This window comes from Saccopteryx bilineata, chromosome 12 (genome assembly GCF_036850765.1).
Source record: "Saccopteryx bilineata isolate mSacBil1 chromosome 12, mSacBil1_pri_phased_curated, whole genome shotgun sequence".
In the NCBI taxonomy this organism is placed as follows: domain Eukaryota; kingdom Metazoa; phylum Chordata; class Mammalia; order Chiroptera; family Emballonuridae; genus Saccopteryx; species Saccopteryx bilineata.
Window position 1 is genome coordinate 32,639,830 of NC_089501.1, and position 72,089 is coordinate 32,711,918.

Here is a 72,089-nt window from a genome sequence, read left to right on the forward strand (position 1 = left end):
AGAAACTATGTTCTTCATCATAATGACTTATGTTTCTATTCACTAGTCTTAATGGGTTTTAAAAAAAGACAAATAACTATAGATGTACAGATATATATATATAGCTTGCAATATTTACCTTGCTGGTTATGTAGAAATGTGTTTTTGAATTATTTAAATTTAAAATAGTTTTGTGCAGTAACCTTTTTCCTTTATTTTTAAAACTCAATATTGTTTTTATGATTATATTCATATTCTTTCTGGATGTTATTCCTTATGGAAATGCATAACATTTCCATACCAGATTTTGCTGATTTATTTATTTCTCTAGTACCAGACACTTGTATTGCTCTTAACTTCCTGTTCAGTATAGGGTTCCTGAGTGCAGACCACATGTCTGTGGACCTCCGTGGAGGCCACCATAAGAATATACTCAGGTGTAGGATTACCTGTTCATGGTCTGTTCATCACCCACTACTCCAGTAAGTACTGGAGTACTCTCCTGAATTGCTGAAACACTATTGTCTCACCTGCAGTGCATAATCATTCTCACTTCCCTGTTTTTACTAAAATTTAACCTTTTTTTTATTACCTACTTTTTGTCTATCTGATGTTTAGTTTATGTACCTCAATTTACGTCAAGTTTAGTCTTGTTTAATGTCACTAATTTTTTGTAGGATTGAGCATGTATTTCTAGACTTGTTAGCATTTTGTGTTCCCTGTCTATAAATTGCATCATATCCTTTATTCATTCTTCTACTGTATTTTCTTTCTTTTGTTGATTCATATATATTCCTTCTCTATTTTAGACATAAATCCCTTTTGGATATTTAGCTATTACAAATATTTTCTCTCAGTCTGTCACTGATGAGTTTATCTTGTCTGTGGTATTATTTGTTGGCAAGAAACCTTGAATTTTAATGTTAATCTATCTATCTATCTATCTATCATCTATCGACCTTATGACTTTAGTATTTGAGTTTTATTAAAAACATTTCTTCCTCCCTTAAATCTGCAAATATATTCTGTTACATTTTTTCCTGTTGACTTTATAGTAAAACCAATGTGATGAGAAGTAGAATACCAGGAGTAGAGTCAGAGGCGGTGAGTGCCTTGTTCATGAAAAACAAATAGATCTTTATAAGGAAATGGAAAAAGAAAAATAAATATAAACAAAAATATGCATGTTCATCAATAAGAGGTGCTCACTGGACAGATTTAAAATGTGTAAATTTTAGCCCTGGTTGGGTAAGTGGATAGAGCAGTGTCCCCATGCCTGGAGATCATGGGTTAGGTGCCCAGCCAAGGTACGTATGAGAAGCAATCACTGAGTGCACAACTACATGGAACAACTAAGTAGAACAATGAGTTAATGCTTCTTTCTCTCTCTCTCTCTCTCTCTCTCTCTCTCTCTCTCTCTCTCTCTCTCCTTCTTCCTCCCCCTTCCTCCTCCTCTCTCTCCCTCTCTCAAATCATGAAAAGCATTTTTTTAAAAGTTTAAATTTTAAGACAAGGAAGTTTGAACTAGCTAATGAAAAGTATAACAGAAAAAAAAAAGAGACAGAAGCATGGGCAATAGGAAATATAAAATACAATCACTGAAGACATCCTAATATCAATACAATAGTAATTACATTCCATTAAAAAGGCTCAAACTCATTTATCAAATGTACAAATTCTATAGAAAAAAGAATGTAGGAAAGGTGAAAGGAATAAATGAGAAGAGATATACCCCCAAAACATGAACCCCAGAGTAGCAATTTTAGGTTAAGTAAACATTTAATGCAATAAAGCTCTTAAATGTCAAAAGAGAGATATTACACATGAGAAAAAGAGACTAGCTCAAGAATAAAACTATACATGCACCAGTCAATTTAGCATCAAGATGCATAAGGGAACAATTGTTCTATTGGGGAGAAGTGCTTAAGGTTCATCAGCCCTCTTACAATGTTCTTGGCCTTCGCTGGTTGTGTGTACCTGGCAGGGGACAGAGGCTCAGCTCCTAGCATTTGTTCTTCCAAGTGCATTTAAGGATTGAACATGGGGGGACTTTCCTCAGCACAGAGTTCTGCTGTGAGGTTCCATTTATTGTTTTTCTCAAATCTCATGACCTCATCTCTCAGGGACCTCCTTGAGCTCAGCCCAACACTGCCCTGTCCCAAAAGCCACTCCCCTGGGCTGTCACCTCCTCGGTCCCTTGGGTGGCCTGGTCAGGGCTGAAGGACAAGTATCAGAGAGCAGCTGGTCGGCCTGTTGCTTTCCATCCCCATGGCAATTGGTTTCTCAGCTGTCCCGATGTGACATCACGGCCCCTGACAAGTGCTATGGGCCCTGACTGGCAATGATCCAGCCGAGAAACATGGGGCAGAGAACAAGACAGCACGGGGAAGCTCCCGGCGGGCAGTCCTCTGTTAGTGCCACTGGTTTTCTGCTCCAACTCCAGGATCCAACCCCTGTGTCCCCCCTGGGTTCTCTCAGACTCTTTGTGAATTGTCTATCCAATTTCTTTTCACTATGGCCTTTCTGGGCTCAACTTTGGGCGGAGTGATGGTATCAACATGAGTTCATCATTTTCTGAAGAAATAGAAAATCTTATGCTGCCTGGCTTGTGGTAGCACAGTAGATAAAGCATAGACCTGGAAAACCGAGGTCGCCAGTTCAAAACCCTGGGCTTGCCCAGTGAAGGCACATATGGGAGTTGATGCTTCCTGCTCCTTCCTCCTTCTCTCTCTCTCTCACTCTCTCTTATCTAAACATAAATAAATAAATTCTAAAAAAGGAATAAAAGATCTTTCTAGAAAAAAAATCTTATGCTTTATTCCTTTACAGGTAGTAGATGCATAAGCTATGTTTGCAGCAACATTGATCTGAACTGTCTTACCTACCTCCCAAGTTCATTACAAAAAACAGTTACGTTTGAAAATTATAAATAGAAATGTATGATACACTGTACTTAAAATAGTATGACTTAGCATCTAATAACTATTTAGTGAATACGCACTCAATAAATATTAATTTGGATGAGCAATCAGAGTAGACTACATTCCACCATGATAGAATTCTTTCCTATCTGCTATGCTTCACTTGCAGAAAAGAAAAAGATTACTTCAGGTCAATGTTAACCAAATCTTTTAACACAATTAGTAGTTGCTTGAGATTCGTCATTTCAAAAAATTTTTAACTTCCTAATTTTGACCAAAATCTCACCAATTGTGAGTGGGCTTTGCAAAATTAAATGCAGAAGTTTTGATCATGAAGTGAAAGCTCTCTCTGACCTTGCGTTAAAGAAAATTTACATGTCCTTCTTCGTGATATTCTAGAAAGAAAAAGGAGAAGTGCTCTCTGGAAGTGAATTTTTCACTATCCTTGTTTTCCACCTCCTTGCAAGAGTAGACTTAGTCCCCACTTACTTGACAATCAAAACATGCTCCATAATTTCCAAATAAGGAGTAAAATTTGCCATGTAGACGTCTGGTACCTGAAATCTGTGGTCCTAGTTTCAGTTAACACAAACAATATCTGCATCCTATGGAGTCACCAGGAAGTTCAGTTTGGAGTTGACCTAATTAACTCGTGCAGAACACGCCATTGCGCTAACTGATATTTGACAATAGTGTAACTAAAATATGAACCATTCCACCCTTTGTAAGATTTCAGTTCTAGCCCTTTATCAGATTAGACCACCATAATTAATTTATCTGGCCTGAATTAGTGTAACTTTGTAAAACTGGAATTGCCTTCACGAATGTAACTTTATTGCTGTCTTTGGCATTCTTGAATGTTGACGTAAAAAAGAAATGGTCCTGTGGAATTAAGGTTTCAGCACCATTTTAGATGTCTCCATTGCAAAGATTAATAGTCTAGCAAGAACTACCGTTCAGAGAGTACTCTGTATGTTCTAGGCACGTGCTTTACTGGATCTCATTCTCACTATAATCATGCTAAATGGATGTTATAATCATCCCTTTATATAGATGAGGAAACCCACCCAGCCCAACTGAAACAACTTGTCCACGGCTGAGAATTCCAACCACAGAATTCAAACCCAGGTCTGCTTGATCTCAAAGTCTGTGACCTTAAACAAAATTTTGCGTTGTTATTCTGCTACCCAGTTTCCCTAAAATAAGGATTCCAGTAATCAATTATTCTTATAAAATGGCAAGAGGTTATCTGCAGAAGGGAGAAGCTACACTTTAGTGCGACAGTTCTGGTTGAAGTGGCAAGGCACAACCAGGACGATCTGTGGCACATGCAAGATTGCCTGGAACTTCCCAGATTCCTTTTGCCAGGCACAAGAAAAAGCTGGGCTTTGGTTAGACAAAACTGCTGGGAGACACCAAGCCTTTGCACATTAAAGAGAAATTTGCTTTTACAGGCAAAGACTTCTGGGGCGTTTAGATGATGCGTATACATGAGAATTTACCTTTGATTTCAGAATCTTCAATGAACTTCTTTTGAAGATCTCTTGATCTACACTGTGCATTTTCTGGTTTTTCTTGGTTTTAAGGAAACCTGTATCAAATAAAATACTCAATTCTAACAGTCCCCCAAATATTCTTATGTGAGTTGGTAGATTTCAAATTGTGTTCTGTGTAGCCCTTGGGGTTCCACAGCCTCCCTCAAGGGGTACCCTGTTGCTAGGGTAGAAGGGGCAGGGACAGAGCTTTGGCTAGGCGCATCACACCTCAGTCGGAGCAACTCCTTGGACACAGTTGTAAAGAACATAAGCTTAGATCCACTGTCTAGCGATTTGATTTCTTTATGCCTTCATGTCATCTGTAAAAGGGTACTAACAATCCTACCTGCTAATGATTAAATGACTATATATAACTTATATAACTGACAAATAAACACTTATTGTTATAACTGTTGTTTTATTATGCTTCTTTATATAATTGTGTTATAATCGATAGTGCTGAAAAAATTTAAATCACTTTCTCTTTAATCACTGAACTTCTTTGTGGCAAGGCACAACCTGTTTTTTTTGTGGCAAGGCACAACCTTTAAAAATTTAAATCACTTTTGTCTGACCTGTGGTGGTGCAGTGGATAAAGCATCGACCTGGAAATGCTGAGGTCGCCGGTTCGAAACCCTGGGCTTGCCTGGTCAAGGCACATATGGGAGTTGATGCTTCCAGCTCCTCCCCCCTGTCTCTCTCTCTCTCTCTCTCTCTCTGTCTCTCTCTCCCTCTCTCTCTCCTCTCTAAAATGAATAAATAAAATAAAAATAAATAAAAATTAAAAAAATTTTTTTAATCACTTTCTCTTTAATCACTGAACTTCTCTGTGGCAAGGCACAACCTTTAAACTATTTTTCAGTCTATTTAATTTTTATTTGTTATAATTTTCTCGGTAAATGAGATCTAACTTATCTCCAGAATACCACTTTTGAGGCAGCAAACTGCCCTTTCCAAAAATGACCAGTTGTCTCTGTAAGAAATTTGAAAATCATCTTTATTTCTTGGCTAGATGATCTGAGGAATGAGATTGTGACAACTTAAAATATTTTGCTGCCCTTTCTGCACCTGAAGGAAAATAGAAGTAAAGGAGTTGGCCAACAGCAAAGGAAAAATAATGCCTATTACTATCATTTTAATGTTTTTTATTTTCCTTGCTCCTCATTTCTACGTTTGAAACACCTTTAAAGTAATTTTCATAAGAAAAAAATTTCATTATTTTTATTGTACTTTTCTTCACGTTTGAGCTGTAAAATGTATCACCCATACCAACTTACGTAATTTACTAATTAAGAAGAAGACTGAAATGAGCCCCATTGTGTAGATATCTTTGTTTGCCCTTCACCTTGACCCCATTGCTCAGGGGAGCTGATCTGTACGGTCTCTGCCTACAGCCTCCTTTGCCTTCTGTAGACCAACGGTGCACTGCATGAACTCATTTTCTACACACTGCCCCTACCTTTGTAAGTAATTCCTTTAGCAACTTCCCTTCAGATTAATTTCTGTGCCATCTGTTTCCTTTAAGAACCCAACCAACTCCCCAGGGAGCACCTTCTACCTTCTAGAGCAGTGGCCCCCAACCTTTTTTGGGCCACGGACCGGTTTAATGTCAGAAAATATTTTCACAAACCGGCCTTTAGGGTGGGACAGATAAAGGCACAAAATAAAATTATGCAATCGACGTAAAAAACTGTGGTATTTTTAGGCCCTGGCCGGTTTGCTCAATGGTAGAGCGTCGGCCAGGTGTACAGGAGTCCCGGGTTCGATTCCCGGCCAGGGCACACAGGAGAAGCGCCTATCTGCTTCTCCACCCCTCCCCCTCTCCTTCCTCTCTGTCTTCTCCTCCCGCAGCCAAGGCTCCATTGGAGCAGAGTTGGCCCGGGCACTGAGAATGGCTCTGTGGCCTATGCCTCAGGTGCTAGAATGGCTCTGATTGTAACAGAGCAACGCCCCAGATGGGCAGAGCATCGCCCCCTGGTGGGCATGATGGGTGGATCCCGGTTGGGCGCATCTGGGAGTCTGTCTGACTGCCTGCCTGTTTCCAGCTTCAGAAAAGTACAAAAACAAAAAAACTTTGGTATTGTTAAATATAATTGTCGAACTTACGAGACAAGTGTCAAGAGTGAGTCTTAGACAGATGTAACAGAGGGAATCTGGTCATTTTTAAAAAATAAAACATCGTTCAGACTTAAATATAAATAAAACGGAAATAATGTAAGTTATTTATTCTTTCTCTGCGGACCAGTACCAAATGGCTCATGGACCGCTACCGGTCCGCGGCCGAGGGGTTGGGGACCACTGTTCTAGAGAACTATGTACTAGTCTAATCTTTGTGCTAATCATTTCCTTGATTTTTTTAAAAAAATTCATTTTTCTATATATGTATATTAAAACATATTATTTAGTTGCCTTTTTAACTTACATAAATGCGTTGACCTAATGTCCCCCTTGCCATGTTCCATTTTCTCTTTCTGCTAATTTGGAGATTATACATTCTATTTCTATCTTCAGTAGCGACTATAGATGTATTGACATTCAGGTTGATGATCCTGCACTCAAGCCAGCAGCCCCACGCTCTAGCTGGCAAGCCCAGGCTCAGGCTGGCGACCTTGGGGTATTTTGAACCGGCGACCTCAGTGTTCCAGGTCAATGCCCTATCCACTGCACCACCATCATTCAGGCATTCAATTCTATTTTTTCCCCAGCATTTTGGTTCTGCCTTATTTTTATAATTCTAAAAATTAGTCATTGTTGACATTCTTATTTTACATAATCAGTGAATCTCTATTAGCCACATCTTTACCATTTTCTTTACTCATCTTTCCACCTTTCACCTGAGATCTTCCTTCTGGGATCATTTTCCTATTTATGGAAAAACACACTTAGAGATTCTTTTTTTTTTTTTCGTCTTTGTCTACCAGTGTTTTTATTTTACTTTTGTTTTTAAAACATAGTTTCACTGAGTATATAATTCTCTTAGCGCTCTGAAGATATTACAATCTTCTGGCTTTCACTCCTTGTTAAGAAGCAGCTGTTAATCTAATTGTTAATCCTTTGGAGGTTAATATCTTTTCTTTTTGGCTAATTTTGGAAACTTTTAGGGTTGTTTTATTTCAGTACGTTAGTTACAGCTATAGCCTTTCTTTTATTAATTTTGCTGGAGGTTCCTTGGACTCACTGAATCTGAGAATTGTTAATTTCCATCAATTCCAAACTTTTCTCAACCATTATCTCTTCCAAATGTTTCTTTCTTGTTTTATTGGCTCATACTGGGAAACTGATTAGATATACTTTACATTTGCTCATTCTTTGACCCTAAACTTTCAACCTCTCTTTCCTAATTTCCATCTCATCATTTTCTGGCTGTTTTGGGGTTATCATCTCTTCAGTTGTGTCTGTTCTGTTTTTTAATCATTCACTGAGCCCTGGCCAGGTAGCTCAGTTGATTTAGAGTATCATTCCTAAGCATAGATATTCCTGGGCACATACAGGAACAGATTGATATTCCTGTCTGCCTGTCTCTCTCTCTCTCTTCCTTTTTCTCTTGCTAAAACCAACAAAGAAACATTAAAAAAGAAAAATCGTCCATTGAGTTTTGTAGGGAAGAAGAAACTTTTCTTTACCATCAAGGCTCCTCTGTCGGGTCTAATAATCAAATACACATGAGACAGATTAGCAAAAGAAAACAAGCAAATTTAACACATACATACAAATAGATGGGAACCCCACATACAGGAGAGTCAGAGGCCTCCACATGCAGGAAGGAGGTTCAGAGACAGAAAGACAACATGGGTATGTAAGAAGTTCTGCGTGAGAGATAAAGTAAGGTGCCTTAGAGACTTCAAAAGGTCATTGCCCGGTGATAAAAAGAGCAGACCTTTAGGCAATAGAATTTAGGTCAAAAGAATTTATCTTTGATAATCTCATATGAACAAGGCCTCTAATTAAGAGTGGGGAGCGGAGGAGGGACAGAATTTTTTCTTGAGCCTGCAGCTAAAGTTGCCTTTAGCTCGAAACAATCTGCACATCTTGGGGTGACTCATTCTGAACCTCCACAGATTCCAACTTCAAATATTACCTTTTAAAATTTATATTTGGTTACTTTCAAATCTGGTTAGTCGTTCTTGATAGCCTCCTCTTTATCTTATTTTTTAGTCCTTTTGTTATTTCTTTAAAACATAGTAAACATACCTATTTGATATCCTGTATCTGATAACTTCATTGTTAGCAGGCATTTTGTGTCTCATTCTGCATTTTTCTATTCCTGCTGACTCTTGCTTTTGGTGGCTTGCTTTCTTAATGGCTTGAGGTCATCATCATCAAATCATGCCCCTTGGAAAGTTTCTGTGCAATTCCTTAATGTCTGGATTTAAAGTGTATTCTCCTAGAGCAAATTTATACTTGGGCTAAGCACCTTAGTATACTATCAACCTAGAGATTTTTAATTAACTTTTCAGCTTGGCTTACTAACACAGATTATTTGGATTTCACAAACCCACATAAATATTGGTTTATGGCATAAATTCTCTGAAGAGAATTTCTTCTTTTCTTATCCATTCATAATAAAATATCTTTCTCTATTGCAATTCTTGGTGGTTAGTTTTTAGCTCTGCTAGCGCTGGGTGCACTAACTCAGGTCGATAGCAAAGTTAGTGTGGAATAAATAATGAGATATTTTGAAAACTTTAACAAAAGCCATGAAATGAAAAAAAAGAAAATATTTTGGTTTTCTTTGATTTAAAAATTTGAAAATATGTATAAATATTAATGTTTTAACAGTAGAATGAAGAATGTGTCTAGTCTTATCTATCATAGTCTGAAGCAAAAGTCCCATTGATGTCAGTTATGAGAAAAGAGAGCAGGTTTCAGGTTTATATCTGCATGAGATTTCAGGGCCTATGTGAGTAAAACATCTGGGAAAATTGCTTCTCTCGCACCTTTTTCTAAAACTGCACTGAGTTAATAGCAAAATTCTCAGAGGTGCGTATCCTCATAGCCTGTCATATTGATGGGTTCACTTCCCACATTTTGTTCCCTAAATCTTAACGACAATGCCTCTTAGAATGACAGCTGAAGCAAAAATTATTAAATTGTAGGTGTAAATTCCCAACTGATAGTAACCCTCTTCTTTCCTTTTAAACCTTACTTGATGAGGAAAAAAGACTCCCAAATTCATTAAGTTAACTCTAAACTTAATGCTCTTTTCAGCAAAAGGGCAAATCTTAGTAGGTGTAATTTTTTGCCTAACTGGATGTGTCTGAGTTAGTGACACTTAATGAACAACAAGCCCTATATCGGTGGAGGATAAATTATTACTCTCCATAAAAACTCTGAACAGCCTGACCTGTGGTGGCGCAGTGGATAAAGCGTCGACCTAGAAATGCTGAGGTCGCCGGTTTGAAACCCTGCGCTTGCCTGGTCAAGGCACATATGGGAGTTGATGCTTCCAGCTCCTCCCCCCTGTCTCTCTCTCCTCTCTCTCTGTTTCTCTCTCCCCCTCTCTCTCCTCTCTAAAATGAATAAATAAAATAATATTAAAATTAAAAAAAAAAAAAAAAAAAAAAACTCTGAACAAGGCCCTGGCCGATTGGCTCAGCGGTAGAGAGAGAGAGTCGGCCTGGTGTGCAGGGGGACCCAGGTTCGATTCCTGGCCAGGGCACATAGGAGAAGCGCCCATTTGTTTCTCCACCCTCCTCCCCTCCTTCCTCTCTGTCTCTCTCTTCCCCTCCCGCAGCCAAGGCTCCATTGGAGCAGGGATGGCCCGGGCGCTGGGGATGGCTCCTTGGCCTCTGCCCCAGGCGCTAGAGTGGCTCTGGTCACGGCTGAGCGAGGACCCGGAGGGGCAGAGCATCACCCCCTGGTGGGCAGAGCTTCGCCCCTGGTGGGCGTGCCGGGTGGATCCCGGTCGGGCGCATGCGGGAGTCTGTCTGTCTCTCCCTGTTTCCAGCTTCAGAAAAATACAAAAACAAACAAACAAAAAAAACTCTGAACAAGATTCACTTTTCTTGAGACTACTAAGTATTATTTTAAAATTTCCTTTAAAAAGAGGTCAAAGAACGCATCAGAGTATTAAATGAATATACCTCATTTGCATTAACCGAAGGTATTTTATGTAAAATTTTTTTATAACTCTGGATAGATATTTTTATATTGAGAAACTATGGATCAGTGATGTTGAGTCATTTGCCCAAGGTGACACAGCAATTAAGGAGCAGAATTGAAATGTGAAGCATCTCATAATTCACTCTATTTTTTATTATGTCATGCCAATGCTTCTTCAAGCCTTAAAGATCAGACTCTACATAAATGTAGAAGATTGAAACAGGGAGGAATTTCTACAGCAGTTCTGGGGTCTGACCTCCTAATTTTACAAATCTAGAAATTGAGACCCAGAGAAGTTAAGTAAATAATCAAGATAATACATTATTTAGAACCTAGATCTTTTGAATTTTGGACAACTGATGGTTTCTCCATACAAATCTGCAATTTAAAATTCATGAACAGTGAATAAAAAAAGTTTTTTGATAAACGTTTATAAAAACCCAAACTTTGGATGCTGTTTTAATGCCGAGATATATTTGCCACCTAATATTGATTCTGATGTGAAGCAGTGGGGATGTGGCGACAGAGAGTGAAGAATAACAAGGCGCTGGCCTTCTTTCCTGGAGGCTGACCTGCTCTAGGACAGGATGTCAATCACTCCCTCTTATCCTTTCCATCCTGGCTCAGGGCCTTTGCACGTACTGCTCATTCTACCTGGTGTGCTCTCCCATGTGCCTCATAAGCCCCATTCTTCCTTCAGATTTTGGTTCAAAGCATCATTTCCTCACAGACATCTTCATGAACTTCCCTGGTTAGGGATATGCCCTTACAAGACACTCATAGCACCCCACCTTGCCTTTGGACAAATCACAAATATACTTATTCTTGTAACTGTGGCATTTTGTTTAATGTCTGTACTGCCAGTAGCAACCTGTAAGCTCCATGAGGGGAGGGCTCATGCATATTGAGTCTCTTGTCATACTCCTGCTTAGAGGCACTTTAACATCTATTTGTTGAATGAATGAATAAGGAAACTCAACTAATATTCATTGTGTACCTACTAGGTGCTTTGTGGCAGGCACTATGACTACCTATAAGGGCCTATGGAGAGGTCCTCTGTCTTAAGTAGTTTACCATATATTTGGGGGAGAAAAAAATACAATGCTCAGCTGGAAGTTACGCATTGTTCTGGGGAGTTTAGAGATTGTGTAGGGAAGAAATGGCTTTCAAAGGCTGAGATTAGAGAAAGTTTATGGAAGATTTTTGTGCTGGGTATGAAGATGTATTTTAAAATCTGCCTTTGAAATTCTACTGTCAATTACCTAAGATGGCACTTGAATTAAGTACAAGGTCAGCTTTTTAAAAATTGAGATATAATTGATATGAACATTATATTAGTTTCAGGTATACAAGAGAGTGATTTAATATTTGTATGTGTTGTGAAATGATCACCACACAGTCTAGTTAACAACCATTACCACACAGTTATAATTTTTTTCTTGTGATAAGAACTTTTAATATGTAAGCAACTTTCTAGAAAGCAGTATTATTATTATTTTTTTAAGTGAGAGGAGGGAAGATAGTGAGACTGATTCCCACATATGCCCCTACTATGATTCACCCAGCAAACCCATCTAGGGCTGATGCTTGAATATCAAGCTATTTTTATCACCTGAGGCTGACACTCCAAAGAGCTATTCTCAGTGCCCAGGGCCAAAACTTGAACCAATCAAGCCACTGGCTGTGGGAGGGGGAAAAGGGAGAGATGGAGAAGAGGAAGGGGAGAGAAGCAGATGGTTGCTTCTCATGTATACCCCGACTAGGAATCAAACCTCAAACATCTATATGCCAGGTCAATGCTCTATCCACTGAGCCAACAGGGCAGGCTAGTATTATTAATTCTAGTTACCATGCTGTACATTACATTTCCAGGGCTTATTTTATTTTATTTTACCTTGTCATTTTCCCACAATATTTCCAAGGTATTTATATCCTATATTCATTGTGATTTCACTGCACAATGTGTGAGTATTCACTTAAAAAGACTTGAATCCCACCTCTACCATTTGTAAGCACTGTGATCCAGGTAAATTAAGTTACTTAACCTCTCTAAGCATTATATTTTTCAGCTGTAAAATGTGATAGCAATACGCACCACAGGACTGTTGTAAAGATTACATTCAGTAATGAATATAAAGGCCTTCTCACAGTTCCTGCTACTGAACAAGCAATGACTGGTCGCTCTTATCGTGCTGAGTATTATGTCATTGATGCCTATCACTGGCACCTCCCCAGTCAACAGTTCTAACCCAGGGCTCTCTGCTGAGCTTCAAGTACAGACATCTGACTGGCCCTGTGGCTCAACCTGTCCACAATCAGGCTTTTTTTTTTTTTTTTTTTTTTAATCTTAGTGGTGTCATCCACTTCCTGTCATTCTGACAGAAACCTTTCCTTTTCTCTATCTAAGCATACTGGTAAGTTCTGGGGCTTTTACCCATCTCGCTACACCTTAGTAACATCCCTAGCAAGTGACTTCTCTTCATCCGTTGTGAATTCCAGCATCACCAACATAGTTGCTTCATCTTATCACACAGACTTCTTTTGGTTGCATGACTGTCAGCTTGTCTTTTCTAAGGTGCAAATTTATTCATGTTGCTGCCTTGTTTGAAACCCTTCACTGCAGCATGGAATACAGGGTCCCTCCCAGACTTGCCCCGCCCCTTCTTTCCAGAGCACTCTTCTAACCTCCCTCCTTCCCTTCACATGCACTTTGACCCCACAGAGTGCAAGGACCGCAGGTTCCTGAATCAGCCACACCTAGAAAGTGACTCAGACAAATATCTGCCCACAATGCCACCCTCTTCCTTTCTATTGCTGGAGGCACCCCTGGGGCACCCTCTTCACCTGGAAGGCACCTACTTATCCTTCCAGACATGGTTTAATCATTACCTCTGCTTGTGAAACTTTCCCCCAGGGTAAGCGTGACCATGGTGACAATTGTGCCCTCCACACTTCCTGTCTGGGCACCGGAAACACTACAGCTCTGATCGTACTGCCAGACTGTGGCTAGGTTTTTCACTCTTCAGCCAAAAGAATGGTGAGGAATAAAGGGTAGTTGTTAAATGAATGCTTTAAAAAAGAAAATCAAATCACTGAAAAGTGTTCAATTCATATTGAAACTATGAATGGGAAATAGGTAGTATATATTTACAGCTTCTCTGAACAGAAGAAGGTTCTCTGTTGAATGTGTAGACATAGTAATAATGCAACTTTGTTCACACAAAATAAATTTTCCACAGCAATGTGATGCTATCCAGTGTCTTTTAGATGACACACTGTAAATATTTATTTCATGCCATGTGCTTTTTCATGCAGGCTTTTAAAAAGTCTTTGATCATTTTCTGTTCTCTCAAAGAAGATGAAGTCTAGACTAGGTGTTGGCACCACTGGGGCTGTCAAAAGAACCTATCTTCCTGCCTGTGCTCAGCTCATGGTCTCCAGGGCCCCATGAAGCCCCTCCTCACACCTGACTGTGTTCATGGCCAGGACACATCCTCTCCACCTTGGGGTCATTGATGATATCCGTGCTGTGCTGCACTGGGGTCTTCTCCCTTCACGGGACCCCAGGGTCCCAGTACTTAAAAGTCCTCTAGCTAAACATCTTTATTTTTATTTTTCTGTACTAACCCTTCCCTTCCTAACATTACTGTTTTAGTTTCCTTTTGGTGTTTGAAGAAACTACTATAAACACAGCTGCCTAAAAACAACACAAACTTATTATTTTACAGTTCCGGAGGTTCAGCGGTCTTTCGGAGGCTCTAGGGGACAAGTTGTTAATGTTTTTCAGCTTTTGGAGGCCACTTGCATTCCTTGGCTCATGGCCTTCTTCCTCTACTTCGCAGCCAGGAGCTAAAGGCTGAATCTTTCTCACATTTTTTACTAGAATCTTCTCTGCTGCCTTCTTCTTCCACTTGTAAGGATTACATCGGTTTAAATAACCCATCATAATCTCCCTGACTCAAAGTCCTTAATTTTATTCGCATCTGCACTGTCCCTTTTGCCATCTAAGGTAATATAGCATAGGTTCTGACCATTAAGATATAGACAGCTTTGGCCTGACCTGTGGTGGCACAGTGAATAAAACATTGACCTGGAACACTGAGGTCGCTGGTTCAAATCTCTGGGCTTGCCTGGTCAAGGCACATATGGGAGTTGATGCTTCCTGTTCCTCCCCTCCCTGTGGACATCTTTGGGGGTGGGGCACTCTGCTGCCTACCACATCCATCATTTCCATGGTTTTTGCCCTTTTATCACCCAAATATATATAGCAATCTGATTATGCTCCATTCTTTATTAATTAATTCATAAATTTAATAGATAGTTATTGTTTTGGTTATAAAGATGAGTTAAAATATCAGTCTAATAGGAAACATATGCGGCCAAGCAAATAATTACCAAACCACATGAAGAGTACTGCCTTAAAAGAATGTCGAGTTCCATGGGTCAGAGAGGAAACTGTTCCAATTTTCCCTGAATCAGGCAGGAACTTGGAAAGTTAGGGGAAGGCCTCTAAGGGCCGCTTATTCAGACAGAGTCTTGAAGAATGTGTGGAATGCACCAAACAGAAAACAGAGAAGAGAAGAGGCTTGATAGGGAGAACAGTGCACCCGAAGGCTCCGGACTGGGAGACGGCGCGTTGGGGACTGGGAGTTGGGGAACGGTTATTAGGCCAGCATCTCTAGGACTTCGTGCGACGGTGCAAATGTTCCGTATCCGTCAGGCCGGCCATGGCTGCCACTGCCCACAGGGGCTCTTGAGCACTTGAGATGTGGCTAGTTGACAGCAGACTCACTTTTTAATTTTATTTAGTTCAATGAATTCAAGTTTAAAGAGTTTCATGTCGGGCCCTGGCCGGTTTGCTCAGTGGTAGAGTGTTGGCCTGGCGTGCAGAAGTCCCAGGTTCGATTCCCGGCCAGGACACACAGGAGAAGCACCCATCTGCTTCTCCACCCCTCCCCCTCTCCTTCCTCTCTGTCTCTCTCTTCCCCTCCCGCAGCCGGGGCTCCATTGGAGCCAAGATGGCCCGGGCGTTGGGGATGGCTTCTTGGCCTCTGCCCCAGGCGCTACAGTGGCTCTGGTCGCAACAGAGCAACCCCCCAGAGGGGCAGAGCGTCGCCCCCTGGTGGGCGTGCCGGGTGGATCCCGGTCGGGCGCATGCGGGAGTCTGTCTGACTGTCTCTCCCTGTTTCCAGCTTCAGAAAAAAAAAAAAAAAAAGAGTTTCATGTTGCTAGTGACCACCGTAGTGTCAGCCTAGCTAACAGAGCATAGGGACCCCTGAGGGGTTAATGGGACCCCTCCAGATGAAGCTGGAGAGGTGAGTGGGGGTTGGGTTACTGGAGGTAACCTCTCTTACCCTGCAGGTAATTATTAATTTATCTGTTAGTGTGGTTTTCCAGCTGTGTCTCGTGGAGACCAGTGATTTCACGTGGGTCTTCAGAGCTGCTGCCAGGGCTGCTGGTGAAGGCGGGGGAGACGCAAGAAGGCCGGGTGGGTGCGGGGAGGTCTGTTCCTCCTCCTCCCATCAGCCCACCTCATCAGTCTCCTTCAGCTGTGCAGCTCCCGTTTTATATCAGTTTAATATGCTATGGTTTTCTATACAGTATTATGGGGAGAAATGACTGCTTGAGGGGGTGGTGAGAAATGGGGTGATAGATTTGCATTTCTAATAGATCACTCTGGCTAAAGGCTGGATTTCAACTGTAAGGAAGGGGTTGGGGGCAGAGAGCAGACCCGGGAGTTGGTCTTCCGGCCAGGACAAGGCGACGCTGCCCGAACCGGGCGGCTCCAGCAGCAGTGGAGAGGATGGGCGGATTGAAAGGGAACTTTGAATAGACATGAGTCGAGTGAATAGAAATCTTCAGGGAATACAGGAAGAGAAAAACCTTCAGAGAACTGAGATGATAATGCAGGGCCCTGTCCATTTACACTTCAGACTACTCAGTTCTTGAGTAGATTTTTATTGTGGTTATAAACTGATAGCCAGAGCCACGTGGGCTGCTGATTACAGACTAACCCTTCACAGGGTCACCTGGACTGTGGACGGCACCCTGCTGTAAAAGGGAAGGTGCAGAAATCACTTGGAGAACACGCTGTGGATGCGTCCGCCTGACACTATGCAAATCAGCAACACACCAGAGAGGTGCTTTCCAGGTGACCTGTGGACCTTCAACCGAGACCTTCAGCTCAGAGATGTCGACGGGGTTCAGGAGTCTGCGTTTTCAACAGCTCACCAAGTAATTCTTATGCACCGTGGGACTGGAAACCCAAATCTCTAGAGATGGTTTGCATAGACTTCCTGTCCTTAGAACCAGATAGAAACTCAGGTCAGGGTAGAGATTTTGAGAATCAGTTAACAGGATAATAATATCAGGTACCTGGCAACCCGCACCTCCTGTCTGTGTTCACTGAAGGAGCAGCAGCCAGGCCCGTTCTGAGCCCCAAGGAGGAGAAGAGCTGACCTGAGCCCCAGTGCCCTCCATAGTATGAGTAGAATTCAATTGTTTGCAAGTAAGCCCGTGTGAGACACACATGTTGATCACATGAAATTTACCAAGAAGCCTAAAATCTGCTTGAGTTGCAGAGAACAGTTGCCATGGAAACATGAGTCATTCTTGCTAATCTGACCTCATCTGCCTGTTCATCTGGTGAGGTCTGGAAGAAATGGATTATGAGTATAGAGACGAGGAAGCTGAGGTTCACCGATTCTAGGTCTGTTTTTCAGTGTTGTCTAAGGAAACACAGCTGCCGGATGGAATTCTCACCCAGGCCTGACTAACTTTTAAAAGGGAGGTTTTGCTACCGTGCTTCTACCTGATAAAGACATTCAAAGTTCTTCTCGTGGCTTTGAAAATATTTAGAGAGGAGGACGCTCTCCAAGTTTGAACTCATTGTTTTGTTTGTTCTTGGCAAAGCTTCTTAGGAAGCTTCTCCGGTCCAGTTCAGAGTAGTTTGCAAACAGAGTGAGCAAGAGGTTTAGTCATTATCGATGCAGGACTGAGGTCAGATACACTTTGCTCAAGTTTCCTTTCTACTTTTTCTCACAATAGTTTTGGAACTTATTAATGCAATTCTTATGTAAAAGAAAAGAGGCAAAAACAAACAAACAAACAACAAAACAGGGCCAGAAGGTCAAATCTTTATTATTTTCCCCAAACATTTCCTAAAATTTAAATGCTAAAATGTAGAGCATTTAACCTACTGTATAGGTTTGCAGAGTAGCTTGGGTAACCTTTTAAAAAAAAAAAAAGGAAAGACTTGTGTTTTAAATGATGAGAAGCAAAGCTGTTTCAATTCTTTGTAAATAATTGACCACTTCCCTGCAAAAAAAGTTTTCAGATTTTTCTAGAGACCAAGTGAATCACAGCAACTAACCTAAATATACTTTAGTTTTGAATAAGCAAACAGCTCAAGGTAAGGTGATGGTTATAATAAAATGAAAAAAGAAGATGTAAGAAAGAGGCTTACCAAGAACTTGTCAAGAACTAATGAGCACTGACTTTTCTTTTGGTAATTATAAAAATGTTCTGAAATTAGATGTAGTTGCATAATTTCGTGAATCTGCTTAAAACGACTGACTTCTACATTTTAACAGAATGAATTTTGTGTTATGTGAATTACATTTTAATAAAGCTGTTATTAAATAAAATAATAATAAGAGAACATAAGAAGATTCAACAACAAAACACACAAACACCCACACACACCACAACACTTTCTATCTAAAACTAAAAGGTTTTAAATTAAAATATTAAAAGATAAGATATGGTCACTGGTGAAACCCTGATTAGTTATCTGGGAGATTTTTATAAATCTAAAGAGACAAAGAAAATGTATAAAGAAAAGGAAATCATGACTGAAAAAAAAAATTAAAACTTGTAAGAGATAACTAAAAATAACACATAAATAACAAATTTCCAGAAGAACAAAATACATGGGTTTTAAAATTCATATAAAAATGCAAGGGGCGCATAATAGCCAAATAATTTTGTAAAAGAACAATGTTGGAAAGTTTATGCCTACTTCAAAATTTACTGCAAAGCTACAGTAATCAAAACAAGTAATGTACTGGTCTAAGAAAAGCATGCAGTTAAGAACCCAGAAATAAATGTATACATTTATACTCAGTTGATTTCCACAGGGTGTTAGGACAATTCAGTGGGGAAGTAATAATCTTTCCAAAATGTTGATGAAACACCTGAATATCTCTATGCAAATGAATAAACATGGACCTCTTTTTCATGCCATAAACAAAAATTAACTCAAAATAGATCATGAAAGTGATCAAATTATAAAACTCTTAGAAGAAGGCATAAATCATTGTGACTTTGGGCTAATCAATACATTTTTTATTTAAATTTATTTTTTTTAATTGAATTTATTGGGCTGACATTGGTTAATAAAATTATATAGGTTTCAAGTGTACACTTCTATAATACATCATCTATATATTGTATATTGTGTGTTCACCAACCAAATCCAAGTCTCCTTCCGACACCATTTATTCCCCCTTTACCCCTTCTACCTCCTCACATCACAACTAGTAATCACCATTCTGTTGTCTGTATTTATGAGTTGTTTTATTTTTTATTTTTTTGCGTAATCCCCCTACCTTTTTCACAAAACCCCTCAATCCCTCTCCCATCTGACAGCTGTCAGTCTGTTCTCTGTATCTATGATTCTGTTACATGTATTTCCAGAGGTGGAGTCACTGGGCTATAGGCAATTTTATTTCTAATATTTTGAGGTAACTCTCCACAGTGGTTGCTCTGATCAGCATTTCCACCGACAGTGTGCAAGAGTTGCCTTTTCTCCACATCCTCACCACACTTGTTTGTTGATGTATTAATGATAGTCACTCTGAAAGACGTGACGTGATAGATATTTCATTGAGGTTTTAACTTGCAGTTCTCTGATGAATGATTTCTTAAATATGACACAAATACACAGCAACAAGAGAAAAACTAGATAAACTGGATTATATCAAAATTGAGAACTTAAGTGCTGCAAATGATGCCATCAAAAAAGTGAAAAGACAGCTGACAGAATAGAGAAAATATACCTGAGAAGGGACTGTTATCCAGAACATATAAAAAGCTCTAATAATGCAACAAAAAGACAAATAACCCAACTTTGAAAAGGCAAAAGATTTGAATAAACACTTCTCTAAAGAAGATGTACCTGTGGCTAAGAAACAATGAAAAGATGCTCAGCAATATTAATTATTAGGGAACTACAGCTCTGAACCACATCTGCTAGGATGGCTTAAAAATAAAAGAACAATAACAAGTGATGAAGATGTGGAGAAACTGGAAGCCCCATACAGTGCTGGTGGGAATAGAAAATGATGCAGCCACTTTGAGAAACAGTTTGATGGCTCCTTATAAAGTTAAACAGAGTCAGTGTTAGCCAGAAATTCCACCCTTAGCCTTATATATCTTAGAGAAATTCCATACACAAAAAATTATATTCCATGTTTACAGCAGCATTATTTATATTAGCCAAAATTTGGAAAAAACACAAATGTCCCTCAACTGATAAATGGATAAATAAAATCTGGTATACCTATACAAGAATGCTATTTGCCAATAAAAGGAACGGATATTGATACATGTTACAACATAGATAAACCTTGAAAACATTATGCTAAATGAAAGATATCAGTCACAAAAGACCACTTATTGTGTGATTTCATGTCTATAAAATGTCCAGAATAAGCAAATCTAAAAAGATAGAAGATAGATTAGTAGATGCCTAGGACCACGGTGGGGAAGAATAGAGAGAGATTGTTAATAAGTACAAGTTTTTGGCCTTGGCTGGTTGGCTCAGTGGTAGAGCATCGACCTGGTGTGTGAAAATCTCGGGTTTGATTTCCAATCAGGGCACACAGGAGAAGCAAACATTTGCTTCTCCACCGCGCCCCCTTCTCTCTCTCTCTTTTCCCCTCTGGCACCCATGGCTTGATAGCTCATAGGCTCCAGGCACTCAGGATGGCTCCGTAGAGCCTCTGCTTCAGGTGCTAAAAATAGTTTGTGTGTGATCATGGCCCCAGATGAGCGAGCATCGGCTGAAGATGGAGATTATGGGGTCAGTCCCATCGGGGTGCATGTGGGAGTCTGTCTCTCTATCTCCCCTCCTCTCACTTGGAAAAGAGGGGGGGAAAGTATACGATTTTTTGTGTGTGTGATTCAAAATGTTCTAAAGTTAGATTGTAAAAGTGGCAGCAAAGATCTGTGAATTTATTAAAAAATATTGAATTGTATACCTTATGTAATTATAAATTTAAAAATACCTTTGAACTTTATGGTATATGGCATATGTTAATGAAGATGTTTTAAAAACTTAAAGAAAACTGACAGTAATGCAAATTATGCAGTTATTTTACTTTCTAGAATCCCACTAATTAAAACGCCTATGACTTGCAAATTCTTTAGATCATTAGGCCAAATGGTAATGAACCTGTGCTTACCTAGGCATTTCCTGGACACACTCCAGATGAGAGCTCTTTAGCTAGGCAGGGAGCCTTAGAAAATCTGCACTGTCTTTTGATCAATAAAATTGGTAAAAAGAATTAACGATTACTTCAGAAATACAGGGTTTTTTTTGTTAGAATCTTTCAAAACTTATTGTTAGAGGAAATTAATAACAGAGATTTTTGGTAGCTGCAAACATTGGGAACATTAGCAAGGCATGCGGGAGACAATACCAGAGCACAAATGTAGTTGACAGGCACTAACTGCGCATCCACTGTTTGCCAGTTGTTAGGCACTGGAAAGAAATAGTTGCAGATTGGACACCTGCCTGGAAGAAGCTTACAGTCTAGGGAAAGAAAGAAACACATTCAAGATTCTATGTCAGTGCTGCAGGGAAAGTATGCACGGAATCTGAGGGCACAGGGCAGTCAGCCAGTGGCTGGGAGAGCAGGGGAGGCTGTTTGGAGGGTTTTCTAAGAATGAATCAGGGTTGGGATCCGGCATCTGGGTTGTGCATTTCAGAGAGGAGAAAGGCACTATGGATAGGGAGAACTGACGTCTGAAAACCCCCACAAAGGATTGTTCTCTTCTGTGATTCTGTGTTTGAGTTTCTTTGAAGAAGAATTACTTTAAGAGGCAAAGTATCTGAGCTTGAGAAGGAAATGCCTTTGACTCAGTGTGACTTCCTCCTTGAGAAGTGCCATCTCAGAGAACTGCCAAAAAACGTATACTAGAAGGAAAGTGATGTTAGTCTTCCTTTCCTCCTCCTTTATCATCTCTTCACATTCAGGTGAATTTAAAAAAAAACAAAGTTCTTCATTATAAGAGCAGCAATATAGTTTTCAGAACGTAACACAAATTTTTACATTTCCTTTAAAAATGTTTTTCTTATTTCAAACATACACAGAACAGTGTAATGAAACCTCATATTTCCTGTCTAAAGAAGGGAAATGCTACATACTTTATAACTACATATATAGTCTATATTAGTATTTGCTTTCTGCTTCTTAAATTGAATGACTGTTTACTATGGCCAAAGCTATATTTAGTTCATGTTTTCTTCATAGTTCTTGAAATATTTATCTAATTTACTCCCTCTTTGCCTTGGTTTTCATAACTGAAAAATTACTGGATTGAACTAGAGGTAATCTTTAAACCGTCTTTCAAATTTAACATTGTTCTAACTAAAAGTTGAGAGTATCTCCGATCTTGTAATAACTGCTTTAATCCACCAGATGTCGATGCAACATAGCGACCTATTTTTGGTCATTTTCTTTATCCTAGACTTAAAATCAGGAGAATAATAATAATATTTAATTTGTTATTTATTTTTTAAAAGATAAATGTAAAATATTCTTGTTTAAAAAAGACAATAAATGAGCCTGTTCTACTTCAAAGATTATAAGTACAACTTTATTTGAGTAAACGTTTTGCAAAGATCTCCTATTCTCATTGTTCGAGTTTAAAAATTCAGTTTCTTTTCTAATATCAACACTTGGAGACTATTTCCTATCAGGTAAGTAAGTGGCATAAAAATTTAAAAGTCACTAAATTATTTAGTCACTAAATAACATATAAAAGTTTGAGCTGCTGAGAAGAAAATGTTCGATAAAACCAGCAATAATGGTCTCTGAAATTAGTAATATATACATAGAGTTAAATTACATATTAAATGTAAACTATTTATTAAACTATCAGTTTAACAATCTGCCTCATGACAGATTTTGAATTCCTTGAGATAAATTAATATTTATTCTTCAGAAAAAATAAATGTATTTTTGCTACTTGTAAAAAGGGATGATATTAAAAATAATTTAAAATGTATATCAATGTCATGTTTAAATCAGAATGTTAGAAAAAATAGTTGTTGTTTTTTTCATTAAAACTTCAAGTGCAGCAGAGTGAGAAAACTGCAGGTATTGTAGTTGTTTAATTTTTTTAATTCTACCTTTTGCTTGCATACTATTATATATATTATGTTCAACATGTTTGAATTTCAAGCAAACATACACACACACACACACATGCTCAAGGCACATAGCTTTTCCTATTAAGAATTGTGAAAACTAGGAAAAGCCCAACATTAAAGAAAACAATACCAGTCATTTCTCAGTCCCCTAAAACAGAAGTGATCAGGGTTGTAATAGAGAGGGAGCTAAATAAATCGGTAATTCAAATAAAAAATCATTTGCATTGAATACTTGAACTATTTGAGTTTATGTTACAATCTCAAATGTAATCTGCTGATAAAAAAGTTTTCAGCTTAGAATTATTCATTTCCAGTTAAGGTCAGAATAGTAATCTATACTCAATGAGATCACTTTCTATCTTTCAATAAAAATAAATCCACATTTTAGATTCTTTTATTTCTGAAATCATTATTAAAATAATGAACAATTTAACAAAATGACATATTTTTACTGTAGCATTAGATTGTTGCTTGTACTTTAATATACTGTATAGACTCATTTTTAGGCTGCAGCTATGTTGTGGAAAACTGCATTCTTCTTGATAAAGCACATAATATATAACACTCGGGAATTTTCCATTACTTTCTTGTACTATCTTATATGGGATCTAAGAAGTCACTGAGCCCTGGCCGGTTGGCTCAGCGGTAGAGCGTCCGCCTGGTGTGCGGGGGACCCGGGTTCGATTTCCGGCCAGGGCACATAGGAGAAGCGCCCATTTGCTTCTCCACCTCCCCCTTCCTCTCTGTCTCTCTCTTCCCCTCCCTCAGCCAAGGCTCCATTGGAGCAAAGATGGCCCAGGTGCTGAGGATGGCTCCTTGGCCTCTGCCCCAGGCTCTAGAGTGGCTCTGGTCGCGGCAGAGCGACACCCCGGAGGGGCAGACCATCGCCCCCTGGTGGGCGTGCCGGGTGGATCCCCGTCGGGCGCATGCGGGAGTCTGTCTGACTGTCTCTCCCCGTTTCCAGCTTCAGAAAAATACAAAAAATGAAAGATTCAGAAATTTAGGCTTTTTCTTAAAAACATTTTATCTATATATAGTTTTATTTTATATTTATCTTAATACTCCTTGCGCAAGCTAACGGTGAGCTATTAACAATCTCCAGCCTTCTCACAGGAAGGAAAGGTACATATCAGTGGTGAGATTCAAATAATTTAACAACCGGTTCTCTGCCCTAATGACCATTTTAAGTGTAAAGAAACAGTATACTGAAAGGTAGTTTATTATTTCATGCATTTAATACTTAAATAAGAAAAATAAAAGAGATACACAAAACTAGATTATAAGAATTTTAAAATATTAATGAAAAAATGTTTACTAATACCTGACAAAAAACAAGTAAATTCTTATTTAAGATATTTCCATATTGCTTCTTGATTGGCATCCTCACATGCAATTTTTTTTACCTACAGACGGAGTGAACATTATTACTACAGGCGCTTAGAATACGTTGTTGCGCAGATGAACGTTAAAAAGAGTAAGGAATATAAATTTGTGATTTCCACATTGGGCGGCTGCCCAGGCACCCACCTTAGAGAGAACCCTGATGACAAGTGCCATTTTAACAACCGGTTCGCCGACCCAACAAAAAATTAAGTACCGTTCTGCCGAACTGGCTGAATCCTACCACTCGTACATATATATGCTTTAGTTATTTCCTTTTACAGAGAATTCTGCCTCCCAGAAACGGTTTACAAAGGCTTTCTGTGGTCCTGACAGTTTACATTTAGGGCAGAAAGCAACCTGAGAGGCGGGCTGGGTGGGGTGGGGTGGGGTGGGGGCACCCTGGCGGGCATCTCCAGGCTGGAGCCCCTCCTGAGGCCAGGCCGGACCCAATGAACGTCATTTCACATGAAAATCACAGGGAAGCCCAGGAACAGTATCAGGTCTATGTAGAAGTGACAGTGATATTTGTATTTATTTACAAAGAATTTAAAGTATCCAAAGAAGAAGAATAAATGGCGGGTAGAATGGTGGTTATCAGGACTGCAGGTTTGGAGAATTAGGGGAGGTGTTGGTCTCAGGATACAAACTCTCAGTTAGAAGCTGAATAGGCTCTGGAAATCTAATGCACGACACTGTGATTATAGTTAGAAATACTGCATCACATACTTCAAAGGTGCTAAGAAACTAGATCTTACATGTTCTCACCTCAAAAAGGAAATGGTAATTATGTGAGGTGGTAGAAATGTTAGCTAATGCTATGGTGGTATCACATTGCCTGAATAATACTGTGATACTTGAATGTATCAAATCAACATGCTGTACATCTTAAATGTACACAATGTTATATGTCAATTATATCTCAATTTTTAGAAATTAAGAAAAAATGAACAGTAGGGAGGAAGTAAGTAAGGAACTAAACTACTGTCAAGTTTTATGGAACCTTACTTAATAAAAAGGGAGAAAGCAATGGCCATCCTCAGTTCCAAATAACCTTATAAGAGAAAATTAAACATATGAGTGAATGCTATTTAAAATTGGTTTAATGTAACTGTTTATTGGTGATTTTATGATATATGTATGTGTATATACAGATATATAATAGCACATTTATATCTATGTTTATATCGGTTGTATCTATCTAGCAATATAACCTTAACTATTATCTCAGTAATTTAAATGTATGAAGTTGTCACATCTTCAAAAAATTTAAAGAAATTTTATAATATAAAAGGAATATATAGCATGGTAGGACACATGGAAAATGCAAAAAAGAAAATAAAAATTATATTTAAGCTTACCAGTATTTTGATTTATTTCCATTTTTAAATGTTTATTTGTTTTAGTAATTATACGAGTATAAGTTGTGAAGTAGATTTTAATTTAACATTTTATCATGAAAATTTTCTAAGTTTTTAAATATGTTTTAGAAGCATCATTATAATGGCTGCATAATATTCTATCAAATTCACAAATTGGAAATCATAATTTATTTTGATATTTACCTACTGTTAGACATTTTGATTATTGCTAATTTTTCAGTATTATACATAACCTTACAATGAACATCTTAACATATACATATGGGAACCTATCTGTGATTATTTCATTAGAAGTAAAATTAGTGATTTAAGGGCCATAAATATTTTTGAGGTAATTGTCAGCTTGCTTTCTTAAAACTAACATCAACTTATATTTTTACAAATAATGTATGAGTACCTGTTAAAGGGAACATTGGGAATTAACATTTAAATTATATTTTGTCAATTGTGTAGATTATAAATAGCATCTTAACGTGGTTTTATTGTATATTGCTCTAGTAATGAGTTTGGTAATTTTTCTTTTATACTCATTGCAATTAATGTTTTTCCAATCCAGAATTGTTGATTCATGTTTTTATTAGAGTATTAGTGATTTTTGGAGCCTTTTTTTTTTAAATTTTTTATTTATTCATTTTTAGAGAGGAGAGAGAGAGACCGAGAGAGAAGAGAGAAAGACAGAGAGAGAGAAGGGGGGGAGGAGCCGGAAGCATCAACTCCCATATGTGCCTTGACCAGGCAAGCCCAGGGTTTCGAACCAGCGACCTCAGCATTTCCAGGTCGATGCTTTATCCACTGCGCCACCACAGGTCAGGCTTTAGAGCCTTTTATTATCAATATTTATTAAGGATAGCTGCCTCATGTCAAAGCTATTTCTACCCAATTAAAATACTTTTATATTTTATTATTTTGTAGTGTTTTTTTAATTTTTTTTTTATTTTTCTCAAGTTGGAAACAGGGAGGCAGTCAGACAGACTCCTGCATGCACCCGACCGGGATCCACCCAGCATGCCCACCAGGGGGCCACGATCTGCCCATCTGGGACGTTGCTCTGCTGCAACCAGAGCCATTCTAGCTCCTGAGGCAGAGGCCATAGAGCCATCCCCAGCACCCGGGCCATCTTTGCTCCAATGGAGCCTTGGCTGCTGGAGGGGAAGAGAGAGACAGAGAGGAAGGAGAGGTGGAGGGGTGGAGAAGCAGATGGGTGCTTCTCCTATGTGCCCTGGCCAGGAATTGAACCCGGGACTCCTGCACACCAGGCCGATGCTCTACCACTGAGCCAACCAGCCAGGGCCTATTTTGTGGGTTTTTTAATACACAGAAGTTTTCATTTTATTGTAATATTTTTTACTTTGTGATCTCTTATAGTACATTTATCTTAGAAAATCCTTTTGTGCCTTCATATCAGTTTTAAAAGATGTACCTCTTTTCATACAGTATTTTAGAGGTTCATTGGTTACACTAAAATCTTTAATAAATTCATTAATGTGGTATGAGTAAACAACTTATTTTAATTAATATTATACAAAGGGCAGATAATTGGAATTAATGGAGAATAAATTTGCTGAGCAGTTAAAGAAAATTGAATAAACAATATTCAGAGAGATTCTTAAATTGTTGCAAAAAGGCATATATAAGGTAAATAATTTTTTTTAAGGTAAATAATTTTTTTTTTTTTGTATTTTTCTGAAGTTGGAAACAGGGAGGCAGTTAGACAGACTCCCGCATGCACCCAACTGGGATCTACGTGGCATGCCCATCAGGGGGTGATGCTCTGCCCATCTGGGGCATTGCTCTGTCGCAACCAGAGCCATTCTAGCACCTGAGGCAGAGGCCATGGGGCCATCCTCAGCGCCCGGGCCAACTTTGCTCCAGTGGAGCCTTGGCTGCGGGAAGGGAAGAGAGAGACAGAGAGGAAGAAGAGGGGGAGGGGTGGAGAAGCAGATGGGTGCTTCTCCTGTGTGCCCTGGCCAGAAATCGAACCCGGGACTCCTGCACGTCAGGCCGACGCTCTACCACTGAGCCAACCGGCCAGGGCAAGGTAAATAATTTTTGATGAACTATATAGGATAGGGTTCTAATCAAATGGCAACTAAAAATAATTTTAGATGCATTTATATGAGAATAAATTTGAATAAATCATGCATGTATTTCAGAATTAAAACTTCTACATGCTTCAACAATGTAAAAATGACAGAAATTGCGTCTTAAATCCTTCTGCTTGTTTAATACTTAAAGTTCTTGTAGCAAAAATGTTTCCAGGCACACTGTCATCATATTTTATATCTTGAACAATGTCAGTAAAATTTATTGTTGTTTACTTAAAATAAAATATGTAAATAGTTCTATATCTGCATATTCTCTGGTGCAAAATATATTCTTTATGTTTCTGATAACATGTCTGAAGGGATATCCAGTGTTTTGGTCATTGGGGTTTTGGAAACTGATATCACTTTTAATTAACTAGGGCTAAAAAAACAAAACAAAACTGCATTTGTCATCTTCTCAAGAAAACAAAGCGATGTACTTATTTGCACAAAGCTGCAGCACCAATTACTTTGAGTTCAGTTTGGAGATAATTCACAAAACTGTTAATCTCATAGATAAAACCATAATGGTGCTACGTTTCACACTACATAGTTTTAGCAATTATTATCAGATATAATCGGTCATTTTATGTGCTTTTCCTTTTGGTTAGTGTCTACATGTTAACATATATTTTATATCCAACATGTTGCACATAATTATAGTCACATATTGAGATATAGTGTGAAAAAATTTATCTTAAAATATAAATAACTCGAGCAAAGAAATACTCTATTTATAGTATGTAGGTAAATAAAATTCTTATTTTAATTAAAATGCATTCAATAGATAACACCAAAAACAAAACTCCTTCACTTACATTAAAATCTAACCATGGATTTTAAATTCATATCATGGATTTGAAATTAATATCATGGACTTAATGCATTATATTATGAATAAATGCCACTATACTTATTATCAAAAGGTTTATTATCAAAAGGTTTCCAGGGCACACAGGAGAAGCGCCCATCTGCTTCTCCACCCCTCCCCCTCTCCTTCCTCTCTGTCTCTCTCTTCCCCTCCCGCAGCCAAGGCTCCATTGGAGCAAAGTTGACCCAGGTGCTGAGAATGGCTCCATGGCCTCTGCCTCAGGCGCTAGAATGGCTCTGGTTGCAGCAGAGCAACACCCCAGATGGGCAGAGCTTTGCCCCCTGGTAGGCGTGCTGGGTGGATCCTGGTCAGGCGCATGCAGGAGTCTGTCTGACTGCCTCCCCTTTTCCAGCTTCGGAAAAATACGGAAAAAAAAAAAAGACTCAAGAGGTTTAAATTACCATTAAACTTTTATAAGTAATTATATTTATAATGAAATGTGAATAAAAAAGTAAAGCTTTTATAAGTAATTATATTTATAATGAAATGTGAATAAAATAAGAATACAGTAAATTATTTTTAAAGCTACATGTTTTAAATCTAATCTATGGCTCAATTTTACAAATTAAAAAAATTCTAATTTTTATATTCTATTTAAATTCATCTTACAAGGTTTTGTTTGTTTCTTTGTGTTTTTGTTCATCTATTTGCAAGCAGTTTTTATTTAAGGGTTATTAGAAATGTACTAGACTCTACTTATCACTGAATTTATAACAATACATAACAGACCACACATCCATATACATATATATATATGTATAAGATATGGTAGATAATTATTAAGCTAACATCTAGCTATAATGTAGCAAATTTTAGAAAAATACTAAATTTCTTTTTTTTCTTTTTTGGCAGAGACAGGGAGAGTCAGAGAGAGGGACAGACAGGAAGGGAGAGAGAAGAGAAGCATCAATTCTTCATTGCGGCTCCTTAGTTGTTCATTGATTGCTTTCTCATATGTGCCTTGACTGGGGGATCCAGCAGAGTGAGTGACCCCTTGCTCAAGTCAGCGACTTTGGGCTCAAGCTGGTGAGCCTTGCTCAAACCAGATGAGCCCGCGCTCAAGCTGGCAACCTCAGGGTCTCGAACGTGGGTCCTCCACATTTCAGTCTGACACTCTATCCGCTGTATCACTACCAGGTCAGGCGAAAAATACTACCTTTTGTTCTTCTTTTTAAAATTGATTTTAATTTATTGTGTTTACATAGATTCTAGTGTTGCCCCGAATGCATCCCCCCTCCCCCATATTCCCGTCAACATCTCCTTTTCCCCTCTCCCCATAATGCCCTCCCCCCTTCCCTTCAGGTTTACCCCATCCCATCATCCTCTTTCCCTCTATTGTCCTCTGGTCCCTTTGATCTCTCCTCTGTGTCAATTCCGTTCCTCAGTTCACACTGTTCATTGGATTCCTCAAATGAGTAAGGTTATATGATATTTTTCTTTTTCTGCCTGGCTTATTTCACTTAACACAATAGTTTCCATGTCCATCCATGTTGTTGCAAAAAGTAAGATTTCCTTCTTTCTCATGGCCCCATAGTATTTCATTGTATATATGTACCAAAGCTTTTTAATCCACTTGTCCACTGACGAACACTTGGGCTCTTTCCAGATATTCGCTATTGTGAACAATGCTGCCATAAACACGGGGGGTGCATTTCTCCTTTGAAACAGTGCTATGATGTTCTTGGGGTATATTCCTAAAAGTGGGATGGGTAGGTCAAAAGGCAGTTCCATTTTTAATTTTTTGAGGAATCTCCATACTGTTTTCCACAGTGGCTGCACCAGTTTGCATTCCCACCAGCAGTGCAGGAGGGTTCACTTTTCTCCACATCCTCGCCAGCACTTATTCTGTGTTGTTTTGTTGATGAGCGCAATTCTGACTAGTGTGAGGTGATATCTCATTGTGGTTTTTTTTTTTTTTTTTTTTTTTAATAAATTTTTATTAATGGTAATGGGATGACATTAATAAATCAGGGTACATATATTCAAAAAAAACATGTCTAGGTTATTTTGTCATCAAATTATGTTGCAAACCCCTCGCCCAAAGTCAGATTGTCCTCCGTCACCCTCTATCTAGTTCTCTGTGCCCCTCCCCCTCCCCCTAACTCTCTCCCTCCCTCCCTCCATGTCCTCCCTCCCCCCCCACCCTTGGTAACCACCACACTCTTGTCCATGTCTCTTAGTCTCATTTTTATGTTCCACCAATGTATGGAATCATGTAGTTCTTGTTTTTTTCTGATTTACTTATTTCACTCCTTATAATGTTATCAAGATCCCACCATTTTGCTGTAAATGATCTGATGTCATCATTTCTTATGGCTGAGTAGTATTCCATAGTGTATATGTGCCACATCTTCTTTATCCAGTCTTCTATTGAAGGGCTTTTTGGTTGTTTCCATGTCTTGGCCACTGTGAACAGTGCTGCAATGAACATGGGGCTACATGTGTCTTCACGTATCAATGTTTCTGAGGTTTTGGGGTATATACCCAGTAGAGGGATTGCTGGGTCATAAGGTAGTTCTATTTGCAGTTTTTTGAGGAACCACCATACTTTCCTCCATAATGGTTGTACTACTTTACAGTCCCACCAACAGTGAATGAGGGTTCCTTTTTCTCCACAGCCTCTCCAACATTTGCTATTACCCGTCTTGTTGATAATAGCTAATCTAACAGGAGTGAGGTGGTATCTCATTGTAGTTTTGATTTGCATTTCTCTAATAACTAATGAAGCTGAGCATCTTTTCATATATCTGTTGGCCATTTGTATCTCTTCCTGGGAGAAGTGTCTGTTCATGTCCTCTTCCCATTTTTTTATTGGATTGTTTGTTTGTTTGTTGTTGAGTTTTATGAGTTCTTTGTAAATTTTGGATATTAGGCCCTTATCTGAGCTGTCGTTTGAAAATATCAGTTCCCATATAGTTGGCTGTCTGTTTATTTTGATATCAGTTTCTCTTGCTGAGCAAAAACTTTTAATTCTGATGTAGTCCCATTCATTTATCTTTGCCTTCACTTCTCTTGCCATTGGAGTCAAGTTCATAAAATGTTCTTTAAAACCCAGGTCCATGATTTTAGTACCTATGTCTTCTTCTATGTACTTTATTGTTTCAGGTCTTATATTTAGGTCTTTGATCCATTTTGAATTAATTTTAGTACACGGGGACAGGCTGTAGTCGAGTTTCATTCTTTTGCATGTGGCTTTCCAGTTTTCCCAACACCATTTGTTGAAGAGGCTTTCTTTTCTCCATTGTGTGTTGTTGGCCCCTTTATCAAAGATTATTTGACCATATATATGTGGTTTTATTTCTGGGCTTTCTATTCTGTTCCATTGGTCTGAGTGTCTATTTTTCTGCCAATACCATGCTGTTTTGATTATCGTGGCCCTATAATATAGTTTAAAGTCAGGTATTGTAATGCCCCCAGCTTCATTCTTTTTCCTTAGGATTGTTTTGGCTATTCGGGGTTTTTTATAGTTCCATATAAATCTGATGATTTTTTGTTCCATTTCTTTAAAAAATCTCATAGGGATTTTGATGGGAATTGCATTAAATTTGTATATTGCTTTGGGTAATATGGCCATTTTGATTATATTTATTCTTCCTATCCAAGAACAAGGAATATTTTTCCATCTCATTGTATCTTTTTCGATTTCCCTTAACAATGCTTTGTAATTTTCATTATATAGGTCCTTTACGTTCTTTGTTATGTTTATTCCTAGGTATTTTATTTTTTTTGTTGCAATCGTGAAGGGGATTATTTTTTTGAGTTCGTTTTCTAATATTTCATTGTTGGCATATAGAAAGGCTGTGGACTTTTGTATGTTAATTTTGTATCCTGCGACCTTACTGTATTGGTTTATTGTTTCTAATAATCTTTTTGTGGAGTCCTTTGGGTTTTCGATGTATAGGATCATATCATCAGCAAAAAGTGATAGCTTTACTTCTTCTTTTCCGATATGGATGCCTTTTATTTCTTTGTCTTGTCTGATTGCTCTGGCCAGAACTTCTAGCACCACGTTGAATAAGAGTGGAGAGAGTGGACAACCCTGTCTTGTTCCTGATTTAAGGTAGAAAGTCCTCAGTTTTATGCCGTTTAATAGGATGTTGGCTGATGGTTTATCATATATGGCCTTTATCATGTTGAGATATTTTCCTTCTATACCCATTTTGTTGAGAGTCTTAAACATAAAATTGTGTTGTATTTTATCAAAAGCCTTTTCTGCATCTATTGATAAGATCATGTGGTTTTTGTTCTTTGTTTTGTTGATATGGTGTATTACGTTAACCGTTTTGCATATGTTGAACCATCCTTGAGATTCTGGGATGAATCCCACTTGATCATGATGTATTATTTTTTTAATATGTTGTTGTATTTGGTTTGCCAGTATTTTGTTTAGTATTTTGGCATCTGTATTCATTAGAGATATTGGTCTGTAGTTTTCTTTCTTTGTGCCATCCTTGCCAGGTTTTGGTATGAGGGTTATGTTGGCCTCATAAAATGTGTTTGGAAGTATTGCTTCTTCTTCAATTTTTTGGAAGACTTTGAGTAGAATAGGAACCAAGTCTTCTTTGAATGTTTGATAGAATTCACTAGTATAACCGTCTGGGCCTGGACTTTTATTTTTGGGGAGATTTTTAATAGTTTTTTCTATTTCCTCCCTGCTGATTGGTCTGTTTAGGCTTTCTGCTTCTTCATGACTCAGTCTAGGAAGGTTGTATTGTTCTAGGAATTTATCCATTTCTTCTAGATTGTTGTATGTGGTGGCATATAATTTTTCATAGTATTCTACAATAATTCTTTGTATATCTATGATGTCTGTGGTGATCTCTCCTCTTTCATTTTGGATTTTATTTATTTGAGTCCTGTGTCTTTTTTCCTTGGTGAGTCTTGCCAAGGGTTTGTCAATTTTGTTGATCTTTTCAAAGAACCAGCTCCTTGTTTTATTGATTTTTTCTATAGTTTTTCTGTTCTCTATTTCATTTATTTCTGCTCTGATTTTTATTATCTCCTTTCTTCGGCTGGTTTTGGGTTGTCTTTGTTCTTCTTTTTCTAGTTCCTTAAGGTGTGAAGTTAAGTGGTTTACTTCGGCTCTCTCTTGTTTGTTCATATAGGCCTGAAGTGATATGAACTTTCCTCTTATTACTGCTTTTGCTGCATCCCAGAGATTCTGATATGTCGTATTTTCATTTTCATTTGTCTGTATATATCTTTTGATTTCTGCGCTTATTTCTTCTTTGACCCATTCATTTTTTAGAAGTATGTTGTTTAGTTTCCACATTTTTGTGGGGTTTTCCCCCTCTTTTTTGCAGTTGAATTCTAGTTTCAAGGCTTTATGATCAGAAAATATGCTTGGTACAATTTCAATTTTTCTAAATTTGCTGATATTGTCTTTGTGGCCCAACATATGGTCAATTCTTGAGAATGTTCCATGTACACTAGAGAAAAATGTATACTCTGTCGCTTTGGGATGAAGTGTCCTGTAGATGTCTATCATATCCAGGTGTTCTAGTATTTCGTTTAAGGCCACTATATCTTTATTGATTCTCTGTTTGGATGACCGATCTAGAGCCGTCAGCGGTGTATTGAGGTCTCCAAGTATGATTGTATTTTTGTTAGTTTTTGTTTGAAGGTCAATAAGTAGCTGTCTTATATATTTTGGTGCTCCTTGGTTTGGTGCATATATATTAAGGATTGTTATGTCTTCTTGATTCAACTTCCCCTTAATCATTATGAAATGACCATTTTTGTCTCTGAGTACTTTTTCTGTCTTGTAGTCAGCATTATTAGATATGAGTATTGCTACGCCTGCTTTTTTTGGGGTGTTGTTTGCTTGGAGTATTGTTTTCCAGCCTTTCACTTTGAATTTGTTTTTATCCTTGTTGCTTAGATGTGTTTCTTGTAGGCAGCATATAGTTGGATTTTCTTTTTTAATCCATTCTGCGACTCTGTGTCTTTTTATTGGTAAGTTTAATCCATTTACATTTAGTGTAATTATTGACACTTGTGGGTTCCCTACTGCCATTTTATAAATTGCTTTCTGTTAGTTTTGTATCTAGTTTGATTCTTCTCTTTTGTTTTTCTATCATTTGTTTTTGTTTGTTTGTGTTCCATACTTCTTTCCTCTGTTGCTACCTTTTTTAAGTCAAGTGTTTTTGTGGTGGTTTTTTTAAGGGTGGTTACCATTAAGTAATGAAAAGGGTACCTACCATATTCATTGTAGTACCCTATCTTATAAGTATTTCTGCACTTCATCATCCTTTGCTACTGTTAATCTCCATCCTCTCCCCCCTTTTTTTCCTTTGTTGTCACAGTTTAAGTTTGGTTTTATTGTGTTCTTGGTAGAGCTGTTACTTGTGGTGTTGTTTTCTTTTGTTCTTTGAATCTGGTTGGAAAACCCCCTTTAGTATTTCCTGGAGTGGGGGCTTTCTGTTGATAAATTCTCTCATCTTTTCTGTATTTGTGAATGTTTTTATATCTCCTTCATACTTGAAGGATAGCTTTGATGGGTATAGTATTCTTGGCTGAAAGTTCCTCTCTTTCAGGGCTTTAAATATTGGGGTCCACTCTCTTCTAGCTTGTAGAGTTTCTGCTGAGAAATCTGATGATAATCTAATAGGCCTTCCTTTATATGTTGTACTCTTCTTTTCCCTGGCTGCCTTGAGAATTTTTTCTTTGTCATTGGTTTGTGTCATCTTTATTATGATGTGCCTTGGAGTGGGTTTGTTGGGGTTAAGAAAACTTGGTGTTCTGTTTGCTTCTTGAATTTGAGGCTTTAGTTCCTTCCACAGGCTTGGGAAGTTCTCGTCTATTATTTGTTTGAGTATATTCTCCATTCCATTTTCTTTCTCTTCTCCCTCTGATATACCTATTATTCTTATGTTATTCTTTCTGATGGAGTCAGACAATTCCTGTAGGGCTTTCTCGTTTTTTATTATTTTTGAGTCTCTTTCTTCTTCTCTCTGTTGTGCCTCAAGTTGTTTGTCTTCTATTTCACTAATCCTATCTTCAATCTGGGCTGTTCTGTTAGCTAAGCTTGTTACCTAGTTTTTCAGCTCGTGAATTGAGTTTTTCATTTCTGTTTGATTTGTTTTTATAGTTTCAATTTCCTTGGTAATATATTCTTTGTGTTCATTGAGTTGTTTTCTGATCTCCCTATATTGCCTTTCTGTGTTTTCTTGTATATCTTTGAGTATTTTTAAGATTTCTATTTTAAATTCTCTGTCATTTAGCTCCAAGGCTTCCAATATGTTAAGTCTTTTCTCCATAGATTTTTCCACATCTATTTGTGTTACCTCTCTTTCTTTTGTATCCATAATATTCGATTTCCTCTTTCTTATTGGCATCTGAGGGTGGTCTTATTGATAGCACACAGGCGCACTTCCTTGCGGTTTGAAAGAACGTCCCTGTGGTAGATTCCTCCACACCCTTGTCTCTCAGATTCAAGTGATAACAGTCCTTTCGCTATCAGTTTGTGTGGAACTCCGGAATGCTCCGAGGATAAATTTTTCTGTTTCTAGTTGATAAATTTGTTGTGATTTAGGGGAGAGCTGTCGGACGCGCTGCTCACGGCGCCATTTCCGTGATGTCACTTTTTCTCTCATTGTGGTTTTAATTTGCATTTCTCTAATGATTAGTGATGTTGAGCATTTTTTCATATGCCTATTGGCTATCTATATGTCCTCTTTGGAGAAGTGTCTATTCATTTCTTTTGCCCATTTTTTTTTTAAAGAATTATCATTTTTTTTTAATTTTTATTTTATTTATTCATTTTTTTAGAGAGGAGAGAGAGAGGGAGAGAGAGAGACAGACAGAGAGAGAAGGGGGGGAGGAGCTGGAAGCATCAACTCCCATATGTGCCTTGACCAGGCAAGCCAAGGGTTTTGAACTGGCGACCCCAGCATTTCCGGGTCGACACTTTATCCACTGCGCCACCACAGGTCAGGCTCTTTTGCCCATTTTTTGATTGGATTGTTTGTCTTCCTGGTGTTGAGTTTTACAAGTTCTTTATAAATTTTGGTTATTAACCCCTTATCAGTTGTATTGTCGAATATGTTCTCCCATTGTGTAGTTTGTCTTTTTATTCTGTTCTTATTGTCTTTAGCTGTGCAAAAGCTTTTTAGTTTGATATAGTCCCATTTGTTTATCCTTTTATTTCCCTTGCCCATAGAGATAAATCGGCAAATATATTGCTGTGAGAGATGTTGGAGAGCTTACTGCCTATGTTTTCTTCTAAGATGCGTATGGTTTCATAGCTTATATTTTAGTCTTTTATCCATTTTGAGTTTATTTTTGTGAATGGTGTAAGTTGGTGGTCTAGTTTCATTTTTTTGCAGGTAGCTGTCCAATTTTCCCAACACCATTTGTTGAAGAGGCTGTCTTTACTCCATTGTATGCTTTTACCTCCTTTGTCTAATATCAGATTGTCCATAAAGGAGTGGGTTTATTTCTGGGTTCTCTGTTCTGTTCCATTGATCTATATATACCTGTTCTTATGCCAGTACCAAGCTGTTTTGGGTACAATGGCCTTGTAGTATAACTTGATATCAGGAAGTGTGATACCTCCCACTTTATTCTTCCTTTTCAAGATTGCTGAGGCTATTCATGTTCTTATTTGGTTTCATATAAATTTTTGGAATATGTGTTCTATATCTTTGAAGTATGTCATTGGTATTTTAATTGGTATTGGTATTGCAATGAATTTATAAATTGCTTTGGATAATATAGACATTTTAACAATGTTTATTCTTCCTAATCATGAGCATAGTATATGCTTCCACTTGTTTGTATCTTCCTTGATTTCTTTTATCAATGTTTCATAATGTTCAGGGTACAGGTTTTTAACCTCCTTGGTTAAATTTAGTCCTAGGTACTTTATTTTTCTGGTTGCAATAGTGAAGGGGATTGTTTCCTTAATTTCTCTTTCTGACAGTTCATTGTTGGAATATAAAAATGCCTCTGATTTCTGTGTATTAATTTTATTCCCTGCCACTTTGCTGAATTTATTTATCATGTAGAGTAGTTTTTTGACTGAGACTTTAGGATTTTCTATATACAGTATCATATCATCTGCAAATAATGATAGTTTTACTTCTTTTCCAATTTGGATGCCTTTTATTTCTTCTTCTTGTCTGATTGCTGTGGCTAGGACTTCCAGAACTATGTTGAATAAGACTGGTGAAAGGGGGCACCCCTGCCTTGTTCCTGATCTTAAGGGGATTGCTTTTAATTTTTTCCCATTGAGTATGATGTTGGCTGTGGGTTTGTCATAGATGGCCTTTATCATGTTGAGGTATGTTCCCTGTATTCCCACTTTGTTGAGAGTTTTGATCATGAATGGGTGCTGGATTTTTTTATCAAATGCTTTTTTTGCATCTATTGAACGTATCATGTGGGTTTTCTCCTTCCTTTTGTTTATGTGATGAATCACATTGATTGATTGGCAAATATTGTATCAGCCTTGTCTCCCCAGAATAAATCCCACTTGATCATGGTGTATGATTTTTTTCATATATTGCTGAATCCGGTTGGCTAATATTTTGTTGAGGATTTTAGCATCTAGATTCATCAGGGATATTGGCCTATATTTTCTTTTTTTGTGTTGTCTTTGCCTGGTTTTGGAATCAGAATTATTATGCTCGCCTCATAAAAGGAGCTTGGAAGTGTTCCTTCCTCTTGAATTTTTTGAAATAGATTTAGAAGGATAGGAGTTAGTTCTTCTTTGAATATTTGGTAGAATTCACTTGTGAAGCAATCGGGCCCCGCGCTTTAGTTTGTTAGGAGTTTTTTTGATAACTGTTTTGATCTCATTTGTTGTAATCAGTCTGTTTAGGTTTTCTGATATTTCCAGATTGATTGTTGAAAGATTATATGTTTCAAGGAATTTGTCCATTTCATCTACGTTGTCTAATTTTTGGCATACAGTTCTTCATAGTATTTTCTTACAATCCTTTGTATTTCTGTTGTGTCAGTTGTTATTTCTCCACTCTCATTTCTAATTTTATTTATTTGAGTCCTCTCTCTTTTTTTCTTGTTGATTCTGGTTAAAGGTTCATTGATCTTGTTTACCTTTTCAAAGAACTAGCTCCTTGTTTCATTGATCCTCTGTATTATTTCTTTAGCCTCTAAGTCATTTATTTCCACTATGATCTTTATATTATTTCCTTCCTTCTACTACCTCTGGGTTTTCTACTACTTGCTGTTCTTTTTTTTTTTAGTTCTTTTAGATGCAGGGTCAAGTTGTTTATTTGAGCTTTTTCTAGCTTCTTAAGGTATGCCTGTAATGCTATGAACTTCCCTCCCAGGACTGCTTTTGCTGTGTCCCATAAATTTTGAGTTGTTGTTTGTTCATTATCATTCATTTCTAGAATTTTTTTATTTCTTTTTTGATCTCATTGTTCACCCATTCATTATTTAATAACATGCTATTTAGTTTCCAACTGTTTGAGTATTTTTCAGTTTTTCTGTTGTGGTTGATTTCTAGTTTCATGCCATTGTGATCAGAGAAAATGCTTGATATGATTTCAATCTTCTTAAATTTGTTGAGACCGCTTTTGTGCCCTAACATGTGGTCTGTCCTAGAGAATGTACCATGAGCACTTGAAAAGAATGTATATTCTGCTGTTTTAGGGTGAAAGTTTCTGAAGATATCTATTAAATAGAGTTGATCCTGTGTGTCCTTTAAGTCTGCTGTTTCTTTGTTAATTTCTTTCTTGAGGTTCTATCCATTGATGTTAGTAGGGTATTAAAATTCCCTACTATTATAGTATTGCTGTTGATCTTGCCCTTTATATCTATCATAGTCTGCTTTATATATTTAGGTGCTCATATATTAGGTGCGTAGATATTTTTAATGGTTATATCTTCTTGCTGGATTGCTACCCTTATCATTATGCAGTGACCTTCTTTATCTCTTACTATAGCCTTTGTTTTAAAGTCCATTTTGTCTGATATAAGTATTGCTACCACAGTTTTCTTTTCAATTCCATTTGCATGAAATATTTTTTTCATCCTTTTATCTTCAGTCTACATGCAGCGTTTGTTTTAAGGTGTGTCTCTTGTAGACAGCATATGTATGGGTCCTGTTATTTTATCCATGCAGCTACTCTATGTCTTTTGATTGGATCATTTAATCTATCTACATTTAAGATTATTATTGACATGTAGTTGTTTATTGACATTTTATTCTTTAAAGCTGCATTCCTCTTTTGCTATATTCTTTTCCCCCTTTGATCTGTTTACAACAGGCTCCTTAACATTTCTTGCAGCATTGGTTTGGTTGTAATGAATTTCTTGAGTTTTCTTTTTTGTCTGGGAAGCTTTTTATTTCTCCTTTAATTTTAAATGATAGCTTTGCTGGATAAAGTAGTCTTGATTGTAGGCTCTTGTTCTGCATTACTTTGAATATTTCTTGCCATTCTTTTCTCATCTTAAGTGTTTCTGTTGAGAAGTCGGATGTCATTCTTATGGGGGCTCCTTTGTAGGTGATAGCCTCTTTTTCTCTAGATGCTTTTAATACTTTCTCTTTATCACTTAGCTTCGGTACTTTAATTATGATGTGTCATGGTGTAGATTTCTTTGAGTTTCTCTTTAATGGAATTCTCTGTGCTTCTTTAACTTGTGTGAGTTTTTCCTGCATCAATTTAAGGAAGTTTTCAGCTATGATTTGATTGAACAAAGTCTCTATCCTTTGTTCTTTTTTTTTTTTTTTGTATTTTTCTGAAGTTGGAAACGGGGAGGCAGTCAGACTCCTGCACATACCAGGAACCACCCAGTGTACCCACCAGGGGGTGATGCTCTGCCCATTTGGGGTGTTGCTCTGTTGTAACCAGAGCCATTCTAGCACCTGAGGCAGAGGCCATGGAGCCATCCTCAGTGCCCAGGCCAACTTTGCACCAATGGTGCCTCGGCTGTGGGAGGGGAGGAGAGAGACAGAGAGGATGGAGAGGGGGAGGGGTGGAGAAACAGATGAGCACTTCTCCTGTGTGCCCTGGCTGGAAATCTAACCCGGGGCTCCTGCATGCCAGGCTGATGCTCTACCACTGAGCCAACCAGCCAGGACCTCCCTTGTTCTTTTTATTCTTCTTCAGGAACCCCTATGATGCAGATGTTATTTCTCTTCATGTTGTCACAGAGCTCTCTTAGAGTTTCTTCAGATTTCCTGAGTCTCTTTTTTTTTTTTTTGCTGCTGTGCTTTTGTGCCTTTGTTTATCTTGTCCTCTAACTTGCTGATTTGATCCTCAGCTTTATCCATCCTGTTATTGTGGTCTTCATTTCTGATATTGTATTTGTCATTTCTGACTGATTCTTTTTTATTATTTCAATGTCCCTTTTTATACTTGCTATCTCTTTTTAGTTGTTTGTTATGACCTTCTGTTGTTGTTCTATGATCTTTGAGCATCCTAACAATCATTATTTTAAACTCTGCATATGGTAATTTGGTTATATCTGAATCATTCAAGTCCTTTTCGGGGGGTTTCTCTTGATTCAATTGGGTTGCATTTCTCTGCCTTCCCACTTTGTTTGTGTATAAGAAGGGTGTGGCCACTGGAGTCCAATGGGTTGGCCTCTGTGTTTCCTAGGTGTGGTCTGTCTGTAGGCCTGCCAACCTCTCTTCTGCTGCCTTGGGTATTTCAGTATGGGTGGTTTTTGCCTCTCGTCCATGGGAGGGGTTGTGTTCACATGCCTGGGTCTACAAGCCTCGGCCTTCATCCCGTCCTCACGGGTGAGACAGCACAGTGCACCCGGGTCCGCAAGCCTCCACATGGTACTGTGGGCAGGGGTGAGCACCTTTGCTCAGCTACTGGTCTCTGCCTATTCCCAGGCTTTCGCCCTGCCCCCGTGGGCTGAGCTGTGCTCATGGGTCGAGCTGCAAGCCCCAGTTTTGCAGGGCAGGCAGGGCTGCATAGCTGTGCTCAGCCATGGGTCTCTGCATTTCCCAGACTTTTGCCTTTCCCCTGTGGGTGGGATTGCAGGTGAGCCTGCAGCCAGCTGGACCACTTTCGTGCACCCCTTCTGCCCCCATCGGGTGAGATGGTGCTCACACTGGGCCTCAGTCATAGCTAGCCCAGCTTCTGTCCATGCCGACAGGACCACGCTTCTGCCTCCTGCCCCCACCCACCCTCCTGGGAGCTCTCAGCCGTGTGGGTGGGGGCACTGCTGCTCAGACCTCAGCACTCAGCACTGTATTCCTGAAGGCTCCCTCCTTCTAAGCAACTCTGCTCTGAGTGCCAGGGGAGAGCTTGTTTGGCTGGTGTCCTGCTTCCCTTTGCTGGTATTGCTGGTTCCAGGGGAAATATTCACTTCAGATTTGGACAGTGACTCAGCCCAGGGGTTAGGGTGGCTGTCCCTCAAAGTGTTGCTGCCTGTGCCTCCTAGATTGATTACACTCTCTTCCTGCTACTCTGGTCCTCTCCTCTCTCCCCATCCCCTGGGGCCCCGGGTGAATGGTTTTGAAAGAGATTTTCTGCATGGTCCCTTTAAGAAAAATCCTGGGTCTGAGAAATCTCTTTCTCACAAACAGTATCTTGACTTGTTTTGCAGCTAAATACAGTCCATATGTTTCTTCTAGGCTCTGGGGCTGTAGTCTGGGGCTTTCTTCCTGAGGCCCAGGACCCTCCCCTCTCTGCTAAACTCACTTCCTGCCACACGAGTCTCTCCCAGCTGCTGTTCACTCCCAGGAGCTGGGCAGCCCTCTCCGCATTTCCTCTTTTCCTACCAGTCTCAGTGTGGCTTCTTTGGTGTTCCTTGGTTAAAGAGTCCTGTTAGTTTAGTCCAAAGTTGATTTCTCCAGATGATGGTTCTTTGGAGACAATTGTAATCTTTGGAGACAATTGTAATCTTTGGATGATGTAATCTTTGGATTACAACAATTAAGTTGTAATCCACTTTGGTTCTGGAAGGTGGAAGTTGGTACGTCCGCCTACTCCATCGCCATCTTGCTGCTCCCTGACCTTTTGTTCTTAAAATAATATTACAATGTTAAGCTAATGTTATTTCTACTTTTGTTGACAATTTTGAAATAAATACCCAATGCAAGACTATGCCTTTAGCCAACAGTCTGTGTTTATTCTTAGAAGAAATTCAAATAATTTTATAGTTGGAAGGCTTTTTACCAGCCCAGTTTATCAACCTTTTCTTTGAAAGATCTTGGAGCCCGGAATTATCTATGGATTAGATAGTTTTTCAGGTGCCAGGAGTTACTGAGAAGGAAAAGTTTGGAGAGAAGGGTTGGTAGTGCAAGGTGAGCCTCACTAACTTGCCCTGTGTGTGTCCATATGAACAAGAATCAATTGAAAACATAGAATCTTTATGGGGAAAAATAAGCCTAATTCTATTTGAAAGGCCCATCTGAGCTGAGCCTGTTGTTATAAGCTGGTAGCAATTTCAAAAAGCAGGGTCTATAAAACTCAACTATTTGTTTAGATTGATAGACACGTTTATATCACAACTTCGTATCATTTGATAACTTTCTGGTTGGGCTTCTTTTAATACGCTGAAGAACTAGGGTTTGAATCCACTAAAATCATTTTTTTTACCTGTAGTTTTCAAAATCTTAGAGCCTGTGAGTAAAATAGATAATATTTTTCCATAAAATCAGCCATGAACTTTAAATAAATGAATCCTTCAACCTCCCCACACTCCCCAAAGTCCCTGGTGAGTACAGAAGAGAATTGTCCACCACTGCTTCTGTGAACACATGGTTCCCTTGGGGAACATTCTAAATTTGAACTCCCGAAGAACTTTGACCATTTTTGTTTTAATGAGAAGGCATCGACTTCTAGAATTTATTATATACTGCATAATTTCTTTGTTTCCTAAAATCAATATTTTATATTCATTTGGGGAATGTCTAATTGGGTTTTAGTGATTTCCCCCACGGTGATGTGCCTCTCAAGCTCAAATCGCATCCCAGGTAGTATTGTTTCACTAGGATCATGGACACCGGCCTCCCAGAACGCGTTTTAGAAAAGTCGCCAAATGGAGTTCTTGTATAGACTTAAGATGCATGTTGAAGACATGCAAATAAATTGTAGTCCAATTAACTCCTTAAAAAAAAAAAAACAGCCTTAAATATTCCGTTAATGAACTGCATTCAGACAATAAAAAGACATTCCATCGTGATGGGATTATAAAGATCCTGCCCTTAATTATGAGTTGTAAAAGCCACTTTCAGGTAGAAATAAAGAGGGTAACAGTTGTTCAATTAGAGGTGAACATTCATCTAGGAGAGGAAGAAAAAGGCCTTTCTGTGATAAGACCCAGAAATCTTGTTTTTCTGCTAATGCGATTTCATACATTTTTGTTGCACCCTGGGCTAAGCAGCATTCCTGGTCTGTTGCCTCGGATGGGAATTGTTCAGCGCCGTGTCACACATGGCCATGCCCTGAGTCCTCATGCTGAGCGGTGAACTGATCCCATGGTTGCAGTGACAGTTGCTGGAGAAAGCCGGAGAACGCTAATTCATTCTCAGCCTCCTCTTCCCATCTCTGTCTCCAGCCTCGCATCCTTTTCAGGTTTATTCATGAGCTCATCATGTGAGAAGAAAAAACTTTATTTGCATTATAACATTAGGTTTAAAAGCTCTAAATTATGCAGAGCTATAAATACTGCCCCCTGGTAAACACCACCTCTCATAAAATCTGTGTTTGTGCACGCACACACTCAAGTATGGTCTTTGGATTTTCTCTCTATTCATCTTACAACTCTTCAGTCTTCAACAACCTGAAACAGCTGTTAAAACAGTGATAATTAAGGTTCGCTTTCTTTAGATGGAGAGGAACGAATTTGGACGTGTTTTAAACAAGCTGGGATTCTGAATGGAATATGGCACCAGGTGTATTCAAATTAAGGACTGTCACCATTCTACAATAAAAATATTGTTGCAATAATAATGTATCTGGAAAGTCAAAAAACAGAAGATCACTTCTGTTCTATACTGTCTGTCCAACAGAGGCACAGGCAACTGACCTGATAAACAAATTTTCACCAGCTTTGTCACCCCAGAATATTTGTCAAGTGCTTAATACTCAGGCCAAACTTTAAATCATCAGTATAATAATTACTACTGGTCAAATATGTTCAGAAACTGAAGAGTTGATCATTTGAGAAGAAGTTAAACTTTTCTTAAGTTGAATACAGGAAAGTCATGGCTCCATATTTCTCTCACTGGAAGAAAGTCTGTTACTCAGATGTACACGCAAACTTGAATTTGCCAAGAATCCTTGTGTCTTCGCATCCAGTAGTCCGAGCACTTGGAGATGCAGCTGTGTAGGAGGCAGACGCGGGCTCTTAGGTTATTGTGTCTTCGGAGCAGCCTGAGTCAAGAGTGGGTTGAGGGTGACCCAAGTGGGGTTGGCCCAAACTTTTTTCTCCTGAGTGAAATACACATTATGTCCTGGCTTGATTTATTGATTCTAAGTCATTGTGAACCAAAATATAAACTACAACTTTAGAAAGATTATAGGCCAATCTTCTTGTTTAAAAATAACATAATCATATCCTTTATTCTGGTATTGTCTTATTATTGCAGAAAAGCTCCCTCATGTCCAATTGGAATCTTTCTTAACTCACTTTTAAACCCAGTTTCGCTTGCTTAATCCCAAGTGAAAATCAGTAACAAATTGAGATTACTCATGTTGTGATTTTCCTATACTCAAACGTTTACGTTTGGGGGAGAAGGGGTGTAGCTATCAATCTCATTCTACAACAAGCATGTAGGAAGCTTGTTTATAACTGAAACAGATTCCAGTGAAAATGCCTCATTCTTTTGGGTGGTAGAAAACAAATTCAGTCAATTTAAGATGTCCCCAACTTCCTTTGGTGTTGTGCCACATTTTGTTTTTCTGTAGCATCCTGGGGGAAGGAACTCCTTTCTTCCCTTTTTGTGTCCCTGACTCATGCTATGCTGGGCCTGGGGGTGAACATGGCAGTTTCCAGCGGCTCTCCATGCTCACCACAAGGTCTTCTCTTCTGCTCCTGTGCCTTTCTGGTCAGGAATCCTAGGGTCTGATGCTCCACCCTTGGGTTTCACTGACTTAGGACACAGGTCCTCCTGGTATTGGGATTCCCACATGTAAAGCCAGTAGCCACGGTCACCATCACAGCCACCTGGCCAGTACAAATTCACATTTGATTCAGACAGACGGTAATGAAACAATGGAGCCAAGAACTGGTGGGCCATTAGCTTTAATCCTAGCTTGTACCTGGTAGGCAAGAAATACACACAGGGAGAAAACACTTCCCTTTCCATTCAGGGCTCCCAAAGCCACTGACTTATCTGAGTTTTCCTAGGATCAAAGGTTTGTACCTCATCAGTCTTATTCACCTCTGTTCTCCATCTCCTTCTCTCTACACAAACTCTGCACAAACTGGCTTCTCCTTCAGCACTCTGCCATCCTGGCTGCTTCTCCTCTCCTCCATGTGGCCTTTCTCTGCTCTCCTCTCTAATGCTAAACTCAGGAACCGAAAGAGAGCAAGCTCCTGGTCTGCCCCATTTTATAGTGTAGAAATCAAAATCTTTAATCCAATATACAAACAAGGAAGTCTCTGATACAAAGTCACTTAGGGTGGGAAAGGCTTAGTCTTAAAACTAAGCTTTAGGCTATAACAACCCTGCCTGCTTACAGCCTGTTGCCCACACCCAATGCAAACTATAAGTGAGCAAACATATATATCATATTTACAAACTTATTTGACCAACACTACACTTACCCAATGGTGCAGTGCTCAGGGACTGCTGTGTCTGAGATCACTCATGCTTTCTGGAGCCACTCTTCTCTCCTCAACTCAAATCTTCTGAGAGTCTCATCAGGACTGAGTATTTGAGACTCAAAGGTCAAACATCTGCTCTGGCATCCCTTCCGGGAAGCAGTAAAATAGGCAGGTACTTTTAGGCTAAGTAAAGGAAGAACTGTGAATAAAATAAAATGCAGGGAAACAATTGTTATTCTGTACTTTTTGGTAAACTAAAGAAAATTAGTTCTTTTTGTCTTTTCTCATGAAGGCTGCTCTGCAAACAGTCATCATTTGATTGCTCTTGGTGCCTTCCCTACTGAGTTCAAAATGAAGCAAGGGTGGGAAGGTGATGTGGTAGGGGAGGAGAAAGCACCATCTAAGAAGAAGAAACGTAATATGGAAAATACAGAGAGGGAGGACGTGGTTAGAGACCCTCCTGACAGCAGCTGTGTGCCCCAGGTGGACTGTGCAGGTGAGGTCAACATATGACCCTGAGGCAGTTACTGTAGAGCCTTCTGTGTTGCACTGAGGAGTTCCCAAATTGTCCTACTGGTGATGGGGCCAGTGAAGAATATAAGCAGGGAGGTGACATGATGAGATTTGTGGCTGGAAATTCCAGTTTGCTTATTGTGCAGAATGGTGAGGTCAGGGGCAAAATGGAAGGCATTTAGGAATTGTTCTTGGAAAATTAGCTGACCTAAGACTGTGAAGGTTGGAATGGAGGCAAGGAGACAACTTGAGAGATGAGGTGAAAGAAGAAATGTACTGACTGAAATAAAGGAGAAGTTAAGGATACTGCTTCTTAAAACTTTCTAGTCAAGTGGAACATGGGATAGCAAGACTCGTCCTTGGAGAAAAATCATAGAGCTCCTGGAGATACAACACTCAGGCCTCAGGGTCAGTGGAAACATACCCTGAAGGGTATTAGAGGAAATTTTATTCCATACATTTTTCCTTCCTTGTACACCTTGCTGTTCCTTCCTTGGTAGTGGTTCTGTTTTCTTGGGGGAAGAAGGATACAGCTGAAATAGGATTTTTGGCTCTGAGAGTTCCCCTTAACTATCAAAAGTTTAAACCCAGAATGTCCCAGAACATCAAGTTGATTCACCAACATTAGATTTACACCAACATCTGATGATGGAAGCAGTCTTCTGGCACAGGTTTAGTTAAGAGTACTTGGGTTAGGGGAGAAAGGGAGTTGGGAAGGGACTAATGGACATTGGATGTGGGCAGAAAGAGCTGTGCTCTCTGATTCCTCAGATACCAACATCTCTGCCCTGCCTTGCACCATGTTAAGTCCCCAAGGTGGCATGTACACATTTCTGGGGACCTGGAGAAATAGGGACAGCTCAAGAGCACCAGGCACTCAGGACTTTCTCTCAGAGTAGAGCCCAGAGATGGAGTAATCCAGTTAAATTCCCTTCTGTTTGGTACTTATGGGGTAAAGAGACTAGAGATGGTTGCACAAGCAGATATGCAGGACAATATCAAGAATCTCTCTGCATCCAGCTGGAAATATCATATATCCCCAATACTCTGGAATTGGGGCTTCTTGGAATTGAACTGATTAAAATTAAATTTATAGAGGATGAAGAATATTACATTTCTTGAATATTTTAACTTGTGTTATACAGGGATAGGAACCAAGCATAAAGTTAATTGGAAATGACAAGAAACAAAGTAATTGCAGACAGTAGACTAGGGCAACCAGATTAACAGGAAGGAAGATGGGAGAAGCCAGCGAGATTCCCAGAGGTGCTGCAGTGTGAGTTCCCAGCACACACTGAGCAAGGAGGCAGGTCAGACAGCTTCTGCTTCTGGTTTGTGTGATGGGGGAAATGGTGCTGGCCCTCACTACCACCGAAAAGCAGAAGGGGCAGAGCAGGTATGCAGGGGCGAAGATGAGTCCATTCTAAACATGTTGAATTTGAAGTGTCCAAGTAAGGCTGTAGTACTGCATTCTAGCCATCCAACAGAATTATATAGTAGTTAGAAGAAGTGAATTAGAGAAACATGTATTAACATAGATGGATCTCCAAAACATAATGCTGAGCCAAAAAACAAACAAACAAAATAAAAACCCTCAAAACCAACCAAACAAACAAAACTGTAGATTAACACTCAGAGTATGAGTCACAAAAGTCAAAAACATATAAAACAGTACTATTTTTCTTAAGAATATATAGGTATGTAGTGAAAGTATCCTTACAAATGATAAAACACTCAAGGATTGGTATGGGAAGGAAGAAAGAAGAATGGAACTGGGAAAGGAATAACAAGAGTCCCATAGTATCAACAGTATTGTATTTATTAAAATCTCAATATGATAAAAAGGTGAGATGATAAAGATGGCTAACATACCATGTTCACATTTTTTTTTAAATTTTCCTAAGTGATAAGCATGTGGGGGGTGGGGTGGGGGAGACAGACAGACTGACTACCACATGTGACCCAATGGGATCCACCCCGCATGCCCACCAGGGGGCAATGCTCAACCCTCTGGGGCATTGCTCCACTGCTATCTGAGCCATTCTAGTGCCTGGCCATGGTGCCATCCTCAGCACCTGGGTTAACTTTGCTCCCATGGAGCCTTGGCTGTGGGAGGAGAAGAGAGAGATAGAGAGGAAGAGAGGGGGAAGGGTGGAGAAGCACATGGGCGCTTCTCTTGTGTGCCCTGGCCAGAAATCGAACCTGGGACTTCCACATGTCAAGCCGATGCTCTACCGCTGAGCCAACCAGCCAGGGCCGTATTTGCATTTTAACTATTCTCAATACTTTTACCATGTTAGAAATATAATGAAAATGATCAATTAGTTGTTGTTGTTTTTTGGTCTAAAAAATGGGAATAGTTATACTGTTTTTGTCTATTCCCTTGGTTCTTATAAAAATGATTTTGGACAACACATGTGAGTGCTATAGAGAGGGGTCCTACAGATGCTGCTATTCTTATATGACTTTCCACTTAAATCAAGATTCAAAAATACAATTCAATTGATATCCAGACGAGTCTTATATTTTACATGAAAAAATATAATGTATTATTTTAATAGATACTCTAAACATTTAAAAATATGTTAAAATCATACTTGGTTTCATAGTGCCCCAGTGACTTACCTTTCATGAGCTTTTGATCTTGCCAACTGTGCTTGGCTACCTACAGTCCCTATTTGTATTATAACTCTTGAGACAGGCAAGAGATTACTAGAGTTATTGTTCCCTCTCTGAAGAAGTTAAGCAAAATGATATATCAGATTAATTAGGGGGAAAAATGTTACATGTCCAAATGGAGTCCTGAAGAAGGAAACAAAAGACTCTGGTACATCGATCTTCCCCATGAAGGCAGCTGACCCTGGTGAGGGTGGTGACAAGGCCAGTCTGGTTGACTGTCACAGGCCCAGGGATGAAATGAAGTGACCAAAAAGAAAAAGCGTGTACAGCTGGAGCCACATCAATTTAAAAAAGTATCTAATTGAACAGTAGAAAGACAAAAGATAACCATTTATTGAGAAACTGAGAACCTACTGTGTGTGTGCCAACCATTGCTCAGAAATGAGCTAAATGGACAAAATTGTACCCTCATGGCGTTTCTACGCTGGTGGCCTCCCTCCCACTGCCCAATTATTACCAGAACTCTGAGTGTGGAAATGGACAAATGAGAGGAAAATCCAGCTGCTCTGAGCCAGCCCTTGCTGACCAATGGAGGGAGGGCTATAGGACTGGGAGATGGAAGTGCCGTGTCCTGGGAAAATCTGCCCAGTGATCTTAAGTTGGCTGTCTACAGGGAAGAGTGACCTTCCTTACTTAGCAAAACAGCCCATTTGTGAGGCCAGAGGATAAGATTAATTTCCTGACCTTGCCTCTCCCCTCTTCTTCCCAACAAAATATAAAAGAGAAGTGAGCCATCCTTGCTCCCAAGAACCTTCACAAGGGGTTGAGTTTCAGGGCAGTTGTAGTGGAAGTTACCTGAGAAGAAATATCAGGAGACCTTGGTTCTGGTGTAAATTCTATTGCTAACTTAACCATTTGCTGGTGTGTCAAATGAGATTTGCTTATGTAATCACTAAAATCTCTCTCAGTCTAAACTCACTATAAGCAAGAATAAAGCCAATCTCTCGTTTGTGAACATATATCCTTTGGCCTAAACTCAAATCTTTACTAGTAGAATATTAATAAATGGTTACTAATAGAATAAATAGAAAATGCACAGAAACATCTATGTATAACAGTATTCCTATATATAAGAATATAAGTTAAAGTACCCCTATAATATTTTTATTATTAATACTAAAACTTCATGGTATGAAAAGTCAAAATAATTTTTCAATCTAAAATCAATCTATGAATGGCCAATTTTTTTCCCATGTAACAACCATATCTTCTTGCTTACTGAAACTCTATCTGAGATTATATCTTAAATATTAATTATGGCCCTGGCCGGTTGGCTCAGCAGAAGAGCATTGGCCTGGGTTGTTGGAAGTCCTGGATTTGATTCCTGGCCAGGGCACACAGGAGAAGCACCCATCTGTTTCTCCACCCTTCCCCCTCTCCTTCCTTTCTATCTCTCTCTTTTCCTCCTGCAGCCAAGGCTCCACTGAAGCAAAGGTGGCCCAGGTGCTGAAGACCGCTCTGTGGCCTCTGCCTCAAGCACTAGAATGGCTCTGGCTGCAATGGAGCAACACCCCAGATATGCAGAGCATCGCTCCCTGGTGGGCATGCGGGGTGGATCCCGGTGGGTCACATGTGGGAGTCTGTCTGACTGCCTCCCCACTTCTAACCTCAGAAAAATACATAAAAATAATTAATTTATACATGAAGTTTCTAAAATTCTCAGTCAGAATTAATTTTTTCTTTTATTTTCTCTTAGCACTAACTTTATTGTTTTGTTGAATCACTTGACATACCCAACTGGTAGTAAGGGTGTGTGTGTGTGTGTGTGTGTGTGTGTGTGTGTGTGTGTGTTTGTACATGCACATAATTCTCACAGCTTGTCAGTTCTTTGAGGGTAGGACTTGTATCTTACTCATCATTCTGTCGAGGCAATTAACACAGTATCTTGCACAAAGTAAATGGCCAATGCATGTTTGTTGGATTGGATTCTTTGTTTTCTGACCCACTATGCCAACTGTCTGGCTTATGCAACTTCTCAACTTCCTCAACTCCTAGGAAACTCAGCTAATAAAGAGAAAACACCACAGACTGTAGAAGAAACATGAAATAAAACACACAGATTGTGTGAGTCTGGAAAGGACACATTACAGATGGAATTGATATTGGCAAACACCAAATAACAGAAAAATGTGTTAAAAGTAATTAATTCTGCCCTAGTAAATAAACAAGGTTACTTTACCTTCCCCATTAGTCACAGGCATATTACTCCTGGTCTAAGCAGGGATGGATGCTTGCAGGGTTATCAGGGCATTGGAGAGAGCCATATGACCAGAGAATAGATAAGATGGACCTTGTTTGGGAAGGTTCCAGTTTCCTCGTCTTGAGAGAAAGTAAACACTTTCCTTTTGTTTCTGTTTGTATATGTATATAAACAGTTGATTTCTTCACTGGATCTCATGGATGGTCTTCTTTGTTTAGTGAAGAAAGAAAGCCCCCAAGCAGAGGCTGCAGGCAGCCAGAATGTGCTCTTGGTGTTAGAGCCACCACTTATTATTATTATTACACCAGGATTCATCTTTTAGTAAATGATTCTTTGGTATACACTCTAAGCCAGCTCAGGTTATTGCAAACCACTTATTAAAGACTTTTAATGATGTGGCAGGGAGAGGTTGGCTGGTGCAAAGTGAAGGGGAGGTAGTTCTCTATGGTTCTTTCATGTTCTTTGTGACTTGCAAGTAGGCACAGGCAGCTCTTGTTCTTGGTCTGGATTATCTTTTCAAGGATGTTTGTATAGCCAACAGCCTTGGAACATGGCAATAGAGCCCATCTACAGAGCAGATGGCAAATTCGCTTGCTGTCTAATATAGTAGCATCTCTCTCTGGAGCACCGTTTGGGCAAGTTTGAGTATAGCCCATTAAAGAGGTTGAGTTTCCTAAGCTTGGAATTCTTTACTCTCATCACCACAGTAAGACTTAGGGAAATAAGAGGTTGATGTAAACATGAAAAAATCCATGCTTGTTATTGTCCTGGAAGTAATAGACTCCTTTGTCTATAATTCGGAATCTCATGTCTTTTGCCATGATCCACGAAACTAGCAGGCTCAATTGTTGGCCTAGGTAAAGGGCAGAAGTCTCAGATACGTCACAGTTCTCGATCAGCAGGATATTGGGGCAAGGCTTTAACATCATCTTAAAGGTGCCTTTGAAAAACACACCTGGAGTTAGCCATTGTCTAGATAAAATGGACTTAATGATTTACTCACTGCCTGATAAATATTGATAAAAAAAAAAGAAAAGAAAAAGCTGACAGGTTTCTCTCAAATCACTCAAGAAGTCATTGTCCATAGCAATGACTACACAGGGGGACTATAATTTTATTTACAGTATATAAAAGTTGAAAAACATAGGGCCATACAACAAAAAAAGTGTAAGTATATTTTATATCCAAATTCATTTTGGACTCAATTTTTCATCTACTTCCACTCAAAGTTTAAATAATCAGATAAATAAATAAGGTGATCAGTAAGCTATACATGAATTTGCCATTTTGTTTTTCATATTATAAAGTGAAAGCATAGATTGAATTGAGCTGGGGATAGAGAGCTATTAATAGCAGATTTCCTTTTAACATTAATAGTCATTTTAAGTATACCAAGAAGAATATGCAACCCTGGAATTTATGAGACTTGCTTGAATTGCTACAGCTTTCCTTGGGAGAAATTTCAGACTTATGAGAGAGACTGGAATAAATAAACATTAGTTAGCTTATTGGACGAGCATCATAATACTTTGGATAAGACCAGAATCACAGAGCTAAGTTGTCTGTGTTGGAATTCTGGCTCTTTCACTTACTATCTGTGCGCTTACTTATCCTTTCTGTGCTTTCATTTCCGCATCTGTAAGATGGGGATAATAGTACCAAATTCACATGCTGTGTGTTTGTGAAAATTAACTGAGAATATATGCAAACATGTAATTATGCTTAGAACAGAGTCTGGTATGTGTACACTCCAGAAGTTTGGTGTTGTTATACATTTATGTCACTGGCACATAGGCCAAGACTAGTAATTCATATAATCATACCAAGAATAAAACCTGAAATAACAACTATGTGATTTTGCCCCTTTCTGACTAAATAACTGTTAACTTATTTGCAAATAAATATTAGTACAAAATCTCTGGCATATACAGTAGTCATTTGTAAAGCCAGTAGCCACGACTACCATCACAGCCGCCTGGCCCATGCAGATCAGCATTAGATTTGGACAGATGGTAATGAAACAATGGAGCCAAGAACTGGTGGGCCATCATCTTTAATCCTAGCTTGCACCCAGCGGGCAAGTAAAAACACATACTGGGCTCCAAAATCCACTCACTCAGTGTTCACAAAGCTACTAACTTATCCAAGCTTCCTAAAATCAAAGGTTTCTAGCTCACCAGACTTATTCACCTCTGTTCCCCATCTCCTTCCTTCTCCCTGCACAAACTCTGCACAAACCAGCTTCTCCCTCAGCACTCCACCATCTTGGTTTCTTCCTCTGACCTCCTCGTGTGGCCTTTCTCTGCTCTCCTCTCTAATGTTAATCTCAGGAACCAAGAGAGAGCAAGCTCCTGGTCTGCCCTACTTTATAGTATAGAAATCAAAACCTTTAATTCAATATACAAACAAGAAAGTCTCTGATACAAAGTCACTTATCTGAGGCATAATGGAATTCCTCATAAGAGTACACCACCCCACATCAAAAAGGGTGGGAAAGTCTTAAAACTAAGCCCCAGGCTACAAAGATCCTGCCTGCTTATAGCCTGTCCCCCCCCACATTAATATAATCACACCCATCTCAAGCAAGAAGGGCAAGTAATATTATCACCTGGGCGACTGGCTTCCACGTGGGCAGTGCCATCTTTAACAAAGTGAGCATAGTATATTTTATCTGCCCAACATCATTACTCTGTTATTTCATGCTGGACAGGTTGAACTGAATAGATAAAATTATAATAGTTTTCCTTTGCAGTGTTGAGGGTTTTTAACCCTAATCGTCTATTATTGAATATATTTTTATTATATACCTATGTAAAAAATTACATACTAGACATGATTAGTTCAAAAAGATTGTTTCCTGGAGAAATACTTTGTAAAACTTTTTGTTAACCACTAGGGCATAAAAAATGTTGGGTTGATCAGGTAAGTAATTATTTCAAGATTCATGATTACAGGCTTTTAAAATCTGATTCTCCTTGTTTTTAAAGACTATCTATTGCTTTATCTTTAGCTTCTAGATAGTCAGCATATTTTTATTTCTTTTTAGAATTTGAGGAACATTGTGATCAGAAACCTTTTTTTTCCCCTCATTTTGCAACCTAACTTCCTCCTTAGGTCTGGTGTGGCATAGCCTATTTTCTAACACCATTTCCTTCCTTTCTGTGTTATATACAGGGGTGGGCAAAGTATGTTTACTGTGCCCTTGTGACATTCTTCTGAGTTAATAAAACTATTGTAATAATCATAGCCTGCATGGTTTTTTCCATAGGAACAACTGTAAATCTACTTTTGCCAACCTCTGTAGTGTCTGACTTTGTAGGACTCCACCTGATAAATGTTAAGTGGTTGGTAATCTATGATATCAGCTAGTTTGGATCAAAGTTAGAACTACCTAGATAGCGCCTCCATAACACAGCTGACATAAAAAATGCTAAGGTTCTTTTAAAATATATATTTATATGTGTCAGACATTTTATAAGCAAAACAGTTAAATTGGTTTGTTTGTTTGTTTTTTTGTAGCAGAGACAGAGAGAGTCAGAGAGAGGAACAGATAGGGACAGACAGACAGGAAGGAAGAGAGATGAGAAACATCAATTCTTTGTTGCGGTTCCTTAGTTGCTCATTGATTGATTTCTCATATGTGCCTTGACTGAGGGGCTACAGTAGACCGAGTGACCCCTTGCTCAAGCCAGAGACCTTGGGCTCAAACTGGTGAACTTTGCTCAAACCAGATGAGCCCACGCTCAAGCTGATGACCTAGGGGTCCCGAACCTGGGTCCTCCGCATCCCAGTCCAACGCTCTATCCATTGCTCCACCGCCTGGTCAGGAGCAAAAACAGTTAAATTGTATTAAAAGCACCCAGTTATTAGGAATCAAATAGCTGCAAAAGACTTCTAATTGTCAAACTCAAGAATTATGAGTATTACATATTATGCATTATGCTGGGTTGGATCTGAAGTCCTATGTAGATATTGCTTAAGCTAATATTTCCTCCAAGGCAAAGTATAAAACGCAGGCCAAACAGTAAAGTTTAGTTCTATTGGCACATGGAACAAGGATTAAAGCATTAGCTATTTGGAATTTATATTCATAGAAAAAAAGCCACAGGAAATTACATTTCTCATCCAGTTTTTGCAAACTTTATGTCAAAAATAATTTTTACTAGTATTTTTTAATAAGAAAAGGAGTATATTTATGGTTTAAAAAGAGTATATTCTCTCTATATCAATGTCAGTGTCAATCCATAAAAGGACATGATATACAAGTACCTTTCCCATAGCTCCTTTTATAACCCAGGCTGCGAGTTTATCATCTGATGTCCTGTGGGACTGGTGGTGTTTGTTTTATTATTTCCAAGCTTGGAGGTGTTTTGAAAAGTCATCTAGTTCTATTTCCTTGTTTTATAGATGGTGAAAGGAAGATCCAGAGAGAGAAAATTAACCCAAAGTCACTGAAGAATAGGAAAGAATAGTGTAAACTCAAACTCCTAGAAAAGATCTTCCTTCATAATTAATTTGAAAATTCCATGTCTAATCTGGAACTAAATATATTCTGTAAAAGAAAATTCCTTGAATACCATGGATAATGCATTCTAATATCTAATAACCTTTCTAGTCAGAAGTGTCATTCTTGAGTGTAATAACCTCTTTTCATGCAAATTAAGCTATTTCCACTTGTTAGATGCTTAATAGAGATGGATGATAGGCACTTCAATAATTACAATCTTGCACACATATTACAATATTTTTAGAGTTAACTTACTCTCCAGTATTTCTTTGAACACATTAAAGAATCCAGTATCTTCAATATTTGAAGATAAGTCTTTGCTGCCCTTCCCCAGTTGTTTGGCCAGATGTCTAGATATCATGATTCACTCCTCTATTATTCTGTTTTATTTTCTTTCACCTCTATTTAATTGCTAAAGCCTTTTTGATTTTACTTCCTAAAAAGCTTTCGAATCTCCCAACCTCAATATCACCACTCTAATTTATGCCACAATCATTCTTTAGCTGAATTATCAAAACGTTTTACCTGATCCATTATTCAATAATTATTGTGACAACAAGCAATCACAGAATGTTAGTTGCTCCCACTACATGAGAACTATAATTTGAACGTGAGCTTGGCTGGGCTTAGCTGCGCTTGCTTGGGTTCCATGTTTCTTTCCATTATGGGACCCAGATGAGGACTGGCTCCAATCGGGGGGTTTACTAGTCTTATGGCCAATGGCACAAGCTTAAGGGATCTAAAACCATATCAGACCCATATCAAAGCTTCTGCCTGGAGGTGGCATATGTCATGTCCTTCAAGATTCTGTTGGCCAAAGTGATTCTCTTGGACAAGCTCAAAGTTGTTGAAGTAGGGAAGTCTACTGTGCCCATAGATGAATGTGGCAAGGGTAGAGAAGGGCAAACAATTCTGAACACTCAGTAATGCCTACAGTTGTGTTCCTCTCCAATTCATTGTCCACACTGTTTACCTTACAAATAGGATCACACAATGTTTAATAGCTTTAGGATTATTAAGATCTGGGGTGAGGAAAGAATTCTCCTCTTCAGAGAAATGAATCTTGAGAGATAAATAGAATATTCTGGAAGAGGAGAGGAAAGGAAGAGCATCCTTGACTGAGAGTTCCCGAGAACAATAATGAGAACATTGTTCTGACTGATTAGTTTTTTATTTCTCTAAGTCCTAGAACTATACAGAAAGTTCTTCATTAGATTGTTTCAGTTGTACTGCAATGATTTGTTGTATCGTCATCGCTGTAGCCTGTCCCTGTACAGCTGTGAACTTCTTGATGGCAGAAACCGTTTGTCCTACATCTCTGATTACTGGACACCTAGCCCAGTGCCGTGAATGCAGTAAGTACTACAAATGCTTGAGAGGCACGTGCTTATGTTCAAAAAAATCTGGTTTAGGTAATGGGGTCCTCTTGATCATTCTGCCGGTCTGAGACTGATGGACAGTAATTGGCAAACAGAGTGTCACTATCTAAACCTCATGGCATGCATGGTTACTACTTCTGTTAGCTCATCTTTAAGTGTTCCTATATGTCCTCTCCTTATGTGTCTTTTCTTACTTTTTTTTAAAACATTGCTTCCTCAGTTCAAGGCATATAGAATGAGTCTGCTTTCCTGACCTGGCAGTACCTGTGACCCTACAGGAACTCATTATTCAGTCTTTCGTACAAATGCTTCCTACCATGTCAGAGGCTGACCTTTAACTGTACACTGGATTCACACTTTCATCCAGCTTTAGAACCTAACCTACATTTTATTAAAAAATAAAGGCTGAGTCCATTACTAAGATTTTCATTCCAGGCCCTTTACAGCCCTTTGCTCCTTATGTTTACAGCTCTTCTTCCTCACCTTCCTCCACTGACTACAAGTCTCAGCCAGTTATGGATTCTTCTTCTTCTCCAAACACATCCTGCTCTTCCACACCCCTGACTTGGCTTTTGTTGATCCCTTTGCTAGGAAACTCTCTCCCTTGGCCTCTTGGAGAAAAATCCTACTCATACTTAAAGGCTCTACATTGTGAAGAGGTAATTAATTCTGCCTCTACCTCTTCATCATTGTGAAATGAATGAATAAATGGTTTACTTGACAGTTCAGATTTTTTTCATATTAATTTTCAACTTCTCTTTTTTTATAAGATTTATATCTTGGGATCAATAATATTTTAGCCACTTTTTTTTCAATATCATGATGAGTATTTAATAATAGCTTCCTTTGCAGATATTCTTATCTTCCTCTATATGGGAGCTGTTGGTTCTACCTATTTATAAACCCAATGCTGGCTGGGGCTCTAGTCTTTATTTATATTTGTGCACATTTAGGTTTCCATCTTCTGAAAAGACAAAACTTAAAATAGACATCATTCTCTCTGACAAGTCTTAATTTGATTCATATGTCTCTAATAGTATAAATTTCAAAGAAATAATATGTTTTTTAAAAAGTACAGATGGGTTATTATGGAAAATAAGAGGAAACAAAATTGTATCACTCAAGAAGATGGGGTGAGTAAGAAACTACTATCTGACTTGCAGCTTATCAGATAGGCCTAATGATTCAGTGGAAGAGAGTGCATTAAGAAGTCTCAGTTCTAGTGGAGACGTCTTAGCCTTGGACCCTGGAATCAGCAGCTTTGGTCTGAATCTCAGCTCCACCACTTGGCTTGAGCAAGCGACTGAAGCTCTTGGTACGTCAGTTTCCTCACCTGTAAGATTGGAGGTAATAAGTGTGTATATCATAGGGTTGTAAAGCCCATGATTGAGTGTTATAAATTATTATCATTTCTGCTTTGGAATTTTTCTCCGTTTTTTAAGTTGTAGAACAAAAATCCTTGTTCTCACACTTCTGGATTTCAACTGGAAAAATTTTATAAACAGCATAAGGCTTTGAAGTTCTCAAGAGGTGTAGCTCATCACCATACATTCCATCCTAGGCTCCTTTACCCCCTCCCTCACCCTCAATCATTTGAGGATGCTGCCCTCTGGTGGTCATTCAGAACTGCTGTATAGCTCAGGCTGACCCAGGCCAAGGTTTTCTTTGTCTCCACCTCCCCATTACTTAAACAATAATAGATCAGAAGTTGAACTATTTTCTTCTGGGCATTGATGGATATGTAGCTGCTAAGTCACGGGAACATATATGGATTTAAGAGATTGGAATAATAATTACATATTATAATTTTATTTTAATGGTTAAAAACTATTTGAAGATAATATATGCAATTACAAAATGTATTGTCTAAGTCTTTTTATTAATATATTTGAAAATCAGATTAATAGCCAGATACCTGAGGATCAAGTGCATATTTCTTTAATATTGATTTAGACATTTCTTTTAGAAAAAGTTATGAATGCTAGTTTAGATATTATATTTTATATTACAATTTACATTCTTTCATTAAAATTTTATTGTTTTGGCAAAATGTTTTCCAGAATCGAGGAGACAAAAACAAGCAATAAAAAAGAGAATTTGTGCATGAAGTCTATAAAATTATAGATTTAATGATTTTCACAATCAAGCATTTTTATTCAATGCTCCAACTGCCTAAACCTATTTCTTCTGGAATCTCATATACAGACATTTATTTTGAAGTGAAATTATGAAAAACTATTATTTGTTAATTCTTTTGAAAACTTACATAACTCTGGAGTGTGTAGTCTGAGGCAGTCAGCTCACCTCTGCTGGGTGAACTGTTATGTAATTCCCAGCACCAAAAAAGAAACATCAGAAGATCAGTGACTATTTATTTACATATTTGTTATAGCTCCTACTTGAAAATAAAGAATGGGTTTGAACTCTAAAAGCTGAGCCTGCAGGAAGCCCCATCAGTCTCTCCACACTTCTGCTGTCATTTCTATTGTAGGGGAAGCATTATTCAAACCACAGGCTCCAAACTCCCAGGTAACTGAAGCCAGCAGGAAGCTCTGTTTGATATCAAGTATGTTCTATATCAACCTTTTTGTTGTGATGAGGAGAAATGAACTAACTTTACTTTTATCTTGCCCTGTTTTAACAGACCCAGTAGGTGAATGCTTTATTGGTGTGTGTTGGCCAAACTCTTTGATATCTGCTGACTTTGTGGTCATGAATTTAAAAAAAAAAAAAAAAAAAAGCTTTTCATCCATTCATTCCAATCAGAAAGTATTACATATTCACATGTTTTTATTAAAAGTGTATTGGAAACTTTGCTTATGGGACCTGCCACATGGAAAACACAACTTGATTTTTCTTACTGAATTCTGGGAGACAGAAGCCCCTCGGCCATCACACAGAGAATCAAGCATAACAATGCCATCTTGAACTTTGGGGTCAACGTTATAGACTCTACCGAACACTCAGTCTCAATGCTTTTTTGTATTAGACTCATGTAAAATAAGAAAATAAAGGGTTTTTATGTTTTTCCTCCACAAATAGTTGATTTTCAATGAGCAAGCTAATGGTGCTTGTATTGTCGAGTTTGTTAACAAATGCACTTCTAATGCTCATATGGTTTTTGATGTACCATTAAACCATACACTAAGTCTCTACTTTGTTCTTCGTAGAATATTATTTGTGTAATCTTGCATTCAGTATCAGTGTTTTATAGGGAAGGAACACATTTGAACAAAATGTAGAAGCTTTAAGGAATACAGACTTATTGAATAGAATACTTTTGAAATCATGTCTTTATCTTTTCTGCTTTGTTTTCTGTGATATATAGTTTCTTTTGGATGCTGAATTTATTACAAATCTTCAGAATCCAAATAATTTAAGGCGAGGAATTTAGACTCTAACGGGAAAAAAAAAACATGAGAAAATTTTACTATTTTATTTTAACTCAACATTTAATATTTCATAGTATCCTTTTCAATTTAAAGTTCAAAATGTATTCAAACATTAATTATTTCAGGGCTTTCTTCCTAATAACCAGCAACTTGTTTTAAAAACTAAGCCATTGTTCAGTGTTAGAGCCAAGATAAGCCACCTTTTTAAGCTGAAATCACAAATTTGCAATTACTCCTGCACTAGTTCCTAAATTTCAAGTCCTTGCCAGTATTGGAGACATTGCATATATTTAAACAAGTGTTTATTTATCCACTGTCTTAAGGAAGGCCAATGCATAGTTGGTTGAAATTTGATTACAACAAAAGACAAATCAAACAAAATAGTAACCCTGTTTATAATAACCCAAAATGCACTGCTAAATTTAGAATTGTTGTTGGAATACCTTTCTTTCTTATCTTCTTGGTAAGGTTCATATTAACCTTCATTCTGTTAGCTGGGAGGTTTATGCTGATGGGAGTTAAGTTAAGCATATTTAGTAAACCCTGTGCTTCTTTCTGTGGCTCCTGGCTACTCTTTCTCCCCTTGGCTACTTTGACATTTGTGTCCTGTGTTTAATCACTAGCAGCAGACAAATGCCAAAGTAGATCCGTGAGAGAATCCTTCAGCTGTTGAAAGTAGACTTTTGACACATCTGTTTTTGAAGACAACAGATATAAGTTATAAAACTTGAAAGCAAATTATTTTTTTCCAAATGAAACACGTATTTTCAGATCAGAAAGATGTCTTAATAGAAGAGTGAGATAAAACAAAACAAAATTTTAAGGTGCCTGCATTTCTTCCAGGGAGATTTTTATTTGCATCATTCCTAGTGGAACATGACAGGAAAATGTCTTGGTATTGGAGGCCACGCCCAGAACAGAGAGAAAGCTCTGTAGTCTCTGTGAGTGGGGTTCCCTGTTGGCACAACTCCCTGTTGCGTGCGTCTTCACCTTCCCAGGGGCACTGTGCGGGGCAGGAACCTTAAGGAGACCTCAGCCCCTGGCGTCTGCAGCCAGAGGACGAGGCGGAATGGTTTCTGTAGCAGCAAAGGACAGATCCCCTGGAAGGGTGGTGAAATCATCTAAGGACAACAGGAAGGTGTCCAACTGAGGTTCACTTTCCTCCCATTCCACTTTGCCTCTTCATATTTTTTCAGCTTTAAGAATGGCAATTTTACTCTCAGACTTATGTCATTCCAGAGTTGGAAGGCATCTACATTCAGAAATTTAGAACAAAACAAATTCCTCTTTAAAGTCTATGGAAACCTTTGTCCTGGAGGAAAATCTTATGTGGAAAACAACTAAAAAAAAAAAAAAAAAAGAATCCACATTGTCAAAGCCGAGTGGGTGTTCACGGCTGCAGGTTGCCGAGATGCTTTTGCACGTGCATTCGGATGCTCACCCCTTGAACACCATGGGGCTCCCTAGAGCACTGCGTCCAGCCCGTGGAGGAGAGAGCCCTCGCTGATGGGCAAGCTGCCACTGGCAAGACTCAGCGTGATGCCCGGGGCCACACGGGTCTCCTGAGATGCACCCTCACGGCACTGAATCAGGTAGGTCACTGGCTCCCAGGCCTTCTCCGCTGGGATTTCAAATCTCGCAGGCTATGGGAATGAGGGGTCAGAGTTGTGGGGTGTGCAAGACTCCATTCTGGTGTGTTCATACAGGTGACAGGGGCTTCTAAAATGTTTCCCAGAGATTCAGCTAAAGTCATAGCACGTCTCACCAAGTAACTTACAGAAATATTTGTTGTTCTTCATTTTCAAAATGTTGCCTGCAGTTTGTCCAATTCTTAGAATAGTGTTCCTGTGTGGCAACATTTGTTATCACAAACGCATAGAGAGAAAGAAAGGCCAAGGCATGAAAGGTAGAAATTGCCACCAGGTGGAGGGCACGTCAGAGCATGCATCCTTGTGATTTTTTTGACTATCAAGCTCAAACAGCATTTCTGAACATTTTTAACTTACGAGAAACAGTTATGCTGTCAGTTTACATTGGTAGATGTGGAGATGAAAATTGAATTAAGATGGAGAACATACCAAACAAGAGGGGAAAATGTGTAAAAAATTAATAGACAAACTGAGGTTGGGAGGGTGTTGTAAAGACCATTTATGTGTATTTGATGGAGCCAAGTACAATATAGGCTTAACTTATTGGAAAAGAATTTTAGATTTTATAGAAAACCACTACATAGATATAAAATTACACATTTATATTTATATGTGCTATTTTTCTATAAACTTTAACATCTGTTGTCTGTGTTTTTCACTATCATTTATTTTATTTATATTTAAATTTTAGTGGCTATACATGCAGAATAACTGTCAGATTTCAAATTCTAAATACATTTTGTTAATTTCAAATTAAACTTATTACTATATACGGGATTTCTGGCAAAAAGTAAAAGACAGATATTAATTTGCTTTCCAAAGAAATAGTAATTTATAATTTACCTGATTTGCTAGCGGGAGCTTAGAGACCAACCACAGTATGAGTTCAATGCTTATAATACCATTTCTCATTTCATACCTGTGATTCAGAAATCTCTTCTGCTCATATATAATGTATTTCCAATCACAATAGTAACCATTTATTTATAAGGACATTGCTGAAATTGAAGTACAGTGTGTGTGTGTGTGATATATATTAAGACTAATATTATCCCAAACCTAACAGGGAATTTGGAGGGACTGACAGAGTATAAAACACCTCCTGCGCTGATGGTCAGCACACAGTCTGAGAGTCTGATTAACAGCTTGACCAGGCAGCCTTTGGCACCCACAGTGAGCGGCTCCGGCCACAGCTCTCAGGCGTGAGAAGTGGGTTCTTCCAAAGCAAACAACCTTCGACCCGTGGTCTTCATTTGGGCCCATCAGGTCAACAGTTGTTTCACAGAACATCGGCAATTGTCTTTCTCCTTGTGTCAGGAGCCTCTTGAAACATTATACGAGGATAATTAAGTGGTGAATAAGGGTCAATGTGGACAAATAAATCAAACTGATAGTTTGAACACAGACTGATTGAGCAAAAACAAGGAATTCTGCCATGCCTGTTACTGCAGCGCTTGATGTTAACTGACTTTGTTAACATTACATCCAAAGGCAGCAAGTGGGAAAGCTTTGTTTGGAATCAAAAGCTGAGCAAAGAGACATGGGATTTAATTGTTCAGCTTTAGTTTTGAAATAAAGACATGCCGCGCATCCGTTTAGTTGACTTTAATGGAGCACAAAACCAAACCCATTCTTTGCATGCTAATTGAGTTAGAAGATGCTTCCCTCCTGGATAACAGAGACGCAAGAAATGCCAGTGGACTCATCAGATTTTAGAGCAAAAGTTCCGAGTTATAACTATGATGAGAATTTGTCTTTGCATCTGTCGAGGTAGATTAAATATACTACTAAATGTAACATGATCTTATGGATATTTTAAATCTGGTGGTATATGTATATGAAACCTTTAAAATCAAATAGAGTAATATATAGAGGAAATTTCGTTAGCTGAAGGGCAGCCTAGAAATCAGAAAACAAACAAGGGAGAAGAAGAGAAAGACAGAGAGAACGCTTAGAAAGTCTGCTGTGTGTCCGCAGGGTTGTTCTAAGGGGAGAGATTATTAGAAAGAAACTTAAAGAAGAAATCTATCTTCTTTAGATTGTTTAGTAAGAATAAAGAGGAACAATTTCTTTTTGTTTACTAAAAAAAGAACCTAGACTATGTTATTTGGATATTGGATTTCAACTTTCCTTAGCAGTTAAAATTTTACTTCATTACCCACCTCTAATGTTGCAGAAATAAACATGTAGTTTAAACTATTACTTTGTTATGTTAATTTTCTGAGTTGTTCTCTAACACTATTGTTCTAACTTACCATGTAGAGCTTGTCTCAGACAGTGCAGGACATTGGGTTTTACAATATATCATATGTATCTTCACATATGTACAGGATGGTCTTTATAAAGAGTGACAATTAATAGTCTCATCTATAAAGTGAGAACAGTTTGAAATATAAACAAAATATATACAATATTTTATTTATATAATTATATACTTGTCAGGCATTAGTGATTAATTTATTTATTAATTTATTTTTTTCATAAATAAAATCATATTTACAATCATAGTCAATAGAAAAATTTTTAGAGAGAAATGAAAAATTACTTCTACTCCTCTGTGCATTTTTTATTTTCTATTTAGATCTCTTGAAGAAGTTGGCACTATGGTGAATAGTGATTGCAAACAGTTACTTATGAATTTAAAGACATTTAAATGACATTTGTTTGGAAGCATTGATTTTCCATCCATTTCCTTATCTAGGCATCCGTCTTCATTTTCTTAAAAACATTTAAGCACAGTCACAAATACCAATATGATTAGATTAATGAAAACAGCACTCTTTGTCATTAATGTTGGTTTTGAACTGTGTTAATATAAAATGACTATCAAGAACAAGTTATATGGGGGAAGGTGGCTACTTACTGCAGTGCTCCTGGAGTTTCCTTCCCCCCATAAATAATTTCACATAAAGAATCTAAGAGAAGCCCATCTATGTGCTGCCTACCCTGAGAAAGTGGGCTGAGAAAGGTGTAATGGATTATGGAGGGAGATGAAGGCAAGTTTACACCATATCCAATCAGGCTTTTTCTTAAAGGTCAGGACATTCTGTCTGGGTCCATTTGCGTTTTTGATTCTGCCGTTTCACTATTCAGGAACACAATGTAACTGTCAGTCTCAACAACAGTTCCTGGCTCCACTGGCTCCACCGCTCTTGGGGTAACATACAATATTTCACATCCACAAAACAATTCGGCGTCTGCGTGGGCAAACCATATGATGACCACGGGGAGCAATATGGTCACACCCTACTGAGCACTCTTAAGGAGACTCTATAAAGAACTACATCTAAAAAAGAATAAGGCTTTGCTCCTCTGGGCTTTGGCATACTTGCCAAATAGCATTTTAATGTTTCATTTTTATCAGCAGAAGTCAAATGCAAATGTTCGCCCCTCTGCTCCACACCAGTAGATAAAGGCAGCTTTACTGCTATGCAAAACATTTGCAGTCCTGGAGTCAGGAGGGTGATAGATATTAGAAATAATTTAGCACATTAATGATGGCCTTGTTGGATTTCCCCCATGTGTGTTTTGTTATGTTATTTATTTCTCTTTCGAAACAAAACCAGACACCATCTTTCATTGAGAAGGGCAAAGGGTGGGTTGTGAAAGTCCGGGGAGAGCAGGGAACCAACACGCTGTCGAACATAATTTTCAACCAGTGGGACCTGCCCTGAGCTCTGGAGAATGAACACATATGGCCCATTTTCAAAAGAGTTGGCCCGGAATACGACTTTTTTGACCAGCCGATTGATTTAAGGCACATTCCAGTCTGTCGTTTTACTCAGAGGAAAATTAAATAAAGAAATTATTTACATAAAAGGACAGCAAAGGAAAGAAACAATAAAGAAAAGGCTTTTCTTTTTAGACACACAGATCAGGTTGTTTCCCTCCTCTCTAATATTTATTCTTATGGCTACATTTTTTTATTTCTATTCTTTTTATTCAAATTTCATCATGGATTCATTTTTCTTCCAGTGAATTTATTTTTTGAAGACTTAAGAAACTTGAATTTTTCTAACAACAGAAACATTTTATATGTGTTTCCTAATGATGCATATTCCATTTCTGTCTTCAACATTTCTCCTATGCCTCTGAAGATTTCTTCAAGTTCATTAACACTTAATTTACCAGAGGCATTATTCATTATTTAATGATTCCTCTAATTGTGCTAAGTTGAATTATGCTTGAAAGCCTTATTTCTAGTTCTGTGTTAAAAAAAACACATGGTGATTGTGTGAGAACATGATGATTATGTGATTTTGGGTGGTTGCAATCTATGATAATAAGAGCCAGTGAAACTTTGAAACCACAAATGATTTACCTTTGGCTCCAGAGTGCATTTTTGGTGTTTGCTTAAGTACTGTTCTGTCATCTGATGTCATTAGAACTTACCATGCAAATTTTATCTATAATAAAGCTGAGATATGAAAAACTGACTCAGGAGAAGCTAGAAAACTGTCCAATATCTCTAATTTCTCTCTTATCCTGAAATGTTACTTCCTGTTACTCTACAATGGAAACAGCTATTACCTTTAATATGGATGGAAAGTACCAGTCTCAATGAATCCAGGTTTTTAACTAAACTGACAACTCAATCCTTAGTAGAAATTATGGTAAAGGGTATTTAAAAAGCAAAGTAAAAACTAGAAAAATTAAATGAAGGAGAAACTCAGTTAATTGTGCAGAAGTAGTAAGCCGGTAAAGGGGTGAGCCCGTGAAGAGTTCTTAGCTCACTTCCCTACAACAGTTCCTCTTAGCATCAGAATTGAAGTTGAACACTAGGTTACACTGTGTGTAACCCAGGGCTTAAAAGCTGGAATGTGTGCAAAGGCCATGCCAGGGCAGTAGGGATGCAGGAGGGGAGTTTGGGCCTGAGCCTGGTGGGCCCAGTACCTGCCACAGCTGAATGCCGGCCTGTGGCCAGGTGCAAACGTCAGTCTTGTGTTTTTATCAGAATACCATTTTTTCCCCCAAGAAAAGTTATATGGTATGCCACACTAATGAACTGTGTCTGGGTGCCCGTTTCAACCTGCCGATGCCATTAGGAGATCTGGGGTCTATCAGATATGACTTTTCATATCTTATGATATACTTGGTGGGGCAAATGTAGGTTTACAGTTGTTCATATGGGAAATGATACAATAATTAATAAATAACAGAAGAATAAACTGTGTTTCCCATAATCACATTGTAAACCTACTTTTGCCACACCTTGTATATTGATGTCATTAAGTTTTGTGTTATTCAAGTTATATGGCAAAATGGTGAATTATCTTTTCATAGCACTTGCTTAGTTCTTCTAAGTTTAAAGAAATTTGTCTTCTTTTCTAGGAAACTGGGCTATGTAATAGCTTCTTCCAGGTCTTTACTCTGCAGCTTCCTAAGCTGTTTAAATACACATTGAATTATAATTCCCTGTAATATCAACATGGTGCTGATTGCTGGTTATCTCCTCAATCCCCTTCTCACTTTTCCCTTGGGTACACAGCTACATAGCTTGAAACTGCATTCCCCGGCTCCCTTGCCACTCGATGTGACCATGTCCTTCCTAATGGAATGTGACAGGATGTGATATGTGCCATCTCTAAGCCTGGAGCTCTAGACATCATGTTGTTTTGTCCATATCCTCTTCTTTTTTCTACTGGCTGAATCTAGACATGGTGGTGATCCAGCTTCAACCATGTATAACCGTGCACTAGAGCTGATGAAGCAACATAGAAGGTCCTGAGTCTTGGAAACCTGTTCAGAACAGAATTGCACCGTGTACCCTGGATGACTCACTGTAGAAGTATTATAAGACAGAAACAAGCTTCTACCTTTTTAGAATCATTGTAGCTTGGAATCTCTTTATTACAGCAGCTTAGCATTACTCCAAGGGACACATTCATGTATATCCATTTTACAAAAAAATTACAAAAATATAATTGAAAGACAAAATAGAAATAATTTGTGGCCAATATATATTATTATTTTCCATCATCATATAAAATTAAAAGCTGATTGCAGTCCATTGGGGAAGAGACAATTTTTTTTGCAAAATATAGAGCGTCTAAACTAATATTTGTTGAATAGGACTCAGAAGTATTTTCTTGTAACTTTTATAATGCAACAATATTTATCTGCCTTTTTATTTCTAAAAATCGAGCAATTTACTGGAAATATTTTTCCAAGAGCTGTTGAATACAAATTTTGTATAAATTTTCTCAGCTGTTTTTAGTAACTGGTTATTTTCCCCTGGGGAAAAGCTGAAGGGATATTCCACAGCATTTTTCTGGCCAGATCAGAAATCACCATTGTTGGCCATAGAGTAATGCCAGAATCAAGAGGAGTAGAACCAGTCATTTTAAACACAATTGTATTTCTTCTCTTTCTTCTTATACCATTGGTTCCCACCAGGTCTGTACCTTTTCTAAGACTAATTTCAGGTGGCAAAAGGCAAGCATGGAGGAGTCAAAATGGGTATTCACCAACTAAAATGGCAGGGCCCTTTACAGGTGATTCACGTTAGAACAAAGGGAGACTTATCATTGAAATCATGACTAAACATCTCTGCGGGATAAGGACCTTAGAGGTGAGATCTCATCCATTTCCACCCCACGGATGGACGCCCAGTCCACACTCCTGCCTGTGTATGAGCAGTGGGTGTGTCTGTTATTTTGAAGAGGTTCAACTAGTATAGGGAAGGTAGTTGATGTAGGAAAGCAATGATAGCATTTAGCCATCTTGTTAGTTGACTGTGTGTGCTTAGGTACATGTGTCAGTCTGGGCAGAGAAAGCTCTGCCCCGATGCTATGCAATAGGACCTGGTGGCCTGGTAGAGGATGCTCCTCCTTTTTTAATCCCCGCCTTCAAATCTGTTTCCCAGGGTGCACAACATTTTCACGCCATTGCTCATCATTAATAGAGTAAGCAGATGGCTTATTTCCACTGACCTTCAGCAAAGGCATCGATCAAAGCAGCTTTTCCCAGATCAGAATGGTTTGATGACCATAGGAGAAGATGAGCTGTTTTGTTTTGTTTTCAATATTGGAAACAGAAAATAAGGAAATGCATTCCTTCTAGAATTCCTTGAAATTCCTTTTCAAACTGCTCTCTTGAAGTCCGTTCTTCACCTCTGTAACCCTCTTAGTTCTCTCAGAACCAGGTCTTTTGCTAGATCCTTAACCCTTTTCACTGATATGTTTCCAATTCTACATTTAAAATTATGAACAGTACTATAAACTACTATCAGAGAAAGCTGGGCTCTGAATATTAGCCTTGACTTTCCACTGTTACCTACTGTATAATCCAGAAGATATGGAAACATCTAGCATTCAGTGTCTCCAACAATGAAATGAGAGAGCCAAAGATAATCAATCCTAAAAAGATTCTACTGAGCAAAGATTTTTACTTAATCTGTCAGGGGATAGGAAACAATGTACATTGTTCTCATATTAATTGTTTGTCCCAGGGGCACCGGACTTAAAGGATCTTGGGTGCCACATGGTCAGCCACCTTATGAGGTAGGACTTATTGTTATTTTTTAACTGATAAAGAAGTTGTGAGTATAAGGGGCTCATTGAAATCCTCAAGATCGCCCACCTGTTAGGTTGCATAACAGAAGCTTAAATTTAGAGCTACCCACTCTCAAGCCCATCATTTTCCTCTCTTCCGTGTTCTTGCACAGGGCCAGGCAGGCTATTGTGTGCACAGTTCTGGTGGGTGAACTAGAACTAGGCCTTTTTGAACCTGAAAGTAATATTTTGTTACAACTTTCACTGCCAAAATGGATAGAACTTGCTTAATTGATATATCTATCTATAGATAGATAGATAGATAGATAGATAGATAGATAGATAGATGGCTTTGAGTGGGCTTATTTTATTATTATTTTTTTTGTGTGTGTGTATTTTTCTGAAGCTGGAAATGGGGAGAGACAGTCAGACAGACTCCTGCATGCGCCTGACCGGGATCCACCTGGCACGCCCACCAGGGGCGACGCTCTGCCCACCAGGGGGCGATGCTCTGCCCCTCCGGGGTGTTGCTCTGCCTCGACCAGAGCCACTCTAGCGCCTGGGGCAGAGACCAAGGAGCCATCCCCAGCACCCAGGCCATCTTTGCTCCAATGGAGCCTTGGCTGCGGGAGGAGGGGAAGAGAGAGACAGAGAGGAAGGAGGGGGGGTGGAGAAGCAAATGGGCGCTTCTCCTATGTGCCCTGGCCGGGAATCGAACCCGGGTCCCCCGCACGCCAGGCCGACGCTCTACTGCTGAACCAACCAGCCAGGGCCAACCTTTATTTTCTTATTGTCCTGTGTTCATATACCTTGTTTTTCTAGAATGACTTTTCTTTTTTCTGCTTAAATAATGTTACTGAACTATCTTTCAATTTGCAGCTCATATCCTGCTTCCTTTATAAAGTTCTCCCTAGTACTAAACCTGGAGTGACCTCAAGTTCTCATATGTTCCCACAATGCTGTGGCTCTTTATTACTCATTTGGTATTTAACCTTTGGTGTCTTCTATTCAACTAGTGAAATGTGACAGAAAAGTTTCGGCCTAGGTGTCAGCAGACCTGAGTCTTGGACTTGACACAGGATATATCACTTGCTCATTGTAACCTTGATTTCCTTGTCTATAAAATTGAGGTAATAATACTCAAGTGAATAGCTTTGACAACCAGAAGAAATGTTAAACCATTTTATAAGCAATAAAATGTTATACAAGAAAAAGTATTATTATTATTGCAAGCACATATGTCTTACTGCCTCCCCCCAAATATTCAGCACAGTGTCATGAACATACTAGAAATAAAATGAATGAATAGACCAACTAGGGTTTTGATAAGCTGATCACTGGAGCCCATCCTGCTGGCTACAGGACCTTCAATTTGGCTTCCAAATTCTATTAATTTTTTGTAAAATGAGAGAGTTTGTCTAGAGTCTAGACCAATGGGTGTCAACCCTGGTTGCATATCAGAAACACTTGGGGAGCTTTTAAAAATGCAGATGCCTGGGTCTCACCTTAAATAACTCCAGATTCTTAGGTTCATGAATAGGTATTAAAACCTTTTGTTTTTAATTTTGAAAAACTATCAACTTACAGAAAAGTTGAAAATACAGAATAAATTACTTTTAACCCTGAAGCATTTAGAATGAATTTGCCATATCTAATGATCCATCACTTCTGAATACTTTAATGTGAATTTCCTACAAATAAGGACATCCCCTAACACAAACGCAACATAACTATGAAAATTAGGTGGTTAATATGGGTACATTCACTCCCCTTCAAGTTTTACCCATCACCTCAAAAATATTTCTTGTAAACTGTACCTGATTAAAATCATATCTTGCATATATGTTATCGTGTCTCCCTAATCTCCTTTAGATCAGAACA